Consider the following 72,089-nt stretch of genomic DNA (forward strand, 5'->3'; position numbering starts at 1 on the left):
TCCCCGTGCCTCCTGAACCACTCCGGGGGGAAAGTGTGCATGCACGTGTATCCCTCTAGTGGCTACTATTTGCACATGTCACGTCAGTGCTCTTTGTGCGCATGGGAAGTTCAGGGCCGAAGCGAGACGGAAAACAAACCAAACAAGTGGTTTTGGGCCTCCAGGGAACAGACTGAGAATGTTTGCAAGAAAAGTTGATGTGCATCAAATGTTTTTTACACACGAAAGGTTTACTATTTGCCAACATATGAAGCTCAGTTATTCCCTTCATCCTACTGTTGCTCAGTGCTTCAAACAATCCCAAAAGACCCTCATTATAGTCTTTATATGTCAATGATTGTGTGTGAGTGGGATGTGTGGTATCCTGAACCTGCACGTGAACTCAGTGTGAATAATACATGCAATTAAAGTGTGGAGTAATCATATGCAAAAAGAAAGAAGGAAAGAAGGAAAGAAAGAAAGAAAGAAAGAAAGAAAGAAAGAAAGAAAGAAAGAAAGAAAGAAAGAAAGAAAGAACTACTACTAATAATAATATTAATAATAATAATAGTCATACGTGGATAGAAATCGCACCTAAAAATATATATATTTTAAAATGTTAGGAAACAAAATAAAATGGGACAAAACATCCATTAAAAACTCTACATGAAAAAAAAAAATCTGGCATTTATTAAGTGAATTATGTCCCCCTGAGGAATTGGTCTGTACAGCAACTTTAAAACATCAATAACGTTTGCACAGATTTCAGGAAATCATGCTGCAACACTAAAACTCCCACCATATTGTACCTGGATTATAATAAATTCTAATAGATATCGTTCGAACCTCATGCCGTCTCGCACCTGCACACCACTTCCTATAACAATACAGAGCAATAAAAAAGGAATGTACTGATCCGTGCTGACGATAAACGCTCACTTCCGCACCCGGAGATGTTTCTGCTCTGCAGGGCCGGCCTCATGCCCTCCGTATGGAAGGAGATAACGTGAGGAATGTGACGACATCTTTTCTTTTGCACTTGTTTGCTGTAAACGAACAGCAGCGGATTGTCGCTTGTGGTAAAACCCTCCCTGTTAAATATTTGTCTGGGGGCCGCCTTTGTCACATCGCAGTGGCGAGTCCACATATTTTCTTTTGTACTTCATTCCTTGGGTTTTTGTGGATTTGGTCTCATGAGCCTGGGTGCAGCATGAGATCACTACTTTTCCAGGTTTGGTCTCTTTTTTTTTTTTTTAAGAACTTTTCTTCAACCTGAAAAAAAAAAGATTAAATACATTTCCAAAACTTCAATATAGGCTTACATTTCTTCTTACATTTCATCCAGGATAAAATGCTCACTTAGGATGAATGAACACCGAATTTTGAGTCTCTAAACTGAAACTACATTCACAAAAATCCCAGTCTTCTGGTATCTTCTGTTTGAAAAGCACCAAACAGACCTCTTTCTCCACATTTATATAAATACTGAGTAAATACATTTATCAAGCAATACCCTATGTGGACCAAAGTATTGGAACACCTGACTTTCCCAGGCATATGTGGTTCTTCTCCAAATTGGATGTCTTTGGATGTTATGATATTTTATCTTCACTTTACTCCTCACCTCACCTACAGGCCTTCAGAGCACCCTTGGTGTCCACAAACATTTGCCCATATAATATAGATATACTACTGGGTTCTCAAAGGCACAGCACAGGTTTCCAGCTGGAGAACATACATTTAGTTTAACAAAGAAAAGACAAGCGCATTATAGCAAGTTTAGCCTCGTAGCTCCAGTGTAAAACATGTTAACGCAAATGAAGTCAACATCTTGGCTCATCATGTGAAATGGAAACTTGATTTTGTGTGCAAATTAAAGTTTTCACCAAAACTATTGCTTCAAACCCAAAAGACCTGGACAGTAAGTATGCATTTGGTCAGATGCCAAACTGCGCTTGATAAATTCTGGTCTTTACGTCTCTAATGGTGTAATTACGCCAGCGCTGATGAAGCTGTTTCTTCATGCCAAATTACGCTCTGTGGTGGGCGTCAGTGTTAAATTTCCTGTGAGGGCCAGACAACAGTTCTGGCTACTTCAGCAGACTGGATTGTTATTAATGTGCAAGTTTTCCTTTTTTTTTTTATTATTTTATAAAAAATACACACTGAGGTCAAGCGTTAAAAAAGAAATATCTCAATGCAAATAATTCTGAATGAAATTGAGGTGCGTCAAAAACAAGAAGGAGTTTCATCTAGTTAAATACAGACAAATCCCAAGACCAGTTCCAACAGCGAATAGATGATAACTTCAACAATGATGGAACTGTAATGAATGGACATTTGGTGTCACCCAGATGAAGATGAGGTTCCCTTTTGAGTCTGGTTCATCTCAAGGTTTCCTCTTCATATCTACTATATATAAACTGGGAGTTTTTCCTTGTTATTGTAGCCAATGGCTCACTCATTAGGTAAAAACCTATAATGGATAAACTTATATGAACATGAAGATATGACTTGGCCTGGTTCTTGTTGTCTTGATTTTGTCTTGACAAATCGATTTGATTAAGTTCAGGTCAAGACCAAGTGAAGACAAACTAGAACCAAGTCAAAGACTTACAAATCCTGAGAAATGTCCCAAACAAAGAAAAATCTGGGGCTGGTCAGTTCTTAATTAACGGCCAAGAAATGAATCAAATCATTCATAAAGACTAATCCAGAGACATTCACTATGTTCGAAAAGTTCCCAGATCCACTAGACAAGCAAATCCAAAAACTCCTGAGACAACTACTAAGCAAAGACAGACAAATTCCAAGGAAAGAGACACACCCCAGGTTTAGACATATCAAATCCAGAGACAAATTCCTACCAAGACAAAACGCAACACAAGTCTTAAATAAAGACAGACAAGAGCCAAGACAAGTGTACAGGACACGAGAATGAGCGGTCATCACTATTATAGGCTTTAAACTTCCAAAAAGTTCTATAGAAAACATAATATTTATCACCATTTATTATGTAGGTTTTATGTTTAGAATTAAGGGATGCTCATGAATAACAGACTCGCACTGTATCTTCATCATCATCATCATTTTGACTGGTCAAAAGTTACTGTAGTACAGCTCCAACTCACCATCAGCAGAGCTTTAAATGTTAATGCAGTTCCTGGTAAATTTGCACGTTCATTCAAACTACAAATACTGATGGACCAAACTGTCCACTCCTGAACCAAGGGCGGGTTTGCAGTCTTGCTAACAATGTTTATTTTTGCCAGAATTTGTATAGCAGTTAGCTAATCTCTTGCTGGTAACTTGCTAGTTAGCCAGTCTTCAGTAGGCAAACATCCGACCAAATGTATAGTCTATTATTTAAGCAAAAATTAGTCGAGTTGTGTTATAAAAAAAATAGTAAGAAACAAATATAACTAAGGTGAATTATAAACAGCAGCAAAACTACAAAGAAACAGGAAACAGATGGAATTAAAAATAAACATTGATCTTTAAAAAAAATGGCGTACGAACACAACCGAAGAACATCAAAGAACTCGATCGAGTCTTCGGCTAATGCGCTACGCACTGAAACAGATAAATCTGTTGTAATATTCGGGATTCGGTTTGATAAAACGTTCCCCGCTTTTTCCTCTTGGTCGTAAAAGTATGCAGTAATGATGTGAAAAGATTTGTGTTTGTTTGTAAACGGTTGAGATTATATTCCCCGGAGTCCTAATGGTCGTTCCACGTGTTTGCTTTTTCAACATTTGCTCGTCGCCCGTTGGCCCGAACCGTGTTGAACATGCAAGGAATGCTGTGTGTGGTCACGCCGTCTGTCACTCATCTACAGGGAGCGTGGCTTAAGCGTATATGTTCAACAGCACCACTGTGTGTCAACATCTTCCCTGTTTACACATTTACCATGTGTTCTTGTTTTTCTTCCTTTCTTCTTTGTCCCCCTCCTTCTCATTCTTTCTGGGTCTTTTTTCCCACAGAGAGGCTTTCTTCGAAAAAAACATGACAGCTTTTACATCTCATCTGCTCCAGAGTGACAGATTAACTTGATGGATTAATGGATTATAAATGTCCTTGTTATGTGTTTTATGCTCTCCGACTCCAAGATCGTAGATCATCCTGTGAAGCGCCGCTAGAAGGATAATCCTTGTGACAAGTAAACTCTGATTGAGAGCTGTGTGATGGTCTGTAGCACCTGGATATTTCTCATTACTTGAACGTGCCCTTTATAGGAATGATTTGAAAAAAAGAAAAAAAGGACAGACAAGACTCCAGAGACAACTAGCAAGTAAAGAGATCTAAATAAAGAGACATCCAGATTCCAAATTTAAGATAAGGTAGGTCTTATAAAAAGTTCCAAATGAAGATGGACCAGAACCAAGACAAGTGTGCAGAAATCAAGTCCCATCCAAAGACAAGCGATTCCCAAAACAAGTACCAGGTGTATGTCTCTAGGCAAGTCCTAGGTAGAGATGGACAAGTGCCAACTAAAGACAAATTAGACCAATTAGTCGAATCAGAATTAAAGGCAAACAAGTGCATATGCATGCATCATGACAGATCCAAAGATCTGTAGAAGTAGATGGACATGCTGCAGAAATGTCCCAGCTGCAGACAAGATAAATCCATATTCATTTCAGACAATTTTTTTTAGTCTCTAGTTCCAAGATCTAAATTTTAACTCTGAGAGAATTCCACCACAAATTCCTCACCAGCTCCAGTTGTGTTCCACCCTACAAAGATTTCTGACCATCAAAGAAAAGATGCCGAGCACGAGAGGATCCCGAGCCATCTACAGATGTACCAGCTCCAGTTAGATCCAACTACATAAAGATTTCAGACTTTGATGATAAACTACTTTTTAATCAATACTCAAAATAACATGGCTTTGGCAGGGAGACATATCATGATCTCAAAGTAGCTCATTTATTGCTCAGGAGCTCCTGGTTCCGCAACTCCAACTGTCTGTATAAGACTGTAGAAGGGACGAAGATTATGGACCTTTAAAAATGCAGATGCCGAGCCGCAAACATCCGAAACCATCTAGAGACGTACCAGCGCCATTTGGATCCCACTTCATGTGGAGTTTGGACATTGGACCTCTTTAAATGCTTAAAGGCCCTGGCATGGAGAAGCTGGTGTTGGATCTGTAATGATCTCAAATGTAGAACTATTTTATGAGTTGCTCAGTAGCTCCTGGTTCCACAACATTAATTGACTGTAGAAGATTGTAGAAAGGACATTATTCACAATCTCACACTCCGGTGCTCATGGTGGTTCTCACTCTCCAGTGTTCTGTTCTGTAAGATTTATAATCACACTCTAGATGTCACCCAAATGAGGATGGGTTCCCTTTTTGAATCTGGTTCCTCTCAAGGTTTCTTCCTATAACATCTAAAGGAGTCCTAACATCACCCCAGGTTTCATCATCAGGGAGAAACACCATTCACTTTAATTCTTATATTCTGTAAAGCTGCTTTGGGACAATGTCCATTGTGAAAAGCGCCATAGAAATAAACTTGACACTCGGGTGCTCGTGATATTTCTCACTCTTTGGTGTTTGTAATGTTTTAATGATTTATAATCACACTCTTGGTGTCACCTATATGAGGATGCATTTCCCCTCCTCTGAGTATTTCTTCATGAGGTTTCTTCCTCATACCATCTAATGGTTTTTCCTTTCCACAGTCACCCCAGGCTGTTCATCTGGAAAAAAAAATACACATCATTCACATATTTAAATCCTGTAAAGCTCCTTTGAGACACTGTGAAAAGCGCAATAGAAATAAACTTGAACTGAACAAATAAATAACAATGGCTTGTTTTGACTGCAATTTTCACACAAACATGCTGTTAAATGTAACTTGAAAATTAAGCCCTAATTTTGACAGGCTTAGTACAATGTCTGATTTTTCTCTTGAATAATATGAACAATTAACTTTCTTTTTTTTAATGCAATATTGTATTAGTTCCCAATAGCTGGCAAAATATATATATTTTTTTTGTAGCAGACTCCGTGCCCGCTGTTCACCAGACGTTACTACAATATACACTTATAATGGTGTTATAATACAACATGGAACTAAGCAATAAAAACAGCAATTAGCACCACAATAGATGCAGTTTAACGCTGGATTGAACCGATTCTTGGCGCGTCCATATGGAGGTGATTAGTGGTCTCATTAGTCGACTCATGTTGAGTACTGTCACAATGACGCGCCTCCATAAAAACAAAGACTTGCTGACAAGTTAGCAAGGCTGAGGCACCCCAGATCCGTGACTGGAGCGTAGTAGACGTGCCGACATCCCGACGACCCGCTTCACTCCCGTCTGCTAGCGTTGTCCGTGTGAAACGGGAATTCACGAGCAACATATGTCGTGAACGTCTCAAACGATGCGCGTCCTTCATCCGGAGAGCGTGTGGACAAAACGTTCATTAGAGTTAAGGGCTGAATATGTGCCAGTGTGAGCGAGAGGCTATAAAAAGAGCCAGACATCACATGTTTTTAAAAAACAATAAAACTCTCAGTTAAGTGTAATTACAGCACATTCGGTCTGTGTCGTGACTCAATGCCATCAATGCTCACGTCAAGGTTAGAGGGTCATGACCGTCATCTAGAGATGTGGACACTTTTTTTTGGTAGAAAGTAAAAACAGGATTGCACTAGTGTTTGAGTTAAATCTTCTTTAAAATGGTCTAAAATGTGTATCAAGCAGCCACATTACTTTTGAGAGAAAGTTCTTTGAAAGAAAATGGAGGTTTCTGCTAAGGCATATCAAGTGTATGTTCACAGATGCAAAGGAAACAAGAAAATGATAGCTACTGTGAAGCATTAGATAAAAGATGTTTTATGGCTGCTTTGCTGCATCTGGCATGGGGAGTCTCGAATCTGTGAATGATAGCTCAAGACAACCGAGACATTCTGGAGCAAAACGTACTGCCAGGATAACAGAATAATAACCCATAAGTAGAGCAAATACCCCGACGTGTGACGGAGATGCCTAACGATTACCGGTTCCGTAACTTGAAATGATCGTCGAGACATGGCCAACCCAAGAATCTCATAGCATAGTGATCAGTATGAGGTAGTATACTTGAATTGAATAAAAATACAGTATATAATTTAGCAAAACAGAGCATTTACAGTATCATAATGTATAAAACAGTAAGTATGTATGTAGCAGCGGCGCAGAGACGAGAGATGGTGGAACCAGATGCTCTCTGTTCCTGAGTCTGGTGATGCCGATAAAAAGGAGAGATACAAGAACTAAAATTGGGCTTTGAAACACCGAAAACACAGGAAAAAATACGCACTCGAACACAGAGTAAGGCATCTCACAAGGCAGGAGATGTGCACATCTTGGCAGCGTCCCAACGTATAGTACCGCATAAACGCTGCTACTGTACGTTTTGCTACTTTTGTAATATTTGTACTATTTTGTTGTATCTTTATTGTAAGATAAAAAATGTTTAATTCGAAATCTCGTAAATCTGGGACTAAGTGTATATGCTAAAAACAAAACACTGGACTTTCCTGAAGTGGCCTCGTATAAGATCTAATTCTATCCAATATCAATAAAAAAGAGATCAATGGAAACATGCAATCTGGAGACTGAACCCTTCATACCTGAAACAGCTCAAGAGCAGGATGAACCACCTGTAGACAGGTGCAGAAGCGTCACTAAGATCTACAATTCTCTCAATTTGTGACAATCGCCTCTAAAGGTTGTGCGACAAAACACTATGTCAAAGCTCTCAAGACTTTTTTTGGTGGCATTTCATAAGCGACTGCATACCGTAGTTGTTCACCGTGGCAAAAACATCTCGTCTCGCATCTCCAACTCTGGTCATTCAGCAGAACCTCATTTCTCGTCTCGCTGTCAGCCCCTCGGATTGGATTTCCGCCTCAGCTGGAAGTCGCTTTCAATGAAAGCGGCACATTAATAAATGGAAATGTAATCATCAGACGCTCACTTTCGCACCCACTGCGCCATCAAACCTACGTTCAGAGAAATAGCATGGAAATCATTCATTTGCATCAGACTAATGAGGTCTAGAGCTGCAGAATAATTAGATGTTATGAACAGCGTTAGCTGATGAAAACACGGCATGCCTCTTTTTTTTTTTTTTCGTTCTTGTTAAAATCGTTCACGCTTAACGATCTGCATTTAATCATTTAGTAGACAATGTTTTTTTTGTTGTTTTTTTTCCCCCAAAGAAATGAATAAAATGACAGAATACACTGGCTGTCTGACAGCATTAGGATTTAAGCCCATGACCTTCTGCTGGCCTTCTGCACTATTTAATTTTTATGCAGCGATGGGGATTTGAGCAACAATTTCAGACATCTTTGTAAAGATCTTTTAAACAGAACGACAAAACATTAGAACACTGGTTTAAGTGTCTCTGTGTCGTATACTGTTTTTACGGTACTGTACTGTAAAATACTCTGTTTTGCTACATTATTTACTATAATGTGTTTAATTATTAACAAACTACAGCATACGACTCCATACTGATCACCTTTCTATAAGATTCCCGGGTAGGCAAGGCCGTGTCTCCACTTACGATATTTTCACGTTATAACAGCGTCATCGGAAAACATCTCCATAGTAAGTCAGGGACCACCTGTATTTTTTCCATATTTATTACAAAACAACACTTTTATTCGATTTTTTTTTTTTTTTATAACTACATGTGGATCTTCTGAAAAGTCCACCAAACTCGTAGCAGCGTCCATGAACAAACCCAGTAATGCATTAGACGTTAATGCGTTCATTTAAATTACAGCTGGAACTAATATCAGAGCAAAATTGTGGTAAAAATCGTTATATGCACAGGAAAAAGAAACGCTATACCTCGTGGCAGAAAGCCAGAAATGATCCCGAGGCCAAAAAAATGGAAAAAGGTTTTATGCGCACGCACACACGCACACACGCACACACACACACACACACACACACACACACACATTATATTACATTATATATATTATATATTATATTACATTATTAAAGATATATATATACACACACACACACACACACACACTTCCTCCTTTAAAAGAAGGAGGCATAAAGGCTGCAAAAATTAAACCACACTGTAAATCAAGAAACTTTAATTAACATCAGCTTTCATACTTCCTCTACAGAGCTTCATTAGTACGTCATAAATAGATTTTTACGACACATTCATTAGAAACGCAGACGCCCGGCTCCTGATTTACTGCCTCACTGATACGTCTTGTGAATGGATGCATAACAACAACGACAACAACAAAAAAACATAATTGATAAGTTATTTATGGACCATTTACCAGACCAACACCATCTCCACACCCTCATGGGCCAAAACCCCCGAGAACGTCACGCTGTGGATTCCATTCCTGCAGCATTGCCCAGGGCCGTAAACCGTTCGATCTTTGACAAAATCATTTCCTCTCCGACCTGCGATGGGGAAATAATTGAGATAACTTTTGCAGTGCTTCTGCTTCAGAACACGTGAGCTGCCTGAAGGTGCAGCGCCCTCACATTCTCTCTGCCTCACTCAGTCTCTTTCTGTCTCAGTGTGTTAAAGAGATCATGCTGAGAGAGGGTTTTGGCCGTCTCTCGCAGTCATGATGTCATTGCGCAGGGATCGCGGTTGAAAAGGAAACAAGACGGGAATGCAACTAAAATAAATCAGTTTAAATATATATATATACATTCATACTACAGGAATGTTGAATTCTCTATTTTCATTGGTCAGAAGGTTGTTGTTTTTTTTTCCCTCCAAAGTTTCAAGAGTTTATACTTTTTGTGGTTTTTCCTGTAACTTTGTAGCTGCTGTGGAATAAAACAATAACAGACGGGACCTTGTTTTAAGGACATGCTACAATATTGCATGGAACTATAAATGGATAAAAAAAACAGTTGAATACTTCCATCATTCTTTAATAAAATATGGACAAACTGCTGTGTGGTAAGAAATAGAAAACACTTTAGGGCATGTGGTCAGAGGAAAATAATCGACTTTACAACTGGACACAAACTTTGATATTGTATTTGATATAATATTGATTATTTTCCAATGTGGGTGATTTGCAACACGGTGAACGGAAATGCAATTAAAGCGAAGGCAAATAACGTGATGGGATTAAAACAAGGTAACATAGTATAGATTTTGCATAAACTGCTCTTCTGATGTGAGCTGATGTTAGGGTTCTCCCAGAAGATCAAGAAAAATTCGGTTGCAGGAAGTAAAATTTTAACGTCTGTCCTGTGCTGCCATCTGGTGTCCAACGAACGCAAGCTCATGCTGCAGTTCTCCGAATTACACAAATATCACGTGACGATTGTTTGATTTTTTTTTTTATTAATTTATTGTATTATTATTATTTTTACTTTTAGGAGTTTAGATAATTGTTTAAAAAACTTTTGATCACCAAACCAAAACCAAGGGGACTCTCCTAGCACGAGACCCTAAAATCTAGAATGAAGAACAGGCTTGAATAAAGACTTTCGATGGGCATTAGGACAGTGGTCTAAAGAGTTCATTACTGCTTTAAAACCAGATGGATAGATGTTCTAGGCTTCAAGATCAGTAACACCCTGAAACTAATTTACAGTACAGTAGTCTGGGTCATACAGAGGTTTTTCCAAACGGGTTTCACTTGGACCTCGCAAGGGTCCATCAATGAAGTCGAGTCCTCGAAGCTGCTTCAAAAAACTGATGTATGAGGAAGATTCATTAAAGGAAACAAGGACTCCAACATCTACTGTGACATTCTGAAACCGAAAATGATATTCTCTCTTTAAAAACTGGGCCGAAAGACCATTTTATTGCCTTCATTGGTGGCGCCAGACTGAAACAGAGCATACTGATTGGTGATTAGCTCAGTGATGTCATCATGGAGGAGTGGAAGAGGATCCCAGCAACAACCTGTGCAGCTCTGGTGAATTCACTGCACAGGAAGATTACGGCAGTGCTGGATAACAACGATACTCACACACAATATTAACACTTTGGACATGTTTACTGAGGGTGTACTCACTTTTGTTTACTAATTATTTTCACAACAATTGCAGTTATTTTTGGATATGTACAGTAATTGGTACAATCATATTTAAAGCAATGACTCACAGTGAGATCAGACAAGTGATCTATATATTGGATCGTCTGTTGGATCGGACCACACAGGCCAGCCTCGACCGCCCACAACCCTGTCGGCGGTTCACCATTGTCCTTTCCTTGGAGCACTTTTGATAGACATTGACCGCTAGACGCTCGTCTAGACGTCACAATTTGTCAAACTCGCTCAAATCCTTACGCTCACCCATTTTTCCTGCTTCTAAACACAGCAACTTTGAGGAGAAAATGCTCACTTTCTGCCTAATATATCTCACACCACTAGAGGGTGCCATAATGAAAAGATAATCGGTGTTAATTACTTCATTGGCTATAAGATTATAATTTTGTTATTCTTGATCCGTGTACAATAGATTCAAATAGAGTAGAGGCAAAATTATCACTTATAATAATCTAATCTAATAATCTACCCAAATTACCTCCCAGACCCCAGTTATCAAAACAGGGTAGGAAACCCACACCCAACCACAATATCCAGGATCAGGTCTCAAACCAAGAGACAGAAAAGGAAAACAACGAAGCTGCATTTTGCCGTTTCAGTACGTTTTATTTTCACACAGTACATAATAGATTCTGAGGATGCTGCACAGCGCTTGGTGTACTACTGAGAATCAGTAATGAGTTAAAGTTCTATTATTAACCATATATATAGATATAAAAATAGTGCTGCTAAAAAAGTATAAATTAGACCTACTGTTTAAACGTCATACACAATCATAAAAAAAAACCCTACTAAAACAAAACCAAATAAAAATAACTAAAAAGCAACCATCTGTTTTCTTTTGCACTTAGCAGAAAGGAAAGAAAAATTATAGTGGGTCTTTAAAATAAGAGGACATTTGTTTTTTATTTAAATATTGCAAATGTGAGGATGCTGATGAGAACAATCCGATACTTCCTTGGCAGTCAAAAACAAATACGCTTTTTCTTCACCCTGAATGCATAAAGAGAGAGAGAAAAAAAACAGTACCGTTTTCTGAATTCTGAGGAGCTCTAGTATGAAAGGTGTGTTGTATAAAAAGAGGTAAGGAGTTTGGCCACGCCTACCAACGAGCAGGAGCTAAACGGCGCCCTCTTGTGGCAACAAAGAACAACAGACAATAAACATCATCCATCTCAACTCGAGCTCAACGATGTTGGAAAAACCTTGCTCCATCAATGATGTCTGTAGGTATCTTCAGAAAAGCTCTACACGATGGAACAAGGAAGTAAAAGACAGAAATCATCAAACCCAGAAGTTATTATTTTTTTTTAAATAAGCTCTTTGATCCCGTTCTTGAATAGCTCACGAAGAAAAGATAAAAGTAATTATACTATTTTTCCATTTGGTTATTTTTTCCAGTGCATTAAAGACAAAAACATTTCACTTTCCTAAAAGAACTCGAACAAGATTTCTTTTCCTACTGTTTGACTTTTTCTTATTATTCCTTTTTTTTTTATTACTTTATACAGTCCTAAAGTCCTAAAACTTTATAAAATCTCAAAACATTTACTGTTGCATTTTTAATTCCATTACAATCAGGAAGTTTCCTCTTTATAATGAGATTCAGTTCGAAGCTGTAATTAGGAACGATATCAAGATGTTTAAACACTCTAGATATCCATATTGTGATTTAAAAGTGGCATAAAAAATGCCAGTGTTTAGGGGTGGGTGAAACCTACCATGACGTTTTAATCTTTTGTAAGGTTTTGTCTTCTGTCATACTTTGATACCTTTAAGAAAAATATTTAACCAAATAATGATAAAAAAAAAAAAACGCAGTGGAAATTGATTATTTTTTTTTATTTAGAACTACTTTCTAACCATGTGTTTGTATGTATATCAAACATGCTGGTAAAAACAGTCAGTCTGCCAAAAAACGTGTAAAACCTGGCTAGTTGAAATTGGATTTCGTCACACAGTGAATTTTTTCGAGGTGTTTGATGGACCAGTGCTGAAGAAATACGGGCGGAATTCTAAACAGATTAGACGGTAATCGGATCCCGGCTGTCCGTGATCCTCCTGCACTACAGTTAGAATAAAAACGTTGTTTTTTTTGTTGTTTGAGAAGTACTACATAAAACATCAGATCAGACGCGGTGTGTTCCAGACCAGAGGTTAACCAATTAATCGGACCGACGATTTTTGTTTGTCAATTATTAGTCGGGTGCATCCGACACACCAAACCCGTTAGTGGACGTTCTGCGCTTGCGTGAGAAAACAACTCCCCCACACCAGCAGGTGGCAGTAGTCAGTACTCGGCATGTGAATATATAATGCAAGAACTTTCCACAGATGCTGCCTGACCTTCGGCTTGGTGTGTCCCAGGCGTTACGTTCATATCCTTCATTCTTAATCTAGTCACATGTATTACATTGATTTGATATGAGGCTACTTTTGGAAAAAGAATGAAAAGATTTAGTGAGAATGCGAGTAGTTTTTTGGAACCGTATTGTGAGCAAACATTCAAGCAGCTGTAGTTTAGGCTACAGGTAGTTACAGGAACCAAAACCTGCAAACTACTGCGCTGATTGGAGAGGTTTGTGTTGTACAATAAATATTTAAGTATTTCTTAACTGTTCGATTTTATGCTGAAGGAGAAAAAAATAAAAGAAAAATTAGCCAAACATATCGGGCCAAAAAAAAACCCGACCGGCTGCCATTAATGCTAAATATCGGCATCGACCAAAGAAAAACCCACATCAGTCGACCTCTATTCCAGACCACCACACAAAGTCGGGAAAATTGTTACCAAAGTATAGTTTGTGTTTGTAGTATTTTTGTAGCTATAGCAGTATCCGAGTACAGCAGTTAAAGGGGGTTAAAAGTCTCCATTTTCCATGAGTTATACTATGAACTCTTCAACCAGGGTTGGATGGGATTCTCACAAAAGGGAAAAAAACCGCTTGAGAATGGTGGAATATGTTCTCGAACGACAGATACAGAGGTTCTATTTGGCCTCACATTATTCGGATTGGGCATGTGCAATGACATTATTGAATAATCGTCAGTGAGGTAAAAAAACGAAATACGGTACAAGATAACTCATTCTGGAATTGCGTATTCTGGAATGACTCATTTACGTACAGGAGACCGTCCGTGCAATTTTGCTGCAAAAATGATTACATGGTACATCTGCTTCTGAATATGAACTATTCTGTGTCCATCAGCAGCATGTCACAGCCAAGAGAATCACCACCGTGTAGTCTGCGGTGATTAATTCGATGTGTATGATCTTCAGAGCAGCTTGGGAGCTCTATAGGTTAGACCCTGCTGCGCTCGGAGGGGGGTTGACTACACCTACTGCGGCGAGAGCGGTGCTTTTCGAGTGAAAAATTTAAATATTTGATTCCTCATGCATATGTAGATTCAAACTGTGCAATACGCGGCGTCTTCTATCAGTACGGGCCGGTGAAAATACTGATTTATCAAGAAGCATATCTTTTAAAAACATGAAATTATTTTAGTCGAACGAGTGGAAGTGAGCACCCATTAAAGAATTCTCATTTAGAAACACTGACATAAGAAATACACATAGGTTACCTGAAATCATTTTCTAGACCTGATAACTAAGAGGTCATTTGTATAGCAAGAAAAGCAAAGCAGATTAATTATCTTTTTGGCAGCGCAAAATGGGGGAAAAAATTGAAAGTTCAGGCAGGAAACGTGAAGAATAACAAGAACAAACAGTCTAGCAGTGTAAAAAACTAAATCTGAAAATGAAAAATAAAAAAGGGGAAATAAAATAAGATGATGTATACAGTGTGTCCATGTTTTGGTTTTTAGATGATTCAAGCTTTAACAACAAAAGTTTTTTTTTTTTTTTATCCACGCTTTTCTTTTTTCGCTGCTAGGTTACCAAGGGCAGTAGAAAGTTGAGGTTTTGAGGTGTGTGTGTAGGTGATATCTGCTCGATAACATATTGCTCCACAGCAGTCGTCCACAAAGAGAACTTCTTGACTGTATGTCGTTCGTCGACGCTGATCCAGAAGTAGGTTTCGCTCTAGGATAAGAGTTTTAACCCATGATGTAAAGAAGCTACAGAGTAAACCTAGACCAGCGCCTAGATACTAGATACGTTAGTGTGTTTTTCAGAAACAGTCAGTAGTGCTGGCTGGTGGCCAGGCTCTACCTCAGGCGAAATTGCACTTGAGGAAGACCAGTTTGTTCATTTCCTCAGCTGTGACCTCCCGCTTCCTCTTCAGGGCAAAGGTCTGCTCGCAGATGCTGACGCATTCACTGCGGACTCCCATGGCCGGCACCGCCAGGAGCCACAGAGCCAACCGGGACAACTTGGGATATCTGTCCATGACGGAGCTCCAGTACTGGAAGAGATCCCCCGTGGCTTTGAAGAGGGGTTCACCGAGGTACTGGAACAGTTCCTTGCGAACCTGTGGATCCTCAGCAGCACAAGACGGCCTTTCTATCCCACAATCCATGCGCCCACGCTTGGGCCCGGCTGGCCCATCGCTGTCCCTCTCATCTCCTGAGATCCCAGATGGGCCTCCACTGGCTGGTTCCTTCATGCTCGCAGCCATGTCGCACACCCTCGAGATAATCTCTTCATGCTGGTATCCTGGGACTGGACGAAGCTTGAGCTGTGGGTCTAGAATCATAGCCACTTGGTGGACCCGTTCAACCTTGAAGTTTTCCTTTAGTGCTTCCAAGAAGTAGTGACAGAGCTTGCTGCCAGCACCTACCTCTCCTGCTTTGGAGGTAAATAGCTTTTCCAGGCGAAGGTAAGAGGGCAGGACCTGCTGAAGTGTGGGCCAACGATCACCCCCCAGTTCCTGTGCTGCCTGGCGCAATGGTGCGAGCAGGGAGGCTAGTGTGCCCAGAAGGTGTTTGTTCAGGCCTTGGAGAAGTGGTGCTGTGCTCTTGCAACGGCCATACACTTCACATATGGCCTCAAAGTTCTCATGTACCTTGAGCAATGCCTCAGCGGTCAAATCCCAGCAGGGTGGCGGCGGTGGGGACTCATCTGAGGCCTTGCTGTCTCGATTAAAGCTACTACTTCCAGCAATGTCGCGGCATGTTGCCAGAAGTTCCCCAAGTTCATGCAGGCCCCGGCTCTGAAGGCTACGTCGCCCAAGTACGGCCTGGATGGTGGCTGACAGAGAGCATCCAGCACAGCGCAAGCTAAGGCTAGACCGCCCGCAACTAGGTAACAGTGACAAGCGTGGTTCTGTGACGTAGACCGTGCGAATTTCTGACATCACGAATTCAGAAAGGACATTCTGGACCCAGTGATGAACATGTTCTGGACCCTCCCTTAGAGAAGCCTCTTTAATTCCTAACACGTAACGTCGAAGTCGGACCCCTTCGACCTGATACGCCGTTAGCACAAAGCAGGAATCAGGCCCAATAGTCTGCGAATGGCAGGTCACAGCAATGCCTAAGGAGCAGTTTGATCCGAGCGCACAGGTCACTTTAACTTTGACCTGGTTGTACATGCGGGGAAGCTGTTTCAGGGCTAAAGTGCTCATGTCTCCGAGGGCATCGCGGATGGAATAAGCACCGTGACGGGAGCCTGTATCTACTAGAGTCTGGGCTAGCTTGAGGAAGTCCTTGCTGCTGAGTACACCAAGTAAACCCAAGTCAGTACACATCATGCGCAACAAGCGCTCGGCCACCTGCTGGCGCTCTTTCTCCGGAAGCAACCTGTTCTCTGCAATAAAACACAGAAAAAGATGCACCGAGTTAAAAGGAGGTTTTGCTTGAATAGATCAATGCTTGCAACAAGCTGAATGTTTATTTTTCCAGGGAAGTGGAAAAAGCCAGGTTTTTGAAAGCCCTTGACGATATCGGATCCTTTCCATTTGGCTCACATTCCTAAACTAACACAGTTGTTACAGCAAAGAACTGGGTGTCGTCCTAACCTACATTTTCTGCCCTGGCACACAAGTTTCGATCCGTTTATAACCGCCTGGAATATCACGGTATTATTTCTAGCTTTGAAGAAAACTGATGCGGTAAGGCTAAAGTAATGTTTGTGGAGGCACTAATATCCTCACTGGATGCAAACAATTCGAATCCTATAATGATATTACTCTGTGAATATGAGTAGATACTTTCGCAGGCAAAACAAACCAAATGGGCAGAATAACTCATTTTTTGAGGCCTAGAATAATTGGTTTAGGCCACAGCACACCAACACAACACTGAACAGGAAAAACTAATCAAATTCCATTGGGTTGAGGGAAACTTTTGCAAAACAAATGAAAAAGGTTTTGAGCTGCCACTTTCAAGCCGTTGCAAATCCAAACAATGTCTTGCCAGCAAAAATTAGGGAAATCGGGACTGGTTGTATTTTCAGTTTTAAACAGAGTTTCAGTTTTTACGCATTTTGTTTTTTTTTTTCTTGCTTGGCTTATTTCCATTTTTCATCTCTTTGGTTTGCTTGTTTTTCTTTCATTTTTTCTTCTCCCACACTAACGATCTGCTACAACAAACATCACCGCTTGCTAACGACGCCAATTCAGAACGCTCAATCAGCAGAACCAACGCTAAATCATCCAGCACACGCTATAAAAACAAGTATGGGCCAAGTTTGACAGCTTGGTGTGTATGCTGATGCGCCAGAGCTTTTATATACATCATTGCTTTTTTTTTTTTTTTTTTTATTAGTTTAGATTTTTTTTTTTCTCCACAGAAAATTTAGGGTGAGCAAATATTAGATATGGTGTGTAGGTGGGGAATCTCAGTACATATTACAGTGTTGAAACAAAATAAAAATAAAAAAAAGAATTCCTGCCACCAGATGTAGGACTGACTCCATTGAAATAACACAGCTGGTTAGAAAATATCTCTGGACTCTCATAAAAGTTCAGCCTGAACCATTTTTGGCAGCATTGTTAGTTCAACATTGCTTAGCAGAAAGGATTTAGCTTCAAAATTAAATTCATTAATAAAATTTAATAAAAAATAAGAAAAACAGAAATAAAGAACAAACAAGAAAAATCAAAAAAACAAATTTTAAGTTTGCAATCAATTCAATTTGCTAACATAACAAACTGCCAGTTTTACCCAGACATGGCCGTGATGATGATGATAGAGAATTTGTACTTACGATATGAAGATGGGATGTGGTTCCTCTGGGCAGGCTGAGGTGATTTCCACGTCTGCTCCTGAGAAGGTGCGGGGGCTTGACCAGCTTTAGCCGAGTCCTCTTTAGTGTGATTCTCATTATCTGCTGTAACATCACAAATACCGCAAATTACACGTTTGCCTGACTTTATGGAGATGTCTGATCATGAACTTGCAGTTAGAATATACGCTATATGGAAAAGTATTGAGGCACCTGACATTTCAAGCTAAATGTGTTCCATACTCAAACTGTTACCACAAATTTCAAAAAGCACGCGATTGTATACGACGTCTTTGGATGCGGGAGCATGAAATTTTCCCTGCACTTCCCCAAACCTATTCCAGCATGGCAATGCCCCTGTGCACAAAGCCAGCGTCAAGGAGATTTGCTTTACACAGGCTGAAGTAGAATACCACTATTGAGAATGCATTTGGAACGCCAATGGCACCCCAGGCCCCCTCACATCACCTACATCAGTTCCCGACTTTACTAACACCCTTGTGGCTGAACGAGCAGAAATCAGAGCACACATTCCTTTTTTCCAAATAACGTTTAAAAAAAACCTGAAAATTCATCACACTGTGACTTTAACGCTTTAAATTCTCGTTAGACAGATTACCCACTTATTTTGGAATAAAGTATTGTTTCATTCGGGTTTTGGGCTGTCCTCAGCTTTTTTCCTGATTTAACCATAAATTCATCAGATTATTAAACACCATAGTTTAGGCCAGAATGAGTGTGTGCACGTATTTACTGTACATGCACATACCCATCAGGCATAACATTATAATCACCTGCCTAATATTGTGTTTGTCCATGATTTTGCTGACAAAACACTTCTGACCCATCGAACATTAACAGTATAAACTTTAGCAGTTTGAGCTACAGAAGCTCGTCTGTTGGATCGGACCACCAGCCTTCGCTTCTCACGTGCATCAATGAGCCTCGGCTGCCCACAACCCTGTTGACGGTTCACAACTCATGATTAATCGCAACTTAACTGAACATTGTGTTTTTCTTAAATGTACCTTAAGTTTTTAATACTCTAATCAACATGGGCATGGACAAATATTGCTGCTTTATGCAAATATATGTTTATTAGTGAAATTAAACTCAAAGATAATATTCTTGAAAAAGTTTGAAAGTAAGTACGGCGTTTTCAATTACGTAAATCACCAAACAGAACTTTTGCTATGTTTCCACACGGACGGTTTTAATTGCCGGATTGGAATGGAAGAGGATCCCAGCAACAAGCTGTGCAGCTCTGGTGAATTCCATGCCCAGGAGGATTAAGGCAGTGCTGGATAACAGTGATGCTGACACAAAATACTGAAAGTTTTGACACGTTCACTGAGGGTGTACTCACTTTTGTTGGAAGTCATTTAGACAATAACCGCTGTATGTTATTTTGTATAATTAAATGACTGCTGAAAATGTGAGGGGTGTACTCACTTTTGTAAGATACTGTACATATATAAAGGTATTTATAAAAAGCTACCGTATTTTCTGGACTATAAGCCACAAGCTTCAAGCCAAAAAACTGAGCCCCATAACATTAGACCAATGAAATTGCAGAACAGGTTCAGGTGAACCAATGAAACTCTTGATATTAAATCAGATGCGCTCCCACTGAATCGGGCCGCACCACATCATAAATATGAATGATGTTCGTCTGACGTTTGACCTGCCGCTCACTCGGACTGTCTACAGGAAATGCGAATCATTCGTCACGCTGAAAACAACCGGGCATGAAAACACACTTCACCTGTGTTCTGAGCTGCACGGCATCGGGAAAAAAGCTTCACCGATGGTGATTTTTAAACGCACGACGATGCCGAAAGATAAACTCCCGAGAGAAATAGTTGTGAAAGGAAGGAGGAAGACAGTGAACAATGACTTTCTTGGTAGGCTACTGTTTAGATACAAGCCGTGTAACAGACACGGTCTTTCCTTAAAGCCTGTGTAAAGTTCATTAGTTTCAGTGTAGGAACCTACGGCTTATAGACAGGTGCGGCTTATAGACAGGTGCGGCTTATTAAATAAGACCTGAATGTCAAATGTTTTAAAAAGCACTACTCAGGTGTCCACATCGTGAGTTTGTATTTTTTTTTTTTTTTTTTTTTTTTCCGCAACACTTCAAATGTTTTGCAAAAATATATCTATATGCCGCACGATACCCCTTCACATATCATGTAGGATAAAAATATTGTGTGAGATGGGATTTAGCCCGAGATACGACACATCGCTCATGTAATCCGTTCATTTCAGTTCCAGGTGGTACAGCTATACAATGTGGAAATGTTCAATGAGGTGGTGGTGGTGGTGTTGGGGGGAGGGGGGGTTTTTATGCAAGCCAGAGCTGAATCAGGTGCTGAGAAAAATGGGAAAATGTTCAGGGAGGTGCTACAACATGACCAGAATTGAGAAACACTGATAAAAAAAAAAAAAAAAAAAGGGTCATGCTGAGAATTTCTGATCATGTGGAAAGCACATGAGTTCCAAGGAGGACAAATAAAGCAAATAAGAATAAAAAAAAATAAACATAGATTATGACCACAGATGAGAAATGATGAGTCCACGTCAGCAGTGACAAGCCATGCAACAAGACACGCTGGCGAGAAATTCTTTGAGGCTACGTTATCCAGTTATGACATGCCCCATTAGTGTCACGTCGCTCGTTAGATCATCCACGTGCATGCGAATGCGCTCGATTAACATTTACAGCACACGATTAGAGTAAGGAAAGCTACGACGTGGATCGTGTGCGAGCATGCCGAGGCGCTCGAGGACGTCGGGGCAGGAGAGGGAGGAGTGAAGGGGCGGTGTGGGGGGCGAGGGGGGGGGGGGGCGGAGACTCACCGGCGTGAGACTGCATGTGCTCCATGAGGTTGCTGTAGAACTGGAACTGAATGCCGCAGGATCCACACGTGTAGGCCTCTAAAAACACAAGGTCCACCGCGTGGCTCTTAGAACATAACAATGCTAACGCTAACACAGATGTAGGTCACCATCAGGCTGGTACGTGACAGGGTAAAGATGGGTTTCAGCCATGCAATGATTCATCCATGGATAGGTGACGGGATTAATGATAGAATGAGGACGTCATTATCAACATGCTGAGGGGGGAGGAAAAAAAAAAAAAAAAGGAACAAAATTAGGAAGTTGTGTACTTACTCTGAGATGTAGGAAAGGCGCTGGCCACCATGGGGCTCGCAGCATCTGCAGGGAAAATCAAGACAAAATGCAATTATTTTACAATTTACAGAATATATACATGATATAACATTCTACCGAATAAAGAACAGAAAGGCTGCAGAGTGATCGTACTACTTTTATTCCAGAAAGAAATCGTGCAAAATATTTAAATCATTGTGTCCTAAATGATGGGAAACACTAACGAGTGTTCATACTGCGTTGACTGAATTAAAGACTGGTGACAGTGGGGTAAAAAAATGCTGGGAAAAAACTAAACAAAACAAAAAAAAACAATTTTACGTTATTCTTTAATGCAAGTTCAGCAATAAAAATTTCTTTTTTTTTCCTAAAAAGAAAAACTAATAACTTGTTCATTTCCTGAGGCCCGTCTTATTTTCTCTCTCTTCTTTAGTATTGCTGATGAATTAAGAAAAAGCACTTCTGATCATATTACTTGCTTAATCAATGGAATAATCGGGAGAATACTTGACCACTAAAAAGCGATAGCTGCAGCCCGAATTAATAAAATATCTAATCAATATATACTGTATATATCTCCATCCTCCTGGACTAAAAGGTAAGTGTGCACCATCACCGTGTGCTCGCATCCAGTTCGATTGCTACATATTCAGCCAGTAATGCAGGAAAGCATTGATGCACAAAATGAACTCTGCTCATGTCCTCGAGCGCTTCAGAGTTTCAACAACCAAAATTGCGGCGTGCCTGAAATTCCTGATATTCCCGGCATTTCTTAACTTGACGCAGGGTGACTTACCGCTCGAGCTCTGGGAGCTGTTGGCGTCTCCGCGGCTCGGCTGCACTGAGGTTTTACTCTCAATTTTCAGACTGAGAGAGCTTTCTGAAACACACACACACAAAACTTATCAGCACATTAAAGCATAAAGTGAAATAAAGCCACTGGACAAAAAACTAGTTTAAACACTTGACCTTGATGTGACCCTGACATTAAATCCGTTCCAAAACCTAATCTTTGGGCTAATTTGCCACTTGTTATTAAGACAGTGTGCGAACCTGTAAACTCGTGGATTGGAAGACGTTCGCAACTTATACGTAGTGCTGACAGGAAGTTACATGTTTTATTTTTGCTGTTTCAAGGAGCCATCAGGGCTTTTATAAATTCACATACATATATAAAATTTACTTAAACATATATTAGAGATGGTAAGAATCACATTGGTGCATCGGCGTGAAAGTTAACGATGTGATGCATTGAAAAAAAAAAAAAGGTATGTATTGCATTTGTATCGTGATGCATCGTTTTTAACATAATTGCTTATATAATTATTAGTAGATGCGCCATACGTTTATTATTTACAAAGGGACCAATATTTGATATGTAGACCGATGGCTCTTCGCTAAACCGTCTCTCGAGCGCAAACATGAGTTTTCACAACACTGCGGAGACCGAGGCGTGTCCTGAGTCATATAGAATACAGATTAACATGGCAGAGGTAGAGCTGTAACTTCCTGCAGACACAACAGGAAAAGAGAACGTATGGTTTTATTTCATCTTTATTTCACACTACAAAAGGTGTGTTTGTGAAAGTGCCGTACGTTTGAAGTCAGAAGGGACTTTAGTGTATTGATGATTTGCTGTTTGTACCGTATTGAAATGCGTAGCATCAGTTTTTCTTTTACATTGCAACATATTGCATTGAATAGAATCGCCTTGCCCTTGGAAAAAAAAAAATAAATAAATAAAAATTTATATATATAGTTTTTTTAAAATCGCATGAAGATGCAGATGAAGAGAAAACAAAAATCTATAAAGCCTGGATTATCCGAGATCTCAGTCGGAGCATCAATCCAATCGCGCTAACCCATTTTAATGAATATGCAGCACTTTAAATAGCTCTCCATTTCAAACTCCCTGAACAAATCCTCCACCAGTCGAGCTGGAAAGAGAGAATGAAGGAGAGAACCATAGTGAAAAGGGAAGACTAACCCTTCAAGTGAAGCTACAATCAGAGTAAGTAGAGTTAATATAAAGAACCGGGCGTGTGCGCACATGTCGCTTTAATCCATATTGAAGAGGTGGTGATGTTTTAGAAGTGCAAAGTGAAATTCCAGGTAAATCCCTGAAATTACTTGTAGTGAAATAAAGAAAATAAAGCTCACTCATTGGAGTGTGAAGGGCCACATGCTCCTGGTAAGGGTTGAAGTATTTATATTGTTTTCCACAAAATTCACATGTGTAGCTCCCGGTTTCTGTGGAAAAAAGCATTCAAAGACATCATTACATTCAATCAACAACAACAACAAAAAAATTATTAGAATAATATACCCCAAGTCAATCACCTACAGAACCTGTGAAAGGTTTGGAAACACTGGTCTGGTTTCTGAGAAACTTGTACATGTTCCTTTTGTTTCTATGCAACAAACTTTAATGTAACTGTATGAAAATGTAATTTTATCCAACAAATCTTTAAATGTACAGATAAACTTTATTTTAATTGAAAGATTCTCCCTCAGCATTGTTTCTCCAATCATTCAGCTGAAATACTTTGCTGTGCCTCTTGCTAAAGTCGGTCTTCACTAGTTGGAGATTTCTTTCTTGCGATCCAATTCATCCCAGAGCAGTTCAATAGGATTTGGGTGCAGTAACTCTGCAGGTGTTTCTATGATACTTCACACACCAGACGTCTGCTTGCTCTCCAAATAACGCTTACAGAACTCGGACGTACGATTCGGCTCATCGTCTAGTTGGAAGGCGAAGTCGGTTCTAATGAGTCGCAGTCCAGACGGAATTGCATGTTGAAATATGGAATGGGGGCCATGCTGGTTCAGGATTCCTTTGACTTTCCAGAATAAGTCTCCAACTTTCCCTGCTCCAAACCAACCCCAAACCATTAAACGTCCACCTCTTCATCTTACACCAATTATTTTAGAGCCAAAACGTTATATTTGGACTCCTCTTTCTTTTATTCTTTTTGAGTTGCGCCATGTCAACTTCTGTGGTCATGCTCACAGCGAAAGCTTGGCTTTGTTTTACAATTAGATAGAAAATGTTAAAGATTTTTAAGATTAAAAACTAATACCATGTTTGGGTTTACTTGCTTGAAAACCTTTTAAAAACAAGTTTCTCCAAAGGCTATAAGTATTACAGTCCATCAAAACATGCTTAATGGACATCGGGATTTGACAGGTTTGGCAATTTGGGGGATTTTCTCGTTAGTAGAAATTGTGTGTTAATTCTAAACGTCCCATCCAGCATCATGTGTAGATAACTTCATCCCAGCCATTGTTAAAATGAGAAATTGGTTTTTCCCCGACATCAGGATTAATTTTGTGTAGTTTGTTATTAAGGCACCAGTCCCATTCCAATTGCTATTTATTTTTGATGTATGTATTTACTAATGGGCTCAGATCTGTAAAAGGTAGGAGGCATTTCATTGGTTCTGAATATAAATCGTTTTTGGCAGCACTGTCTGCTTTCTCATTACCAGAGATTCCTGGGTGTCCAGGTACCCAGCAGAAGATTCCAAGGACGATACGTAGGTTAAAATCTTCACAAATGGTGGTCAATTTTTAGGGATTCCAGCGTTTCAAGGCATGATTTTGTGTCAGTTATTAAGAAATCTCCAAATTTTAATGGCAAAAGTATGGCGTTTGCTTCTGCAGTGAAAATGGAGCTTTGGTCATGGATGCGTTTACCCTGGCATAGGTGATTCGTTGCAAAAGCCGCTTCCAGTTTATTTCCAGATTTAGATCCATCTGTGCTCTTATGTCTAGAAATAGTTTTTGGTAATCATTTGGACGGGTTTTTGATTTGTAGTTTCTTGTTAGATCCAGATAAATGTTTGGCTTTTTAAGGTCCTATGGGTGAATTTTGTAGAATTGTGTCTGTTCCAGGATGTTTAAATTCACTTTCAGGTTCTCCAGATGGGTTCTGATACATAGACCAAATGGGCGAATGTGACTTGGTTTTCTTTCAAATATTATTGGTGCAGTCTTGGAATGAGAAACTGCTGAATAGGCTAGATTTCTTTATTAGTTTTAAGTTTAATTGCGTACTGTAAAGACAGCTTTATTTTTCTAATATCCAGGGAGGGCTGGTTGGCTTCCACATACAGGCTTTGGACTGGTGAAGTTCTGTAGGCTCCCAAAGCCAGTCATATGCCTTGGTGGTGTACAGTATCCAAAGGAGGTAAATATATTTTCCTGTTTTATCCATAAACACCACTTCCATAATCCAACTTTGGGTGAATCAATGTTGTGTACAGATTTAGAGTTGATCTTTCTGCTCCTTATTTGGTTTTGAATTTCATGGATGTTAGAGATTTCTTTTTAAATGATTTAATGTGGGGGATGAAAGTGTTGTCAAAGATGATTCCAAAAAAATCTGGTCTTTCTGCAGAAATTTCTCCCAGTCATTGATTGTCCAGTTCTTTAGCATTTTTGCCTTTTATCGAGCTTGTTGCATTGAAACAAACGGAAGGTTGTGTCTTGAAAACCTTCAAAGACCAGGTGTTTCCACACTTTTGAGAGGCACTGTGTATCTGTCTGTCCATATATCTATCAGTTCAGCTGTCTATATGACTAACATACTAGTGCTGTTGACTACTCCAGGATACAACCACCACAGTAGACAAAAAAAAAAAAAAAAAAGATCCATGTTTTAATTAAAAAAAAAAGCAGAATTTAGTAAACTTTTACTTGGTCCGATTTTCTGATAGGGCTCGATCTCTTCCTTCGGCTCCTCCAAGGGAATCACGTGATCATACGGATCTGAATATAAAATTAACAGTGGGAAAAGAGAGACCAATAACAACGAGAATAATTATAGAAGTGTTTTATATTGAACAAATTAAACTAAAACAATTTAACTTCGTAACATTCAGTGAAATTTCAGTTTACTGAAATATATACTTTTTTTTAAATGGTAATGTAAAATATATATATATATTTTTTTTAACTTTAATTCATTACAGATAAAAAAAAATAAACAACATACCATCGACTGCATGCAGCTCTCTGTGTTCCTGGAAGCAGCTGTAGTATTTATACTTCTTCCCACATATGTCGCATGTGTAACGGAAAGCATCTGAAATCATACAGATATCGGGTTAAAGGTGAATAGCAACAAAACAAACACGCACACAATCTCAGTACATGAGGGATCCTGTAACGCAAAAACGGAAATGTGGAAATTCCACTGTAGGACTCACTGGATGGGCCGTGAGGTGGCGTTTCTGGAGGCATGGGGCTCTCAGACTCTGCTTAGAGAACACACAGACAATAAAGCCTTTATTTCAAAGCATTAAACAGCATCTCTAATGTAAAATAAAGGGCAGTTCATATCCAAAAGTCTTGAGCGGTACATAAAAAAAAATTAAATCTATCCTTTTAATTCTGTATGTGCTGATTATTCAAAAAATGATTAACATCATGATGAACATCATGCCTCGTCGTTTCCTCAGGTGAGGTTCTGCAGGTTCATAAGTGACCACGAGAACATTGGATTTTGTGCAGGTGCAGGTAAATGGCGAAAGATTTTTATTTAACTCTCGAAAATATGCAAGGAAGAAAAAGAAGGGAAAAATGGCAACATTTAAAAAGTTATAAACAAAAAGAAAAAAAATTATATCTCAAGGCAACAACCTACATGTGCCAAAAAACAGCTATTTTTCCATTTAAATAAATAGAAAAATAAAGTAATTAATTAATCAAAAAAATTTTCAATTTTAAAAAGACATTGCAGCTATATTATAAAATACTGAATTTTTTTTTGTTGGGAAAAACAGAAAACGTATTTAAGAAATAAAATGTTTGATCTAGACTCTTACGCAAATTCTTTTTTAGATTTGGATCAATTAGGTCGCTATAGATTCGACCTAATTGATCCAAATCTAAAATAAATAAAAAAATAATTAATAAAAAAAAGCTTTTAAAATTGCTTTTAAAAATATATTCAAAATAAATTAAATGCAAAAAAATTTAATTTGTATAAGAAATATATAATAATAAACACCAACAAACTATAAAATTTAATTAAAACAAAAAAACAAAAAAAAAAATCTCTGCAGCTGATCCAATATCAACATAATGTCCCAAATGTAATGTAACAAAATGTCCACAAGAATTTATAATGGCGAAATGTAATGAGCCGAACATAACATTATTATAGCAGAGATTTTCAATATATTCCCAGCCATTGACTACCTAATTTTATTTTATTCTTTCCTAAGCATACTTTTTACTTTTTTTTTTCCTCGTGAACCTAGCCATTTAAAACGTTTGCCAATATTTACCTGTAAACGAGAACCGTTAAAAAATGCAACCGGAGAGTTTTGTGTTTTTGAGAAGCAGACCCTGAGGGCACGATGTGCAACATTACAAACACGTTTCCTGGAATAGAGCTTTATGATGTGGAAGTTTACTTTGTACCTCTGTGGGCACGGACGTGAGTCTGAAAGCAGTTGTAGTACTTGTACTTCTTCCCACACACTCGGCAGACGTAGGAGCCTGTATGAACGTACAACACTGTTAGAAATAATTGAAACTTTTAATCATATACAGAAGCAAAAAACACACAGCTTATCGCATGACCAGAAAAAAAATGCCGTCTAGCCTGAGGGGAAAAAAAGAAAAAAAAACGGTTGAGGCAAATGTCCGCTCATTGCGCTCCCTTCTTCTCAGTGTACGAGATAAATAGTAGATAATTCATTAATGTATAAATTACAGCAAATCTTAGCAAAATTTTTGCTAAAAACGGCCACAATGTACATTTCTGACGATAAAAAAAAAAATTGGCAGATTTCTTGCTACAGTTAAAAAATTTTTAAGTAAAAATAAACTTTTCTTTTTCTTTTTTTTTTACATTTAACTTGCTTAGAATTTAGTTTTTTTTGTCGTTTGAAATTAATTTAAATATTAATAAATGTTGGAACAGTCTTTAGATATAATTGCTGACCTGGAATCAAATGCAACATAAGGAAAATACATTTGTCCCCAAACTGTATGGTGGAATTAAATTATACATGGCAACGTATGCTAAAAAAACCCAGCATTTTTAGCTACATGTTTCAAATTAAAATATTACAAATGAACAGTGTATATTTCTGACATGTTCTCCAAAAAAATCTGACTTCCAGCTTCATTAATTTTTTAAGTTAAACATTACATAAGGGCGATACATTTATTATAAATTTTTTTCTTTAAAACTTAGATCCTCACCCTGAGTTTGGGAATTGCGAGGATTCCCGATTACCACGCAGATCTCTGCAGGAAGGCCGCTGTCGCTCTCTTTGCCATTGCTCGTTGAGGTGGTGGGCGTGTGCCGAGGCTCACTCTTGACATGATGTCTGGAGGTTTTGGGGGTGGCGGCGGGCACGGCCTGGGCGGAGAGCATCTCGGATGTGTCGCCCTTCTTCAGGCCGGCATTGGGGACCTCCTGAGTGCTCATGGCTCCGCTGAGGTTTAGCCACGGCTACACAGGCTGCAGGAGAAATGGAAACACATGAGCGATTAGGGGAAATGCAAGATTCTGACGTGTTGCGAAATCCAAAAATTCAACCGAAATGGGAGACAAAACAAGGTCATGCTCACACAGCAAGGGAGTGTTAAAAACTATTATATTTAGTTTACAATAACCATTTTAAGATTCATCATAAACAAGGAAGTGACTCCGGATTTGCGGCGACTCAGACCACATAAAAAAATAAATAAAAAAAAAAAAAACACGTGAAAAATAGGTTTATGGTGTTTTGATTGAAAAAATAACATTTAATAAACGTTTGTATAATTTACAATTACAAAATACATTTGTACAAGATAAAAAAAACAACGCTCTAAATCTAAACGAGTATTATGATAATAGCACACTATGTATTATAGGAAAAAAAGATTAAGATTCTGCGTAAAAAAAATTTTTTAAAAAAAATGATAAACAATATTCGAAAGAGTAAAAAAATTAAGTATAATACTGCTGCGTGCATTTTTTATTTTTTATTAAAAAAAAAATATTTCCTAAAACATTGTTATAACAATAAAGTGCTAATTGTGACTTCTTACTAACATTTGAATATAAACATATACACAAATGTACATTAATAATAATTATTATAACTATTAAAAACATTTTGGGATAATTCATTTTTGTACAAACATCAAAGCAAATATATATAAGAACTAACATGCACTATAGGGTCAAAAGAATTGGGACACCAGATTTTTTTACCCATATGTGGTTTATCCCAAAACTGCCTCCTCACCTCACCTACATCAGACTTCCCTGACACCCTTGTGGCTGAATGAGCACAAATCTCCACAAAATCCAGTGGAACATCTTCAGAAGAATGGAGGTTAATAGAACAGCAAATGGGTACTGAATGTGAAATGAGATGTTCAAAAAGCACATCTGAAACTTATATGCAGGTGTCCACAAACCTCTGTATAATATTTATATATATACACACACACACACACACACACACACACACACAATAAACATGTAAAAATACACACAAAAATCTTAGCAAGTTCATACCAAGCTAATCGATCGCATCTTTAATGAAAAAAGCCTAATTAGTGGAATGTTTTATGTGACTGATGTGTAATGAGTTTGGCCTTTTGCCAAGTCTGCTAAGTGTCACAGATCTCATGGGGGTTCCGAAAAAATCTCCCAAATGAATAAATCATGAGAAAATAAAAGATGGTTCGTTTCAGACTAAGCATGACGTGGGCTCTCGATTCGACAGACGGCAATGTCGAGCTATTTTTAAATCACACTTAAGAAATGGTAATGCGGGAGAACTGGAGTGGGGAGATGACCTGATGATGAACATGGCAATGGAGGAGACGAGAGCTTTTACTCGAGTTTTTACTTTAGTCAAGCTGGGGTTTTTTTTTTTCCTTCTAAAAACACACATGATTTCAGTCGGTCAGTATTGAAAATATTAGCGGTCGACTGATGGATTTTACTGATACCGATAACTAGTTTGGATCGTACTTGCAAAAAAATTTATAAATATCAACAGTTTTTAAAATAGTTACTGGATAAAATTGCTGGAAAAAAACCACTTAATGTATAATAGTCAGTGATTCACCCCTAGGGGCCGCTCTCGTAATGAGTGAACCGGAAAAACTATCGGGATGGATTTTTGCAGAAAGCAGATAGTTCCAGCAAACAACTATCGGTGCCGACCTCTAGAAAAAAAGATAAAGTTAAAAAGCGGACGTTTTTTTGGTGCATGAGCTCGTGAATAAACAAACAGAACAGCAAAAAAAAAAAAAAAAAAAAAAAAGGCAAAATGGAAAAAATGCTATTAGAAAAATAATCACTGTTGAAAAATTTTATAAATTAGTGTTGAATATTAGGGCAGGTGTAGTTCAGGCTTAGGTTAGGCTCCAGTATTGCCAAGCTGCCACTCTTGGGCCCTTAAATCTGCTGTGCTCCAGGGGTGCTGTATTATTTGTCCTCAGCTTCCCAACATTACTGGGATATGCAAAGAAATAATTTCACTGTGCTGTACATGTGACTTGAAAAAGCACCTTTACATTTTGAGCTCAAATAAAAAAAAATAAAAAAAAAGGAAATAATTTCTAAATGCAACATGCTACAATATTCAGCACTAAGACGACTCACTTCGGGGAGGTGTGATGCAGCTTCCACTTCGTCACTTTTGAATAGATGTTTACTGAGATCTCCAACCTCTGGGATGTTATTTCACACCCTGTTTCTAAGCGCTGAAATTCTATTAGCTTGTTTGTTTGTTTTTTTAACTTCCTTAGTCTTTATTTCACTGTTTAGTTTTTTTTGTGTGTGGTTCTTTTAGTACAATAATTAATGTGTTCTTTAGCAAAAAAAACACCTGTTACAGTTCTGTATCACTCAGGGTTTTTTATATAAATAAGAAATTTGAATTCTTATTGAATTCAATTGAAGCTCATGCTGTAGTTACATTATAATGGACCAAATTATTGGGACATTTGACGTTTCTAGCCATATGTAGTAGTATGAAATTTTCCCTTCCAGCGCACAAACCCAGCTCCATGAACGTCTGCTTTCCATGGGATGGAGTGGAAGATCTCCTGCTATAGACCTCCAACTCTACCGAACTCCTTTGGACCTCCTCACCTTCTTCACCGCCTTCATCACTTCTTGACTTTACTAACACCCTTGTTTCTGAATGAATCTCACACAGATCTCCACAAGCACACCCCAAAATCTAGTGGAACATCTTCCCAGAAGAGTGGAGTTTACTATAACGTGAAATAGGGATCAAATGTGGAATAGGATGTTCAAAAAGCATGTACGAATCTTAGAATCAGACCTCCACAGACATTTGTCCATATATAAATACATTATTTAAATCCAAATATTTAAACAAACACCCTCCAGGCCTGTTAGAACAGCATTCGAGCTGATGGATGGAATTCAGCATGCACTTCTTAACACCTTGGTGAGGGAATTATGCGCTGTGAATTGCCACCTCGCTGCTATTTCGCATCGGACTCGCTGCAGCCGCGTCGGTGGGGAAAAAAAAAAAAACTGCAGTGCTCTCATATTTAAAAAAAAAAACACAAAAAAACGGCTGAGATAGTAAATGAGCTGTCAGCCTAAATTTCAGAGCGAGGAGATATTTTCAGTGATTTGACCCATTTTGCGAAATAATTTGCAGCGCACGAGCTTAGCGGAAACACATTTCTCCTCCCTACACAACACATTTTTAGGATCACTCCAGAAACGCGTCGCACAAGCCGAACGTCAACCAAAACACGAGCTGGATTCTGAAAATTTTAACATGAAAGTGTGCGAGGGAGGAAATCTGGTTTTCAGTGTGAAGGGATGGAAATATTACGGTTGAGCTGCTCTATTTTTCCGGCACTAGAAATGTTTTTAGGGTTCTGCATTCAATTACAGCAGTCACGTCTCCGGCCTGCAATTCAAAAGGAAAAAAAAAAAAAAAAAAGAGGAAAAAAAAAAAAAAAAAAAAAAAGCAATAACGTATAAATATATTGGATGGAGGAAAATTTTCCCCCACCATTTTTTTCCATTAACTGAGATGGCTTTGGAAGTGAAAAAAAAAGAAGAAATAAATAAATAAAAATACGGAAAATGTCAGGTCTTAAAATTCCATCTGAACGAATGAGCAATGCAACGGAGCCTTCTTTCAATTTATATGCTAATGCTGCCCTGAATTAAAATTTAATAACTAGGCGCTATTGAAAAGCAGACTCGAATTAGATGAAAATAAATCCTGAAAGAGCGGTCTAAAATTAGAAATTCGGCCCGGCTTCGCGGCTGCCGCTAAGCTCCTGACATTTTTTTTCCTCCGATATGAATCAAAGTTGCAAAGTGAGTACGAAAACAGACGAGGAAAATTGAGGCGCTGTTGGTTTTGAAAATTGCTTTAAATGGGGAACTAAATAACACGGTGACTAGTTTTAATATCTTGAAATAAACCCGCACCTACACTACACGTTTTTACCAATAACGTGCGACTTACGAGGGATCTTGATGTAGCCGACAAATTAAAAGGGTGTGACAAAAAAAAAAAAATCCAAATTTGTTTTATTATAATAATAATAATAATAATAATAATAATAATAATAATAATAATAATTTCTTTTTATTTTCAACAATTCTCAATTACAAATTATTTTCTTTTGTATTTGGTCCTTGAACCATGCAATAATAATAATAATAATAAAAAATTCTATAATTGTTTATAAAAAAAAAAAATCCGGTTATACACAGCCACGGCAAATAGAAAGAAGAAGAAGAAAAAGAGAAAGAAAAAAAAGAAAAAAAAAAAAAAAGAAAAAAAAAAAAAACACTACCAGATCTAAATCTAGACAGCAAACACATTCAACACATAATAGGAAATCCAAATAAGGAGTAAAATTTCCGTTAGGTCTTAACGTGCAAAAGGTCAGTTATGTTTTGGTTACGAATGCAAAAATCCATTTCAGGAAGTGCTCACGGTTAAAAACATGCAGATCTGATCACATCACGCTCAAGGAAGCAAAAAAAAAAAAACCCACAATCATCAGACTGGTTATTACCTTTTTCCTCTTTTCTCAGACCTTTTAATAAGCACCATTTGTTCCTTTGCATTAGGAGCATTAGGAATAATTTTGCACTCAGCCACATCCTGAAGAAACCTTTAATCAAATGAAACATCTCATCTCCAAAGTTGCACGATTTAATCTTTAGTGCTGTTAAGTTGAACTGCTTTTTCAGGTCAATAATAAAAAAGTCTGACATGTGGAGCTCCTGAAGCAGCTTCTTGCCACTCTGGGTACGACCTCGAATTCCTGAGCCGAATATCTGTAACATCATGGTGTTTAAACCACAAACGAGTAAATTCTTCCTGCTTTCGTACTTTTGTACAATCAGCGAACCGTGAAACTCGGCACAAACAACAGATTCGGTCATTTCTCTGGGAATTGCAAGGTGCAAGTTAAAACACGTGAGCTGTAAATTACAATTGAGCTGCAGAAAAATGTACAAACAGAAAAGGTCTGAAGTAACGACGTGCCGAATGCTCATGTGATCAACTTTCCCCGTATTGTCTTCCGACCCAAACTATTTTAAATGGTTATTTGCATCTTTTACAGTATATGTGCTTTGAGGGGCGTGGCTATACTTATATATACACACACACACACACACACACACACACACACACACACACACACACACACACACACACACACACACACACACACACACACAGTATAACCTTGATACTCACGGGGGTTGCGTTCTAGTAACAAAAAAATCGTGAGGTTTTGACTCTCTTTTCGATGCTTCCTTTTTCAAGGGCAATTGTACATGTACTGAGAACTTAATTACTTATCAAATGTTTTATTTACTACTTTAAATGAATAATAGAATAATAAAAAAATTCAAACAGTTTTATGTAATTTATTAGTACAAACTCTGTATTGAAATGTTACTCCAAACTTTGAAATCGCTCGCGGCTCGTTGCTCAGTTAACTATCAGATTTTTCACGAGTCACTATGAAAAGTGGCAAACTATCGAGGTCGAGAGTGCCATGATTTTAATGCCATGTTAGCACCCTAATAAACAAGAAATTAACAACTTTGTCTGTTTTTATCCCTGATGTCTTTCACTTGCACAGCAAGATTATGCCTGCGTGTTTCTATACTATAGTATATTACAACAATCACGATTTAACACCAACATGTAATTCAGCCATTTATCCAAAACATTTACTCCAGCAGTATATGTACATTTAGTCCATTTAGCAGAGGCCCAAATCTAGAGCAAATTACAACTGAGCATATACGTGCCATTAAACACGTTGTTGACCGATTAACACGTCCCATTCACGTGAACACATGACTGCTCTGTCTAGTTACAAAATAAATTAAAAAGCGATATCGGCAAAAAAAAGAAAAGAAAGACGATTAATCCGCAAGTTAAAAAAATGTGTACTGTGTCAATATTATTTTTTTTTATACACACACACTTCAGTAAACTAATTATGTCATTAGTAATGTTCCGAACTGGTGTGAATTATTCCACAAGTACAGAAAAAAAAATAAAAGGGTGCGGTTTTTTTTTTTTTAAACACAGTGAAAAATTACAAAGTCCAGCTAGAGAAAACTTCACACAAACTGAAAACAACAGAATTTGTCTTTGAAAACAGAGGCCAGGAAAAAAATAGTAATGTTTCAATGAAAATTCCATTCTTAATTCAGCGACAGCAGGCAGGAAAAACTATCAGTTTAAAAAAAAGTCACTTGCATGATATTTGAGTTCACAGCGGGTTTTGTTAGTAAATACAGGAAAAAATTTAATTCTAGTAACGCCTGTTAACGCAAATTTACACCGGCTAGCAAAAAATTGCGTGGATAATATTCTCAGCATCTCTATGGCTGGGATAAAAATTTTATTGATTTTTAATTATTTGAATGCCCTGCCAGCACCACTGGCTATTTTCATAGCATCATGGGCTCGAGGTAAGTAAGATGAGACATTACAGCATTAGAGTCTTACAGTGTTTCAGCTGTGTCAGAAACAGGGGCTAAGTTCCTCCTGCTCATGCTACTAAGAGTCATTCTATATCAGTGAAAGATAAGGCGGCTGGGAAAGAAGAATGCAGTGAAAATGTTGCAGACATTCAGTCCTGTACCTTTTGTATCAGTGATGTTTTAGAGCTGCTTATATGATTCATATTATATTTCTGTGGTTTTCAAAGGGTTTATTTAAGGCTTTTTTTTTTCAAATTAAAGAACAAATTAATAAATTAATGCAAGGTGTTTCTGTAGTTAGCCAACTCATTGCATCATTCGCTGCACTAGCATGCTACTAAAGGCTGAAGCAATCTTTGTATTACCAATAAAACCACAACGTTTGACGATAATCGTTTGCATGTGTATGGTCAAAAGGTGGTCAAAGGGTCAGTGATGTGACTCGGCGATCATTGCGAGTATGAAAATACTCCTGCCTCGAGCTTAAACACAAGGAAAGCCTGCTAAATGCTATTTAATAAACACTTTGAATAACTCTAAATATATAATTAAACACTGATAAGCAGAGACTGTGAGCCATTCAGAGTTACAGAGAAAGAGAGGCAGCAAGAGAGAGAGAGAGAAATAGAGAGAGAGAGAAATAGAGAGAGAGAGAGAGATAGAGCGTGTGTGTGTGTGTGTGTGTGTGTGTACCGCTTGGAGTCCAGGGCTTTAAGCTCGCTTCACACTCTTCCCCCTTTTCTTTCCCTCCGGGTTTCTCTCGCTCTCTTTCCCCCCGATCGCTCCAACCAACAGTGAAGCCTGAAAACAAAAGGGTTAAAAAAAATTAGCAGTGCGCATTTTTTTAACGCAGTGGAAAATTACAAGGCCAGCTCGAGAAAACTTCACACACGGAAAATTACAGAATTTTGGCCGGAGGCGAGCCAGAGGGCGGAAGGAAAGTGTTTTAAATATTTCGATGAAAATTTTATTCTTACAGTAAGTCAGTGACAGCAGGCAGAAAAAACAGCACAGAAATTCTAAACATAAAAAAAAGGAAGTTCAGAAATGGTGGGAAAAATAAAAAATAAATGTTGCAGTCGGTAATTCGCCTCTAGAAACACTGCCAGTAAACTGACTATGAGAAATTAAATAAACAATATATATGGATTTACCTTTTTGTTTTCTCTCTCTAATGAAAGTCAACCCTACTGACCACCGTTGGGCTGAACTGGACCGCTGACTGAACCCCAGGCCTCCTCACCTTATCTCAATATCTGACTTTACTAACACCATTGTGGCTGAATGAGCACAAAATTCCAAAAACACACTCCAACATCTAGTGGAACATCTTCCCAGAAGACTAAAGGTTATTGTATGGGGACTTTTCAAATGGGGTTTAAACTTACACACGTAATCATTTCACCTCCAGGCCTTCAGCGGTGTCCCACCTAAATCGGTCCACCTCTTAAAACCTCCATGACGACGCCAGGGTTTTAAAAAACATCAATATTTTAGGGAAACGCATTATAACAGAGCGCTGCATGTTGTTACTAAAGCGAAAAAACACCACAGTGAACACGTCTCCTTTCACTGTAGCCACAACTGCACCTCCGGCATACCTCATCATCTCTAACAGAAGCACCGATATTAACCTCATAAAATGATCCGGGGTTTTCCCAGCATTTTGGTGCATTTCTTTCCGTGCATTACGGTTTTCCTCGCGATATGAAACAAAACAAACGTATAAATGATTCATGAAAAAGCTTAGTGTTTTTACTCACGATGACCAGCTTTTCTTAAAAACTCTGTCTTGTAGATGTCCTTGTAAGTAAGTGTGACCAAATCAGTCCTCGGTCAGTCGTTGTGGAATCAAAAACACAGCTATTAAATCAACATGAATATATGAGTGAGCATGTACAGTTTGCTACAGACGCGGTATGTGAGCTCTGACTAGCGCGTTCCCTGGCCATCCAATCCGAGGATGTGATTATTGTACGACCTGTTTGAAGGCCCTGGTGTCAGCAACACAAAAATCTGATTGGTTAATTCCACAGCTTCTCTATGTATTTCAAGCTACAGGCAGATTCACGTGAACCCCAGCAACGTGTGACGTGACGACATCTCATTTAATAGAATCTCTAATGTAAACTTTCAAGAAATTCTATGGAGTAAGAAAAACAAATACATCAATGCCCGAGCAACTGAACTAATAGGTGATGCAGTGACCCGAAAAATTTTCAGGTTCTTTATAGGATTTTACTTAAAATAAACATCGGTTTCTTAAAAGATCCTCTGTATATAAAAATAACTAAATACAGGTTGTAGTGTCATAAGAGCAGTGAAGCGGAGAGGTCACCTCGGCGCTGTACGATCATGTGGGCTCGATTTCGATCCGACACAAACGTGTAAATGCACAGCATTGCTCTTGGAAAAGCACGCCTGGATGAGCTGACTTGACAGTTTCCATAACAGATACTGCTACACAAAGAAGAAAAAAAAAATAAATAAAAAAAGAGCTGCAGTTTTGCTGAACACTGAAGCAGTGTGGGTTGACAAAGTACACAAGATTTTACAACTTTTATCAAGATTTTTCTATTTAAAAAAAATTTAATGTATGGTATGATAACCAGACAAACCAGAACAGTCTTTAATTGCATATTCACATGTATGGCATTTCAAGGACACCTTTTTTTTTTTAAACGTATTTATCCCCAACGCCAGTAATAAGAAACCGAGAAAGTGCTGAGATATGAGGAAGAAACCTTGAGAGGAACCAGAGTCAAAAAGGAACCCGTCCTCTGGCCCTCATGTTTCTCTGAGATATTAGTAGCACACATTTGTTGTGTAGTTTCCAAGTTTGTTTTTAATTTTTCAACTCCGTGTGTGAATATGGAACAAGGGTTTGACCTTCAGAACACAAATCTGGACCTTCCCCTCTTTCATATTCGTTTTGCCTTAAACATACAGTAATGATAACTTTGTCTTTCAGTCAAAAAGGTCGAAAGTATTTCTCCTGCAGTTATAGAGCATGAGGGCAAGATAAAAAAGGACAACAAAACAAAAAAGCTAACAGATGAATACAAAGTTGTGTCAACAATCTGGAATTGTGTGCAGGGTCGTAGCTGAAGGTCACCGGGATCAAAAAAGAAACAGCAGTGATCCACAACGAAGTGTAGATCCATCAACAAACATCAGTTACAGGAAATACCGGCAGCATTTCCAGGAAATTTTCATTTAACAATTAAAGAAGGAATCTCCAGTATCAGTCCATGGATTTACGCATCATGGTTTGTCACTATTTCTTTTTGCCGTTATTAACTAAATTTTAGTTCTCGGTTAAGGGTCTTGTGCAAGGGCCCGAGAGTGGCAGCTTGACGATATCAGGGATTGAATCCCCAACCTTCCGGTAAGCAACCCAGAGCTTTAACCACTAAACTACCACTTTTTTTTAATAACCATTACTATAATACGATTATAATTAGGGCTAAAATGATTTCTTGTGTAACTCGATTAATATTCGAATACAAATTCGTTTGGTCCATTTAACGACACACGGAGCACAGTGTTTCCCTGAGGACCATTATTGTTGATGCACCACGTGCTAAACTCGGGAGCGCTCTGGACAGGTAAACACAGAACATGCTGCAGAATGAAAAATGGAGGACTGAGGAGAAAACTATGGAAGATCGTTTCCAACACGTAAAAAAAAAGAAAAAGACTTACTATTCCAACTCTATTTCTGGCAATTCCGAGGTTTTTTCTTCTTGCTAAATGTGACTATTTCTCGCAATTACGACTTTTTTTTTTTTGCCAGTCGGGCAGCAGCAACCCCTCTGTACTGCTAAAGCTTAACACATTCAAAATAAAATGGGTTGCAATCAATACAATCACATGGTATCAAACTGCCTCCGATTCCTGGAGAAAACTCTGTCTAACAATCAGCTCTGGAGGAGACGGAGCGTGACAGATGAAGCAGAGGAGCCACGTTCATACACCGACAGCTCCAAACTTCAGGTACAAAACATGATTACCAGTGGATGCAACAGAAACGTTGGATGTTTGCAAGAAGTCAGAATTGCGAGAAATGAAGTCAGATTTTGTGAGAAATAAACTCGGAATTGTGAATAGGAATAAAGCATATAAAATAACTTTTTTTTTTTTATGTCACGGAAGTGTGCATCCAAAGGGTTCAGGCCAAAGTTTAGGTTTATTTCAAACTAAAACGATAGTGAGTTTCCTTTTTTTTTTTTTTTTGAGGAATCTGAAATTTTTTTTTTTATTTATTTTTATTTATATATTTGTCTTTGCATTTTGACTACCGTATTTTTCGGACTATAAGCCGCTACTTTTTTCCCACGTTTTAAACCCCACGGCTTAAACAACGAAGCGGCTTATTTATGAATTTTTCCTGGGTTTTTCCCGGTTTCACAAACTTCAAGCCAAAAAACTGAACCCCATAACATTAGACCAATGAAATTTCCGAACGGAAACGAAAATAAACTCTCGACAGAAATAGTTGTAAAAGGAAGGAGGAAGACAGTGAACAATGATTTTCTTGGTCGGCTACTGTTTAGATACAAGCTGTTGTAGCGCGTTGAGTCTGGGTGAAGGGAGAGCTCGCTAACTCCAGTTGCAACAAAAATCATATAAGCACAGACAGGTTTCCAAAACTCGTGCTTTTTTATTTTTCTTGGCAACAGCGTTACGGGTTAATCAAAGAAACTTAGAAATGAGCATTAGAAAATAATAAGGACATATTCCTCGGTCTTGCACACATGCAGTAATAGCGGAAAAAACCAGTGGCATGCTATTCCCAAAATACAGCTATGCTCCTAAAGAAAGCGCAACATATTTCACCCGTTACACCGTGTAACAGACACTGTCTTTCGTTAAAGCCTGTGTAAAGTTCATTAGTTTCAGTGTAGACACCTGCAGCTTATTTATGTTCAAAATAAAAATATTTGTCAAATTCAGTGGGTGCGGCTTATATATATATATATATATATATATATATATATATATATATATATATATATATATAGAGAGAGAGAGAGAGAGAGAGAGAGAGAGAGAGAGAGAGAGAGAGAGAGAGAGAGAGAGAGAGAGAGAGAGAGAGAGAGAGAGAGAGAGAGAGAGAGAGAGAGAGAGAGAGATATAGGTGCGCTGTATAGTCCGGAAATTGCGGTAAATAAATTTAGTTTTCAGATATTCTTGTATGCAATTTTAGCAATAAAATGGAAATTTTTCTAAAAAGGGAACAAATTACTTCTTCATATTGAGAGACACGTCTTATTTTATAAAAGATCTTAATATAGAAAAAGTCCTTTTGATACAAGAGAGCTTCGTTCTAAGATACAGAAGCCGATTGGTTGTTGGTCTCATTTGTAGTCGTAATACAGTGAATTATATTTGGATCAGCGAAAGAAAAAACTACAACACCAAGAAAACGAACAGGAAAAAATAAATAACTCACACCTTAACATCCAGCCAATCACAATGCACGATTCACTTGGATAATTCGGTATAACTGCATTACACACAGAATGGTTTGTTTCTATAGAAATATATACAGTACTGTAAAGAAGATACTCAACATGTAGTATTCAAATACAGCAACTGAAAAAATTCACTCTTGAAAATTTTTATTAAAAATAATAACACTATGAAACCTGTGCGTTCACATCCAGCTCAAGTTTAGATTAAATTCCGGAAACAAAACCAGAAGGGGAAGTGCAGATGTAAACCTGAACCATTATGAAATTACATACTTTGAGAAAAATGAGCCCAAACGTTTTGTTTTTTTTTTTACACTGTGAGAACACTGTACTAACGCCACTTCCTACAGCAGCCTGGTGTTGCATACATTCATTTTTGTGTTCGATGCACTTCCATTGTGGCAGTCATACATTTCGCAAACTTCCTGCCTTTTGTTCGTTCTTTTTTCTTACTTAATGCTGGTGACCAAAACAAGCAGATCCACTCTATAGATTCTGTGTTTTATCAGCTGGCTTCTTATCGTCTCAGCGAATCTCCAAGGTCAACAACATCTGTACCAACATCCAAAAATAAGCAGCAGGTTTTAATAGAACATAATGAGATTCTCGAGGATATAAAAATGCCATGTTTTTTTAGAATTAAACAGAAATGTGTTCTTTGCTGCTGCACTGCTGATGCGTGAACAACTTTGTTTTTCAAAAACACGCCATGAAACATGCATTAATGTTCATTAAAAATACTGGAACACTTTCATGAACATTCCACTTAGGGAAAGTTCTTACATCCATATCACACGTGAGAAACGTACATGTAAGCAAAAAAAGACTGGTAAAATGTTAAACTTCTGACTGGATGGTTGTGAGCTCAAATACAAGAACCACAATACTGGCACTCCTGGGCCCCTAAACAAGGCCCTTAATACCTGGTATACACTGGACAATTTTGAGCTGTCCCAGATAAAAGATGATGAACATAAAATAATGGTCATGGTTAACTGCCAAAATATGGACACTGCCAGAAATGTAGGGTGACCATCTCACAGAGTGTTTGCCGCTAAGACTTCCTGACTAGGAGGTCCTAGGAGGACCCAAAAAAAAAAAAAACATGAACGATTCAATAGCTGTCTCGATTGTACAGTCTCCATACGTCATACCCAAGCTTATTAGAGCCATGTCACACGGCGTGATTTGTAATGATCTTACGATCGCTGAATTCGCCCACAGAAGCAATAACCCTCAACTACAACTGCAAAAAACTAAAATTGTGAGACTCCAGTTTCAAAAGTTGGGTCGCTGTAAAACGCCAATAAAAACAAAATGAAACCATTTGCGAATCTCATAAACCCATATTTTATTCTTTCAGGAATAAAACACATCGAAAGCTTAAATTGAGGTAATGTGCCATTTTAAGGATAAATATAAAGTAATTTTCAATTTGATATTTGCAACAAACCAAAATGTGTGTGACATTAGCCTTATTTACCAATATGTTACATCTCTTCTTTTAGCAATTGTTTGTAGACATCTGACCTAGGAAGAATAGTTGTTTTAGTTCTGGAAGAGGAATGTCTCTCTTTTGTCAGGTTTCTAGGCGTTTAACAGTCCTTAGTCTTCTTTGTTGTATTTTTTTATTTCACAATGCTCCAAATGTTTTAGTTAAAGAAAAGAGGTAAGGAAAGAGGTACTGAAGCATTCGGGCTTCAAATCCAGACTATGCAACAGTTTTTTCCCCTAAAGCCATCAGGCTCTGAACTGTACATAACACACACACACACACACACACACACACACACACACACACACACACACACACACACACACACACACACACACACAGCTGTGTGTTACTGAACTGTTACAACCTGAACTCACACACTCATTACTCATTTCACTTCACTTCACACACATCCATGTCTTCAGCACCACCCATTTGATATTGTATTAATCATATTATACTCTTCACATGCTGCTTTGCACCTCCTGTTTGGAGGCCACTTCAGTACTTGGACTCCTCTAAAGAAAGAAGTCCTTATAAAGCCACGCTGTAGTAATAGATACAGTCTGCATTAACATTTTCTTGCCCTCACTGAAAACATTGCTCTAAAATCTATAATATATATATAGATATCTTTCAGCATTGATTGAGCTGCCCATTAAATAGCCACTAATGCACCCCATACCATGAAACTAAGCGCTAATGATGGTCCCTCTCCTCTTTAGTCTGGAGGATGCAGCATCCATGGTTTCCAAAGAGAAATTTATATTTCGATTTAAACTACCACAGAAATGTAACCCTAACCCATTTTAAACTGGTTTAGAGAATACAGGAAGTCGTGGACTTAAACCTATGCAACTTACGACCATTCGACGTTACGACCACAATCGCTAGCCGCGGCGTAGGTTATTTTTTACCAGCTTCCAGCATAATTTCACAGGACTGTACATATAGCCTACTCTACTTATCTAATTATCTAATTTGTCGGTCCCAATTGTGGTCGTAAGTCGACGACTACCTGTATGGTTCACAGTTGGCATGCTCTTTGCATGATAGAGCTTCAACCTACATACATGGTTGACACGGTCAACTGTGTTCACAGATTTCTAAAGGTGGTTCAGTGATTTCCATTACAAAATATTTAACACTGGACCCGAAAATCACAAGCATCCAGATAAAATATTTTTTTTTTGCCCTCGTCCCTTTTGCACTGCGATTTCTTCAGATTCTCAGAATAGATATTGAGGAATATGTTCTGAAATTTGTAGACGCAATATTTCACAAACTGGAAATTTTTACAAAATTTTTACTTCTGAGACTCTTGTCTTTCGAAAATTATTATTCTTTTTTTCCATAACCAATCATCTTGGTGCCCAGTTCGCAATTAATCTAATTAGTTGGAAACTATTTCTCCAGCTGTTTCTTTTTAGTAACTCTTAATTTTTCCAGTCTTGTGTTGCCGTCATCCCAACTTGAGACGTGCTGCAATAAAATGAGTTTATGAGATTTGCAAATCGTTGCATTATGTTTTTATTTACATTTAACACAGAATCCCAACTTTTGTGGAATTGGGGTTGCCAGCTGCTCTGGATAAGGGAATCTGCCAAATGCCATACGTGTGAGTAAGTATATAAAGTGTCAAATGTATGGGTGGGTGGTGTGCAAAAAATAAAGCACTATGCAAGATGAGGGGAAAAAAATGCATTACAGATGAAAAGTCCAGATGTGGAGGGAAAAAAAATAACGCGTAAATTGACAATGTTTTCTGTAAGGAGTATTTTTTTGCAAAATATTACTTGGAAACCAGCATCATGACACTTTTTAAAGACAAATATAAACTGGCCGAAGCAGGAAAGATACGCGTGCTCTCTTCAATATTTATTTGTCGGAAACAAAATCTTTTTCCATGATTTGAAATGCAAGTATCTTAGATCACCAATCATTCCACAATTCAGGCCGTGCAGGAGATCTGCACTAATCCAACATTAGCATCCCGAGCACGTCCCAACAATCACACCGTTAATTATTGCACAAAACCATGTAAAATAATGAATAAATTAAGAATAAAATGGCTGCCGCTTCAGCGCTAAGCTTCAGAGAAATATTCCTGTCAGGGTGAAATCATGAAGTTGTGTGGAAAAGCACTCGGCACGCCGGTGCACGAATTATCAAGCAACCCTGAAAATGATTTAAAGCAGAGAGACATAAAAATTGAAGGGAATATCTTTACTGCCTGGATAATTGCATGGTGCATGGCCCAATGTGGCATTAAAATCTAATAAAAAAAATGAAATATTTAGAACAAAAATCATTAATTATCCAGCAATCACATGCACAAGTGTTTTATCTATTAAATTTTTCTTCCTCCAAGTGTTTAATGGTAATTTTTTTTTTTTTTTTTTGTCTAATGAACTTAAACCATGCACAGTTAGTTTCTTATGCAAACAATAATAAAAAAAAAATACAAATGCATGCACTTCATGGTATGTGCATCACAAAAAAAAACTCAAGAACCATGCGCGCGAGCACGCACGTGCATAACATATCCGTTCTCAGCACGCTGATTGATTTTCTTTTTTTTCTAATTCTGTGCAGGAGAAAAAGGAAGCAGAAACAGTGTAGCACGAACCGTTAGTTTACGATCCAATATGATACAAAAACGTGTTTTGTATAAAAGGTCGAATTGGAAAAAAAATTATAATAAATGCACAACATGAGAAATGGAGCACGAGGAAATGCATAATAAATCCGTGAAAAAGAACACCCGAGGCGTCCACTAGCCCTTTCCACGAGACTGGAAATGAACTCTATACAGTGTTGTGCTAAAAAATGCGGGAAAAATTCAAAAAGTAAAAAAAAAAAAAAAAAGAACTCGAACTCCTCGTTCGAAATGCAATCAGAATTAATCGTAATTTCTTTAATTTCTCTCGAATCCGGCCGCACGGGGGCGCTAATTTTTGCACTGAAAATGGCATTCGGAGCTTTTTTTTTCTGAAGCAAAAATAAATAAATAATAATAATAAAAAATAAAAACAATCCGCGCATTAAAAAAAAAAAAACATCGGGTGTTTCACCTGCTAGAAAGCGTCCGACGCGCGCGCAAAAGAAAAAAAAAAAAGCAGGAGGCGCGCGAGGAGGGAAAAAATCGCCTTCATCGATTACTGATCCGACAGCACGCGCCCGGGTTTATTCGGCGAATAAGAGCAGGCAAAAAAAAAAAAAAAGAAGAAGAAGAAGCACAATTCACTGGGAAAAGAAAATTCACCAAATATGGCCGCTGCTGCTCTTCAGGGGGTTTTCGGTTCCCCCTCCTGCACCAGCACGGCTTTTTTCTTGTCCTCCCTCTTTATCCTTTCCATTTTTACCTGTTTGTTTGTTTGCATTTCCTAAAATTAAATTTCAACAACTTTTACAATAATAAAATCACCATCATCATATTATGTTACAATAATAACAATAACAACACAGTCGCTACATTGAATCAGAAAAGAAATTCCTCAGAAAGTAAAAAAAAAAAAAGAAAGAAAGAAAAGGAAGAAGCGCTCGATTAAGTGAAAAAATAAACACAAACACTGCAACACATTGGATTTGAGAAAAGAAGTTGATCTTACCCAAGAAAGCATCGGTTTCCTCCTGGAACAACAAAAAAAAATGAATTAAAAAATTTAGAGGTGAGGAAAGAGCGCGCGCACGCGGCCTGCGCAAAGGGGGTACAAAATTCTACAATGATTTCTAATTTGGAGAAGAAGCAAAAAAAAAAAGGAGAGGAAAAAGAAAAAAAAAGAAAGAGACCAAAGCGGCACGCGCCGCCTTCTTTACCTCCTCCCCCCTCCAGGAAAAAAAAACCGATGCGGGTCAAACAGGATAATTTTTTTTCCCTCTTTCCAGGGCAGTGCAGAGCAGAAGGATCCTCCCTCTCTTTTCCTTCTCTTTCCCTCTCTTTCTCTCTCTCTCTATCTTTCAGGATGACGGAAGCGCGATTTTTTTTTCCCAATGCGAGATTTAAAAAAAAATGAATCGACTGGGTTTTTTTCTCTCTCTTTTCTCCCTCCCCCCTTTTTGCGCTTTGGCTTTCTTTTTGCAGGAATGCGCCTGCGCAGAAAAAGAAAACACCGGGCTCGAGCGTCGGTTCTGGGTGGAGAAGGAGGAGCAGGAGGCGGAGTGCGCGAGGCTCGGAGTGTTCGGTGTCCGCCATCATGCAGGCGTTTTGGGGGGGAAGGAAAAAAAAAAGGAAAAAGAAAAAAGGGGGAAAAATTGCATTTGCATTTGATTTGTTTTTTGTTTTTTCAATCAAATCTGTTTAATCAAATCAAATTTGTTTTTCGCACCGCAGTAAGAAGTGAGAAAGGAGAAGTGCGCGCGCGCACACACACACACACACACACACACAAATATATATATTTATAAGCACTGTCCTCTGCATGGGCCATAAATACAACCTTCCACCATTTGACACACAACATTTAGCTGGAATTTATAATTATTAATTATACAGAGAGAGAGAGCGCGCGTGCTCGATGCAGCAGAGCGATTTTAATGTAATACATTATATATTTTTCTTTTTTTTAATTCGAAGGCTCGTTTTGAATTTTCATCAGAATGTTTCCCCCACCACCACCACACACACACACACACACACACACACACACACACACACACACACACACACACACACACACACACACACAATGTGCATGAGCGGTGCTTTGGCTCCCCCTACAGGTGCATTTTAAAATTAAAAATCTTTTGAAATGGAATAATTATGTAATGTATAATAAAATATATCATATTGCAAAATCTAAATATAAATTGTATGCAATTAGTTATAAAACCTACCCACGTGTAACTTTATATAGAGTACTGTGCAAAAATTTTAGGCATGTGTAAAAATGAAGTAATCAATTAAATTGGCACAAATTGAATTGATAAAATAAAATTAATGGAAAAATGTAATTAGTTTGCATTTGCTAGACTCTATTTGGGTAATACAGATGTGTGTAAGTGTGTGTGCATGTGTGTAAGTGTGTGTGCATGTGTGTAAGTGTGTGTGCACGTGTGTGTGTGTGTGTGTGTGTGTGTGTGTGTGTGTGTGTGTGTTTTAAATTGAATATTTCTCGTTATGGATATTTACGTTCTTATCTGCTCTACTTATTTCAGGAACACTTGAACAAATTTAATTTTTCCTATAAAAGTTTCCTTAAAAGTTTATGCACACACACACACACACACACACACACACACACACACACACACACACACACACACACACACACACACACACACACATATATATATGTGTGTGTGTGTGTGTGTGTGTGTGTGCATAAACTTTTAATTAACTTTGTTGAGATATAGAAAGTAAAAAAAATCACTGTGCTGTAATGTACACGTGACAAGAATAACGCCCTGTTGTGTAGCATTTATTTAATATCGTCTAATAACACAAATCATTTTGTCTCAAGTAGAAAAAAAAACATTAGTATATGGCCACTAGGTGGCAGTGTTTGTATTCGCAAGTAGCGATACAGTGCAGCATCTGTTCTGAACCAGAGCTGATATCAGTCAGGACCCAGAGAACACAAAGACAACAGCTTTTTTGATCCATTAAAACTCTAGAGACACTTTCAACACAACATTAAATATTCGGTGTGTGTTCATCAACAAACCAGGAAGAGAACACAGAGAAAACACAGAATGATTCGTTTATGTTCTTATATGTTTATGTGTACAGCTTCCTACAGAATGAGATTTTTTTTTTCACATTAGTGATCACATTAGAGTGAACAGATTTAAGCAAAAAGGTGCAGAAGAAATTAAATTTGGTGTAATGCTGTATGTAACCTTTTCCAACTGCTCTACCCATCCCAGCCAGCAGAGGTCACTTAAGTACCACACACACATACAGAACACTGATCAGTGTTTGCAGCAACATGATGTTTAACAGATCACTGTTATGGTAGTCTCCACTCTTCTGGGAAGATCTTCCACTAGATTGTGTCCTTGTGGAGATTCATTACGCCTGGGGTGAAGTCAGTGTTCACATTCATCCCAATAGGGTTGAGATCTATAGCAGGAGATCTTCCACTCAAAACCATGTAAAGCAGATGTTCATGGAGCTGGCTTTGTGCACATTGTCATGCAGGAACAGGATTGGGTCTTCGAGTTTAAGAGAAGGTAAAGAGGTCATTCTACCACATTCAAAGATGTCTTACACAATTGTGTGCCTTCAAGTTTGTGGTAACAGTTTGCAGAAGAACCATATATGGCTGGAAAAGTCAGGTGACCCAATACATTTGTCCATGTAGTGAAGATAGATCTCGTCTGAGAGTTAAATGAGAAACGATTCACTCTACACAATTAACCAGCAGCTCAGAGATTAAAAAGCTTTCCAATGTAGAAGCATTTATAATTTAATGACACTTCACGGGTGACACACACACACACACACACACACACACACACACACACACACCTGGGAAAATAATTAATTAATAAAAAAAATACATAAAAAGAAATTAAGTCACCAATGAGTCAACTCTCAACATTGATTCAAAAAGAGTCACTTCACGGAGTCGACTCATTCACAAATGACACATCGCCAATCCGCTAAAGAACCCAATAATAAAAAGGCAAGAATCAGGTTTCAACCCTATTTTGCCATTTCCTGTAAAGTGTTCAAATGTGATGTGGTGCTATCGGGGGAATAAAACACCTTAATCAGCGAACAGGGATGACATAATAATGGCTGAAGTTTTGCTGAAATTCCATCATGAAGGTGGCATGTGCTTCTAATTACCATTTATCCAAGAGAATCCCACTGAGTTCCGACTCGTCTGTGAATTCATGACAAACTCCAGGCAGGAACTCGTAGACTTTGGGAAGAACAACGAACAAACTTTAAATGTACACAAACGTCATGGGCAATTAGAATTCAATCAATATATTGAAACACAAACGGCAATTCGATCTGAAGGCTACTGCAGCTCGAGGAGGAAAACAAAACAGAGGAAAAACTTCCAAGTGTGTGTGTGTGTGTGTGTGTGTGTGTGTGTGTGTGTGTGTGTGTACATGCATCAGTGAGTGTAAGTGTATACTGTATGTTGTGTGTGTGTGTGTGTGTGTGTGTGTGTGTGTGTGTGTGTGTGTGTGTCTGTGTACCTGTAATTGTATATATACATATATATTAGGGCTTTAATAATGCGTTAACAGCCAATCAACCAATCAGATTTGAGAATTCAGCAAAGCCATAATCCAAAGACTTTTAAAAACTCTTACATCCATTTCATTAGCATAATGCTATCATGACACATTATTATGTGCATTTGCAGAAAGTGTGTCCGGAAATACGTTAAGCCGGAAAGCACAGCTGAATGTGAGCCATGTAGATCCACATGTTGACTGGCTTTGTGGAGTATCGTTTTCCCCGGAGTTACTGGAAAACATCTAGCAGAGGAGTCACTTCTGGCATCCCACAGATGTTTGTAATAATGAGAAGACGCTTTCCAGAAAGGGAATGTGTGTTTGTTTGTGTGTGTGTGTGTGTGTGTGTGTGTGTGTGTGTGTGTGTGTGTGTGTGTGTGTGTGTGTGTGTGTGTGTGTGTGTGTGTGCAGGCTTAAGTCTATTGACCGCAGTAAGGGAGTGTGTGATTAAGCATTGCCTCGGTCTGCTTTTGTCACTCATGAACTTATTTTAAACTCCCTCTGTGAGGAGGAGTCAGGTCATCACAGCTCTGTAGACCTCAACCCTATTTTAAATAACAAAGTGATGCAACACTGGAAAGATTTTCAGAATTTGTAGAGAAGACTGAGTCATTATTATTATTAATTTCATTATTGTTATTGTTGTTATTATCTTAAGACGTTTGAATGCAAGCAGGTCTATTTTACTTTTGAACTGTTTAACTGAAGGAGGCGTGGCTTCTGCGTGAACTGGTCTACTGAAGGAGGCGTGGCTTCTGTGCATGCTGTTCTACTGAAGGAGGCGTGGCTTCTGTGCATGCTGTTCTACTGAAGGAGGCGTGGCTTCTGCGTGAACTGTTCTACTGAAGGAGGCGTGGCTTCTGCGCATGCTGTTACACTGAAATGAGTGTGGCCTCTGCACTAACTGTTCTACTAAAGGAGGCGTGGCTTCTGTGCAAACTGTAGCACGAAGGAGGCGTGGCCTATGTGCAGACCGTTCCACTAAAAAAGGCATGGCTTCTGTGCAAACTGTAGCATTAAGAGGTGTGGCCTCTATGCATGCTATTCCACTGAAAGAGGCGTGGCTTCTGTGTAAACATGTTCTGCATGTTAGTCCCAGGAAAGGAGACATGGCCTTCTTTACATGATAGTCACATCAAGAGGGGTGTAGAAGGTCTCTGTTTACAGACCTCCTAACAGAGGTTTAGCCTTTAAAGCTTGTCAGTTTCTAAAATTATTTTTTCATCAGTTTTGATGAAAAACTTTAGACTCATTATCCTCATTATCATATATTTCTCAGTACATTTATCAGGAAAGTTGGAAGAAATGCCAAGATAAAGGAATGTTTTGTTCTTCGGCACGTCAGATCACACCAGAAAAACCCGCACTAGAGAACTGAATCACTGTTCAAACAGCCACAGGGATTAATCACTCAGTCGCACTTGATTTAACACCTGAGTTAGAAAATATTATGAAATTTGCCAAGACTTCCAGCTAATTATCCACTTTTAACTGCTGGCTAATGACGCACATTCCACACCAAAGATCAATCAGATGACAAATATTCACTTCTCACAAAACAAATAAACTGCTCTCAGACCGCAGACCGACTCGTGCCTAAAGCTGTTGATATTTTGGGTTTCACCTCAATTTTAGCGTTAAAGCTACGCAAAGTGCAATGTACCTGTACATTTGGCAGTGTGTAAAATTTACTTTCAAATGAGAACATTTTGAATGGTTCATGTTATCCTCCCCCCTCCTTGAATTTTCAGTGTTTGTTCTCTTGGGAGGACTTCCTGTGCTTTACAAATGACTGCAATTCGGCGCCATCATCAGACGTGTGCAACTGCAACAAGGATAAAGTCCTCGTGAATGAACAATAATCAGAACGGCTTTCGGTCAAGAATTATAATCCCTCACAAGCCATCACCGGACTGCAATAATCGCTAGATGATTGGATTTTTTTTTCGAAACCGAACATCACATTTATGTCATAACATAATTAAGGGGCTGGATAAATGGATGCTGTGTATAAACTGCGAATGTGAGGCGAAAATAGCGCTGGTGTCTGTACACCTTGTCTCGCTTTTTCTCTGAAATCACACGCAGCTCAATACTCAGAGAAGGTTTGTACATTCAGAGGGCTTTTCATGTACGGTCAATATTTACTTCTCGTTTTTGTGCCCGCTGCTCATTTTCATTTTGCACTTCTTCTCCTTTATACTATAATTCAACCTCTTAATAATCTTCAGTATTCGTTCTCTTAAAAACACTTTCTGTGCTTAACAGATAACAAGCTGAGAAACGTGAAAAGATGTGTTCTAAATAGGGCTGTCGAAGTGAATAACACGTTAACGCAAATTCATTTGAACGCCACTGGTTTTATTGATGCATCGTGCATTTTTGTTTGACCATTTTAATTTCCAATATAAATAAATATAAAAGAGCTGAAATGAAATCCTTCAATGCAACACATTTATTGAAGACATCTTTACTTTACTCAGATAAAAAAAAATAAATAAACCACCGAAATTTTTAATCACTAAACATTTGCTTTAATGATGCGCCAAGTCTGAAAAAGCACCAAAATATTCCAGGAAGCACACATCCGGCGATTAAAACCGTCCGTGCGGAAACATAGCAAAAGTTCCGTTTGGTGTCCTGATGATTTAAGTGATTCCAAACACCATAATTACTCTGTGTTGAGTTCGGTTTTACTAAAAATAAACACATTTACATAAAGCGTTCATATTCGTCAATGCCCATGTTAATTACAGTATTAAAAACTTGAAAAGTTTGAATTTAAGGTACATTTAGAACAGATAAAAATGCGATTGGTCACAATGAACGACGAGGAAAGAAATGTTCCTTATTTGCTCCCCACTATTCCCTGGATCAATATTTGCTTCTCCGCTTTAACACCTTATGTTTGTATCTTATTTACGTTTTCATTTACACCTTTTACCCCAACAAAAGGCAAAACACGGAAACTTGTCCAAACGTGTAAAACGCACAACTGCGGAATTTCTTTACACATCATCCATCTACTTTAGGCATAAACATCGCTGATGCCGAATTAACACGATTCATTAGCTAGCATGCTGGAAGGCTCTGAAATCAACAATGCCAGCGCTGACAGTTTCATAAAACTAAATTCATTCTAGTCTCATCCTTTTTGTCGTAAAAACAGATTGTACGGCTGACGAAGAAAAATCTTCCATCTTTTTTCCCTTTTTTTTTTTTTTATAGAAACATCAGCTTGTCAACACCTTCACTTGCCAAAGAGTTAAATCCTGTTTAAACTTCAGCTGTGAGTGAGAGCAGATTTTCACAGGTCGAGACTTCACACACACACACACACACACACACACACACACACACACACACACACACACACACACACACACACACACACACACACACACACACACTTTAGCACACTTAAATTTAAATTCAAGCACCATAATAGTTAAGAGATCTTTGCTCAATCTTGCTTTTTTATAGTACATTTCTATTCAACTCTGATACACAATAAAATCGATTCGATAGATTCGGCTCTATATTTTCTCCTGACGTTTTCCCTCAGATACGTAAGGATTAAAAGGAACCGGGCGATATGCAGATGATAGCAGACAATACAAACGGTCTGTGGTTTATGACCATTGCACACTCATCACTGTAAAGCTGATACAGGCTCTTTCTCTCTTTAGTCTCTTCTGATCCTGATCATTGTCAGCCATGACGTTTCAGTCCACTCACATCCTGCGCGTGTTGCGTCATTATCGGATACTTCCTCATTTATTTAATTATGTTTTGGAAACAAAGGCAAAAATATTTGTCTGTGGGCTTCAAACAACTTTCCTGCTTAGTTTATTATCAAGCGCAGAAAAAACAGGTTTAATAGCGAACATTTCTGATGATTAAACCTGTTTCTGGGCATTCGGCTCGTTCAGATCTCACCAGGAGTTCCTACAAATACCATAATCTGGGGGAATTTTGACTTCCAGGTTTAAACTGATCACACATTGCTCAGAGCTCTGTAGAAGGCCACTCACGATCTTCCACTCCAACACATATAAAGTATATGTTAAAGGATCTGGCTTTGTGCACAGGGTTTGTATTGTGATGCTGGAACAGGGTTGGGTGTAGTTTAAGTAAAGGGAAAATTTCATGCTACAGCATCCATGGACATCCATACATTAAAGATACACATGAAGCAGCTACTGATGCGAAACGATACGATTCACCGCTATTACGATGCAGTGAGATCCGATTTCGATTCGATACAACACAATGCGATTTAAAGCAATACGCTCCAATGGAAAAAATATGATGCTCCGCATTTCCACATGGTACAGACAGATCACTTCAAGAAATCATCAATTTACTAACGTGCATTCTGACTTCTAACGCGTGGTTTTTTTTCTGTTATTTTAAGTTACAGCTCTACCTCTGCCATGTTAATCTGTATTCTATGCGACTCTCAGGACACGCCTCGGCTTTCGAAGCGCTGTGATGATTCCGATGCAGCACATTGTTTCTTTTATTCAGATGCGAATAGATATAATAAATATATTATATTATATATATATAATGTTGCACACTTGAAAAACAAGACTGTAGACAAGCGCGATGGAATTAAAAGTTGTTTCTCTTTTAATAAACACAACATAAACGCAAAACACAATCCAGAGCAAAACACAAAGCGCATCTCTTCCTTCGTGCTCTCCAACGATTCACGGGACCTTGAAACTTTTTCTAGCTGGCCGACTTGTGCCTGTTACTGCTACGCATTTTTCACATTGTCCTCGAAATAAAGTCAATGAAAAGTTGCAAAAAGAAAATTAAATGAAATTAAATTGTAATATAAAAGAAATGCAAGAATACGATGAATTTCAAAACACATGCATTTAAATTGACTTAAACGTAAAAAAAAAAAAGATGAAATGACTATTGATTTATGGAATTGGCCCTCCTTGCGTGTATAATTGGGAAACTAGCTTAGCGATGTCTTCAATTAAAATCCCAAACAGAAGAATTGAACACAGCTGGTATGGAAACAGACTAATGAAAGACCTCTGGCTGCTTAAAAAAAAACAAAAAAAAAAAACAGGAAAAAAACCCTCTGGAACGAATTTCGAGAGGAAGAGACGAGTGTTCAGGAGACAGGTTGCGAGCTGAAAAGCCAGAGCAAGCGGTATTTATAGATCTCGTATGTGGCACACGAAATCTTCAGCATCCTAGATACAGCGAGTATATGTATAAATGAATGATTAAATGTCAGGTCAGTTAAACAGGAGCTTGGCATGGTCTTAATTCGTGACCAGGCAAGCAGATGAGCCTATTATCACGAAATGTCAGACCAATCTGGTGCAATCACTTGCGAGTCAGCTGAACCTGGTGCCCCCGGAACAGGGAAGATTCGTGTTTTTGCCTCTTTTTTAGCACGACGGAAAAAATAGACCGCCTTCAATTCACGTCTCTGAGACGGCAGTGAAGGTAATTTGGGCTCGTTTGCGGCGTGGGTTACGGAGAGACAGGATGAGATGAATGGCGGTTGAAGCTAAGCAAAGTCTGGGTTGATTTGCTAGTGGCTCGCTTTTTATAGCATTATAAAACACAAGGTTGTGGCCATCACTGACCATGGCGACAACCTATAATTTGCAGGTTCTACAGGAAACAAAATAGAAAGGCGGTCGGCAATTTCCATGCTGAAAACCATGAAGTGGTTTGAATGAAACAGTGGTTATGATATAAGACTGAGATTTGAGTGAGGAGTTAAAATCTTCCTGCATTTACAATTAATTTGCATCTGGCACCAAGTAAAGTTCAAGAAATGGAAAAAAAAAGTAAATTACTGATGTTTATATAGTATAAGAACAACAGACACTCACTACCCATGACCAACACGTCACCTGAAACTTTGCTGATTTGAAGTTCTGCCTGTTTCACAATCACATGTCACATACAAAAAATTCCCATTCAAATGAGCTGTTAAAGGAACCTTCACACTTCTAAAAAGATGTTCCACTAGAATTTGTGGAGATTTGTGCTCATTCAGCCACGAGCGTGTTAGGAAAGTCAGGTACTGATGTCGGTGAGGTGAGAAGGTCTGGGGTGCAGTCATGGAACATTCATACCAAAGGTCTTCAGTAGGATTGGAGCTCTATAGCGGGAGATCTTCCACTCTGACTCATGTTAAGCATACGGAGCGGAGTGAAGGGAAAATGTAATGCTACAGAATCCAAAGACATCCAATGCGATTGTGCACCTCCAACATTGTGGTAACACAATTTTTTTTTTCTTCATTGTAATAATTGTCAAGTTCTAGAATGCAAGTTACCAATACATCCTAATGCTGGAACCTGCCACTGAGACGGTTTGTACTCATTGAAACTGGAGCTTGGTCGCATGGACAGTGCAAGACTGGGAGAAGAATGAGGAATTAACATCTTGTTAAATCTGGAACCAAGCAAATTTGCCACAGTCTTGTTAAAACTGGCCACCTGGAGTGTTTATATAGTCATATGGTTGTGTGTGTGTGTGTGTGTGTGTGTGTGTGTGTGTGTGTGTGTGTGTGTGTGTGTGTGTGTGTGTGTGTTGTAGACAGGGCCTTGTATTCAACCCGAGCTGGCATTCACACAGTGCACACACAGACAGAGTGGGAGGAGATATCTTACACCGCTGCTACTTCCTTCACGAGGGGATGTGAAGAGGCCGGAGGGCTCGTGCACAGTTTCCGAGCTGACATCAGACCAATGGTCAAAGGTGAAAGGTGGTGTGACCGTGTAATTGGGTTGACATCCCCACAAGGATTGTCTTTGATAGTAATATCCGCTGTAGGATAGATATTTTACAGATCAGTTCAATACTGTACAAGATGACTGTAGATTGGATTTGGATTTGATTTGAACATCGTCATGTGACGCAGGACATTACTCAGTATTACACATCAAACAAATGTGTCTGAGATATATGTGTTTACTCTTTTAGCTTAAACATCTTTTAACATCTGGGTCATAACTCTTCCTGCATTACCCACAATGACGTGTTGCTTGTAGTACTGGTGGTTTAAACCAATCAGGCTTTATGACCACCTGCCTAATGCTGTGTTGGCCCCCTTTTGCTGCCAAAACAGTCCTGAAACACATCGAACATTAACAGCATAAACTTCTTCAGCAGTTTCAGCTACAGGAGCACGTCTGTTGGATCGGACCACAAAACCTGTCGCCAGTTCACCACTGTTCCTTCCTTGGAGCACTTTTGAGAGATATGGACCACTGCAGACAGGAAACACAGCCCACAAGAGCTGCAGTTTTGGAGACGCTCCGACCCAGTCGTCTAGACGTCACATTATAGTCTTTGTTATAATGCAATAATGTTATGCCTGGATGGCGTATACCTCTTTTCTATTTCTGTCTCAACAGTATGATGCGGCGGCGCTTTAGTTATTTATTCCGTACAGCTCTTTGGCCTTCTTTTCTATACCCTCAGTTTAGCTTCCAAATCTTTCATTGAAGTCTTTCATTTCATGGCGTGCCACGTAACCTAGCATTGTACTCTGCTCACGTTGCATTCTTGGTCCGAGATCGCTTCATCGCTTTCAGACTGACTTATTTATTCATGTGACATTAAACATCATAAAAAAAAAAAAAAACTGCCCCTCCCTGAGGTTAGACACGTAAGCGCTACTTTCTGTCAGAAATAATTAAAAAACCTCAGAATCAATAAAAACATCACACTGAAGTTTTTCTTCAAAGAAATAATCCTGCAACTGTATTTGCAAAGGTGTGACTCAGTTACGATAAAAACCATAAAGATTTCGGTATTGGATCAATATCGGAAGAGCTATCGTCGCATCGGTTTTTCAAAAGCAGGTGAATGGTTCTTTTCATGAATGGACCTTCTGGCGTGGTACTTCACTGTGTCCTTTGACATTTACACGTGAAAGAGGCGGTGAAAGAGAGAAGTGTCTCTCAGTCTGGCAGGCGGTTTACTGGCACGGCTAGTCACCAGCTCTCAGCGTGGGCAGGACTGGCACGCTCAGCCTTCAAGGACAGATGGACGTTAAATAACGGGTCTGATTTCAGTTTTCTGTGTATTTGCAGAAAGAGAGTGAGGGAGAGAGAGAGAGAGAGAGAGAGAGAGAGAGAGAGAGAGAGAGAGCGAGCGCCGAACAAGCGATAAATTGAATGCTAATCCGCATTCGTGACTCATATGATTAGCATATGGTAATTGTCCTGTCCTTCATCCGGTCTAGCCGAGGGCAACGTTTTCCCAGTCATGCTTAATGAAGAGTGTAAAATAAGATACGGTCTGTGAGCCAGGACCGGTCCAATAAAAAAGGAAGTCTGAACATCCAGCGTAGCAAAGAGATGTTCTGAATTAAAAACTTCGTCTAATGGATTGTAATTGAATTAAAAAGGAACAACTCGTCTTTTTGATTCCACCAGGGGGCAAATCAGAGCAATAAACTCACCGCCGTGAACTCGGCTCACCTCAAAAAATGGGCTAATGATTTGTTTCTCCGTTTGCATGCCAACATTTTGGTATAAAATACACAAAATGTCCATTTTTTGTTTCAGAATTTCAGAATTTTATAATGCATAATGTGGGAAAGTTCAAGGAGGGGTCAATATTTATGCAACATACTGTAAAATCATTGTGTTTTAGAACGATTTGCAATTAGATCATAAGTTTCTATTGGTTCGATCAATTTGTAAATGTAGCAAGATGTAGCTTTCCAATTAATTGAGAATAATAAACACATTAAAGGGGAGCGGTTCACATGTTTTTTGAGTCTTAACAGATTTGTTTTAGCCCCGCCCACTCTGTACTGTAAGTGGAATGTAGAACATTGGCGTAAAAAGTTTGCCCTCAAGAACCGTTTAATGAGCTCAGCAACATGCACTACTCAGATATGATCACTAGGTGGAACGATGTCACAAGTGATTGTGTTTCCGTCTGTTTTTTTTTTATTTCAAACGTGTGTTTGCCATTTTAAAAAAACAAGGACTGCATTTGCACCTGAGAGAACGTGCCTGCATGTCGAAGTCAGTAGAGCTGCAAACGTTCCTAATGCATCGCATAAATCTCCCAGTGGGTGAGAGTCCACTCCCCCGAGACGATCGCATTCCCAAAGCTGCAGATGGTGTTTGCTGAACACACAGCATACGTCGTTGCAAGATATTTCCAGCGCCGAGGGTCAGCCAAGGTTTTTTCGAGGGGAGGACCAGGATGGCAACAAACCACTACAATCGTAATCCCACTGAAACAAACCAAATGGGAACTGAAATGTAGGAAAAATGAAAAGAGAGAGATCCAATGGAAAACTGATCGAAACAAACAAAAAACTATTCTTTTATTTGAGGTTTATTCATGCCATTAATGCACTTTGGATATTGTGTCGTGTAGGGATAGATATGTATCTTTTGAGACCTTTGAAATCTTTGAAATCGTCAATAAGGAGGAGAACGATGAAAGGAACATAATAAAAAGTACTGTAAAAAAAAAATGGATCAGCATGATGCACTTTTTGTACATGTACACCCATTTAGTTTGTCAAATTCATACGATTCGTCAATCATCCAGTCGGGTGGAAGTAGGGTAATGCATAAAGCCAAGCAGATGCAGGTCAAAAGCTTCAATGACACAATGAAAATCTGGTCTCTGTCACTTTGGCCAAACGGACATTCAGGTTTCTGTGTAACCTTCACTCAGGAGTGCAAAAAACATCCATATGAGAACCAGAACATGTCCGAACACATGACGTATTAAGCACTAAGGCAGTGTTGATGGGTTGTTCATGAACGATTCGCAACTCTTTAATTTGACTCAGACGAACGAGTCATCTCAAAGAGTGATTCGTTAATTTTCTATTCGACACGCATGAGCGAATCATTGCAAAACCTCTAAATGAAGTAGTTTAGCTCTCTAATCTCTTAGTCCGATTCGTTCGTTCTTTTGCCACGTGCATCCCATAGACGCTATTAAATAATATTGAAATATGATTGATGTATATAAATATACTTGGTGTATGTTGACGTGTTGGGGAATCTGCTTAATATAAAAATGTAACATTTTATTTTATTTCTGATCAAAATTACTCACAAAAGATTCGTTCATTTCGAAGAGATTCAAAGAACCAAGTCGCTAAAATGATCCGATCTTCCCATCACTATAAGGCAGACATGCTACTACAGCAGAGGACCACTTGATGATCTGCTCCTGGCACCCGAGAACAGGAATCCAAGTGGGCACAATGTTCAGTGAAATGGTTTTCTGTTACCCATGGTTGTAAAGAGTAGCTATTTGAGTAAACCTTCTATTGCAGCTCAAACCAAACAAATGGTGTAGAATGTATGATTATGAGACATGAGAGAAAACTAGAGAACCTGGAGAAGACCCACACAGAATTGAGAAGAACATTGATAGTAATCCAAGCTCTGTATACTATCCCTGTGCCCTAAAGCTGTGAGGTTTGAATCCCAAGATGGCCAGGAATCCCTGGAAAGTTAGAGAACGTTTTTAGAGCGAATGTTTCTCAAACATCGCAGGAAAGTTATTGTAACGGCTCAACCTCCTTATAACCTGCTGAATCATTCTAATAACATTCTCAGAGAGCTTGGATATTAAACACTGTACTGTTCCAGTGAGATGATTACTGTTGTGCACATGATTGCTTCTTGACCCATTTCTCATACGTGATGTATGACTTCACAAAATTAATCGACCTATTCCAAAAAGAGTTTTTTTTTCTTTTCTAAGCAGTTAATTTAAACCCAGATTATTAATTTCCTGAAACTTACAGTACGTAACAGTTATTTTTTTTTTCCTGCTCTTGGGCTAAGTTTCTAGGTCAGAAAGAACGCTGTGACAGAAAAACTCAATCGCTCGGCTGATTGAAAAGAGGTAAGGTAAGACCAAATTAAAACAATCCATCAGGAATTCGCTCCTTCGAGGCCCGGCCAGGAAATGGAACCTGAGCGTTGACATTTTCCAAATGATGTGCCTATAATTGGAATCTTATTAGCCGAGCGTTCAAAGATTCTCTTCCCTCAAGAGCTCTGTGCTGCGGTTTAGTCCAGAGGAAGTGTGACCGTGATGTTACGCTCACACACGTGATGCTACTTACAAGCAATTTAGCCCAACAAACCCGCAAATAAAGCGTTTCCATTACACGCTGCACACGTGTTCGACAGACTTCAGAGCTCAAATCAGTGTTCTGCATGCATGTAGCTGTCACCAAGATTTCTGAAATCAAGCAACTTTTCATTATTACTTATTAGTTAACATCAAAAACACCACTTAGTTTTTTTTCTCTCTTTAAAAAATCTGGTTTTATCAATTTCTTCTTCCATTGGTGTCTTACTTTCTCATTTAACTTTATTTTGTTATATTCTTTGTTCAATCAAATGCTGATGAAACATGTGTTTACATGTACAGTATTTCTTTCTTTCTTTCTTTCTTTCTTTCTTTCTTTCTTTCTTTCTTTCTTTCTTTCTTTCTTTCTTTCTTTCCATCATTCCTTTCATCATTCCCTCCAATTCTTTCTTTCTTTCTTTCTTTCTTTCTTTCTTTCTTTCTTTCTTTCTTTCTTTCTTTCTTTCTTTCTTTCTTTCTTTCTTTCTTTCTTTCTTTCTTTCCATCATTCCTTTCATCATTCCCTCCAATTCTTTCTTTCTTTCTTTCTTTCTTTCTTTCTTTCTTTCTTTCTTTCTTTCTTTCTTTCTTTCTTTCTTTCTTTCTTTCTTTCTTTCTTTCTTTCTTTCTTTCCATCATTCCTTTCATAATTCCCTCCAATTCTTTCTTTCTTTCTTTCTTTCTTTCTTTCTTTCTTTCTTTCTTTCTTTCTTTCTTTCTTTCTTTCTTTCTTTCTTTCTTTCTTTCTTTCCATCATTCCATCATTCCATCATTCCTTTCATAATTCCCTCCAATTCTTTCTTTCTTTCTTTCTTTCTTTCTTTCTTTCTTTCTTTCTTTCTTTCTTTCTTTCTTTCTTTCTTTCTTTCTTTCTTTCTTTCTTTCTTTCTTTCTTTCCTTTCATCATTCCCGCCAATTCTTTCTTTCTTTCTATCATTTGTTATTTGATGTTACAATTTGTGTTATTTATGTGATTCTTATCTTAGACTAAAAGGAAAGTTTTATGCTACAGTACCATAACAAAATAAGTTCTATTGTGTGTCTACAACTTTATTGGGGAAAATATATATATATGGCTGGAAGAGTCAAGTGTCCCAATAATGTTTCCATATAATAGAGACAGACAGATATATATACATAAATACCCAGGGATGTTGTGCACTCATGGGAGTAAGGAATGTTCCTCTGAACCCGCCATCAAGTCTTTATTTCTGTAACGAACCAAGAGTCCAACTCAGCATTGTGCAAGTTCCACACAGTTTGCCACCTAGGCCTTCTTTACTCTTTGGACCCCGCTTATGAAATCGGTAGTGTTGTGTCTGTAGAAATCTGCCAACCTTCTGGAGAAACCCAAACGGACCACATGCTGCATGAAAAAGCGTGATGCAAATAGTGCAAAGAGCAACTGCAAATAGCTCATCTCCCTGGGGAAGCTCTGATCTGTTCATCTGGCAAGCAATGAAAGCATTTTACCCCATGCAAGCTTAAAAAATGTCCTCCAGAAATCAGAGGTACGTAGTATACAGTATGGATTTTAAAGATGTAAGAGCATAAACAGAGGTGGTGGGGGAGCTCTTACCAAAGCCTACGGTATAAAAAGAATGTAGGCCATGTTTGTAATTTTTCACTTAATTTCCACATACCATAACTTTTAAAGCCCATTCTGCTGATGATCTTTCAAAAGTCTGCTGTGAGCATGAACAATTCGTCACATGCATTTTCTTTTCACTATCAAATATCCTAAGCCTATGACTCACTATATGGCAAAGGTATTGGGACACCTGCCTTTTACAGCTATTTGTGCGTCTTCTCCAAACTTCAATTCAATTGTATAGGATGTCTCTAGATGCTGTAGCATGAAAATTTCCCTTTACTTAAATTAGGGGACCCGAACCTGTTTCAGCATGACAACGTTCCTGTACAGCTCCATGAAGATATGGTTTGGAGTGGAAGATCTCCTGCTATAGAGCTGACCTAAATGAGGATGGGTTCCCCTTTTGAGTCTGGTTCCTCTCAAGGTTTCTTCCTCATAACATCTAAGAGAGTTTTTCCTTGCCACAGTCGCCACGGCTGCTCATCAGGAATAAATACACACCATTCACCTTTACTGTTGATTTCTGTAAAGCTGCTTTGAGACAATGTCTGTTGTGAAAAGCGCTATAAAAATAAACTTGACTTGACTTGACTTGACTTGACTTGACTGCACCCCAATCCTCCTCTTTTCACCGACATCCGTTCCTGGCTTAATAACTTTGAAAAGTGAAAGGTTATTAAAGCAGGAAATAGGGACTAAATGTGGAATTGGGTTTTACAGAAAGCACATTTATGCTCAGGTTTATTTTTTTATCAGGCCTTGCTGAAAAATCTGTTTCCTGAAAAAATCATAAATGAAGTTGAGTATAGAGTTAAATATGCTCATATCTTTGATATGTAGAGAAGCTAGAAAGTAGCTAAAAAATCAGTAATACACCACGGATACTTAGGTGTATTTCAGTGTGTGCCCAGTAAACCAGTACAACATTCCAGGGTGTAACACTACAAAACAGTGAAAACGTCAGTGTGTGTTGAACAGTCACAATAGACGCTACAAGAAGAAACTTGCAGACTTGCTTATGTTCTCCTGGAAAATTAATTTAATTTGTAATTGAATTCCATCATCTGTCATGAGTAAACGGGAAGCCAACCAGACCTTCAGTGATTAGTTCTACATTTCCACTTTCAATCTAATCTACACAAAGTGCTGCAAGCCAATCAGAATTTACCTGCCAGACCTCTTATGTAAAGCAACATAAAAGTAAAGGTACACTAATGACGTTCTCCTGTCAGCTCATAACCTCTCGTGTGTACTCTACAAACACTTTCATAATGCTGTTTCTTCACACGTTTTTTTATAACCAAAGTAAATATTTACACATCCCTCCTGGAAGATCCGCCTTAACAAAAGTATCATGAATGGCTCATGAATATTCGTCCCCCCCGTGTAATCCACTACTACGATTGCATCATAGCAAGTCATGGAAACCAGCTACAAATAAAACGCCGACAAGACAAAGAGATGACTGAAGCTGGAAATCAGTTGCCTTCTCTGAGATAAGTAATGAGCAGATCCTCTGTCTTGGGGAGTGAAGAAGATTTTTATTTTATTTACTTTTAGAAGTCATTTATTCTATATTGTCCAACCTTTTAAACTAAAACCACATGCGGGAAATGAGCACCACAAATGATGCATTTAATCAAATGCTTAATTTGTGACAATTAAATGAGCAGCAGTGTCCTTCCAATTACAGCACAGGTGGAAGGTGGCAGCTCAGTGACACTCCCTTGATATAGAAGCCTTGAGCCAGTAATGAGCACTGCATAACTCTGTCATCTGAATCAATAAGAGCCAGAAATCTTGACCGTAGAAGAACGGAAAATAAATAAAATTAATATTAAATAAAAAAAAAAAAAAAAAAAAAAAACTTAAAAATGTTTATTTATTTGTTTGTCTATTTATTTATTTATTTATTTATTTGTAATACAACAGCATTTAGAGGTTGACAGTGCAAAATTGTAAATGTATTATAATTAACGACTTAATCGTTTGTTAGTTTTTTTGGTTTAACTTGTTTAACTGTCTGCTGTTTTTTTTTTAACGTAGCAAAACATGTTAACAAGAAAGCACAGGTGCTAATGATGCTAAAAGTTTACAGAATCACAACATGTTTATGTATTGCGATAAGAAAAGCATTTTCTGGTGCTTAAAGAAAAAAAAAGGATAAATAAAAATAGACACGTTTTCATGTATAACTTTTCACTGTACAATGGCGTGGCCTTGGACTGACACTAAAGCTTCCAAGTATTTTGCCTTCTTCTGAATTCATGTATCAAGAGAAACAGCACACGGAGTCCTAAATTTCCTCGAGGGTCTCGGCGGTGCTTTAACCCTGAACGCTCTACTGCGCAAGAATGCATTTAAAGGTGCGGTTACAGGAAACACAGCAGCATGATGTATTCATGGAGCCTGGTTGCTTTTCAGCGGACACATCAGTGACATGGATGGAGAAGGAATTGCGTGAACCGTAAAATCACATAAATGAAAGTGCCAGAAAGTGTTTTCTAGGCACAGCTGATTTACATTGAGTCACATCCACAAAACCCCTTGAAAGGCAAAGTTTCCAGAGAGCTGCATTTAAATTGTACACTACTGCAGCTCAGCCACTGCACCTAACACAGACAAGCATGAAAGCTTTTTCTCCTGTCGTAGGGTGCCATTACTTTTGTCCTAATGGTTGAAATACAATAGAGATTCTAGCAAACTTTCTGAGATCTTTGGAACCAAAGATCACAATATATTTGTGGAATATATTCATTGATCATGATTAAGTATAATAAATCGAATTATGCCCATTCATAAGAGAAAATGATTGTACAGACGGCCATCTGTTTGGCTGCTGCTACACATTTCATACAGTATATTTCAACAAGAATGGAAATGCATTGATTGTACAGCATCTATACTTATACATAACTTAAAATTTCCCTATGAGATCGATCGAGTATTCTGATTCCCATGTTTTCCCGTAAATACGACAATCATGTTTTGAATCTGGAAAATGAAACTGTGCTGTTCGAACATTTATGAATTGGTTTCTACAGCTCCAAACACCCGCATATACTTCTACATTGACAATGAGGATATTCTTGTCGATTCTTTTTTATTCTCTGTGCAATTGCAGACATTCTCATGTGTGAGCTCTGTGTGAGGCTCCTTTGTAAGCTGGGCTAAAAATTAACCTATTACTTGTTCATGAGTCATGAGGGCTACGAAGCATGCTGGGCTCAGAGAGGGGAAAAAGACAGTGTAAGGAAAAAAAGACGTCAAAATGGCTTGAGTGTGCAAAGTGACGGCATTGTTGACTTACCAAAAGATTCTTTGGCAAACACACAGTGTTTGCCACACAGTGAAATATGACACATTTTTTGCCATTACACCTCAAGCTGTATGTAGAGATGGTTCACTAACTGGGGCAAAGACTCGTACGTACTCGTACGGAACGTATTCGGACCTGACCATCATACAGCTAAACTACAAATATAAATGTCATTAAATTACGCCACTGTTTTCTTTATTCTGATTGGTCAAAAGGTTTTATTTATTAGTGGAAGAATGGAGGTTGTCATAACAGCGAATAGGGACTATATGTGGAAAGAGATGTTTCTGAAAGATAAGAATTTTAGGTTTCCTTAATTGTTTGTTCATATAGTTTATATTTAATTCCACCACTTCTTCTTCTTTCGGCTGCTCCCATTAGGGGTCTCCACAGCGGATCATCCGTCTCCATACCCCCCTGTCCTCTACATCTGCCTCTTTTGAAACAACTACCTGCATGGCTTCCCTCACCACATCCATAAACCTCCTCCTTGGCCTGTTTTCCTCCTTCCTGGTGGCTCCATCCTCAGCATTCTCCTACTGATATACCCCATGTCCCTCCTCTGCACATGTCCAAACCATCTCAAACACACCTCCCTCACCATGTCTCCAAAACATCCTAAATGCACTGTCCCTCTAATAAACTCATTTCCTGTCCATCCACGTCACTCCCAATGAAAACCTCAACATCTTCAGCTCTGCTAATACTAGTAGATGAAAATTGGGATTTTGTAAATTGAACAAGTAAAAAATAAACTTATGGGTCCATAAGATTGTTTTAGTAAAAAATATATGAATTACACAACAACTGCGAACCCCCAGGACAACACTGCAGGACAACACATCATCACAAGATTGTTTATCTTGTCTGATCTCTAAACTTTTACCATCAGTGCCATGGCCCAAATAAAAGAAAATCACAATAAAGCACTTTATATTTTATTTGAACAGCAGTACAGCAGTAGTATTGCATTTTAAGACCAAAGTGACCAAAGTGACCAAAGTCGAACCTCTTTACGTTTAAAATAAACAGCAGCTTCGTGGTAAACGGTTCCAAATAGCATTTATTATAAAATAATTGCGACTCAGTAAAGATAAATTCAATATGTTCTAGAAATTAAAGAGGGCCAGAGAACAGTGTTTTGGCTCAATGGCTATAAAGGGCGAGTGAAAAAGTGAACGATGAAAAAATGAGCTCTAACTCTATATTAGATTCTCCCTTTGCCCAGAGCTGATGAAAACAGCAACTTTAAATAAAATAAAAAGATTTCAATAAATAATTTATGACCCCGCACAGGAACGAAGTAAGAAACCCACAAAGTTACATAACATTATAAGGGGATTAGTACTTTGAGCAAAACAAAGCACTTTAACTATGTTTTTTATTTTATTTTTTTTATTTTTTTTGCCCTTCTGAAAGTTTACAAGTTTTATTGGGTTGTAGTAATTGCACTTTCTTTAATATTTTGTTGTTTCCATGGTAACAGCTCACTCAACAAATGGGTTTTCCTCACAGATACATCTTTTAAAAGTTGTCTATAAGGAAACATGTATGTAACTTTAACAGAAGGAGCACTTTTAGCCCTTTTGTAACCGCATTCTTCTATTATAAGGTCAGTGGAGAAAACAACAATGGCTGGTGAAAAGAAGAATCCAATTTAATTCATTTTTATTTGTATGTCGCTTTTAACAATGGTAATTGTCTCAAAGCAGCTTTACACAGGTAATGAGGTAGTAAAGAATGAATATGAATGTTCTTTATAATTATAAGTTTGTCCCTAAAACTCCCTGAGATGGCATAAGAAAAGAAAACTTGACAGGCTCAAGAGGGAACCTTATTCTCATCTGGGTGGCACAGAATGTCCAATTTCTGCAGTGATGGTAATCAAATGCATCTGCAGCCCTGAGTTAGTGTAGCAGACTGTTGACAGTAAGTACAGTCCAAATCCTTCCTCATAGCTCTTGTGTTGCTTCGTAAGTTCTTAAATACCCAGGACGTTAATGCAAAACCATCCCCAGCAGCACAGAGTGGCCTTTAAACAAACAGAACCACATCCAGAGGCAGGTGAAACAGACAAATCTGTGTGGAGGAGAACGCCAGGAACACTAGTAGATCAGGAGCATAACTGAGAGAGAATATCAAAGGTGTTAAATTGGGTTGAGGTCAAAACGATATTGCAGGACACTCAAGATCCTACACTACAGTGTATCTTCATGGAGCTGGTTTTGTGCACAGGGGCATTGCCACGCTGGAACAGGTTTGGGTCTCCTAGTCAGATTTACCATCTTTTAAGACTTTTGTCCATATAATGTATTTATAAAAATACATTTGATATGTTAATATTCTAAAAATGCTTTGCTAACCTGATTTTCTTAATCTAGGTCAGCGTTTGGCTAGAAAAATAAGTCACAGACATCAAATGGCCTTCTGTTGAGGTCGACCGAAAAATTCCACAGCTGCAGAGCTTCAAGGATTTCCTGCATTCACGAACAAATAGAACCAATGACAAATCAAATTCCTCTCCTAACTAATGTGTGTGTGTGTGTGTGTGTGTGTGTGTGTGTGTGTATGTGTGTGTGTTATATAAGCTTGCACTTGGTCTTAACTGGAGGTAATCTGCTTTCAAACATCACATAGAGAGCCCATTCCCAAAATATATAATATATAATATAATATTATTATGATAATAACTATCACAATAACAATAATAATAATATGAAGATTATGATTATTATGAATTACAGAAAAATTAAGATACAATATATGGACAAATCTTCCAGTCATATATAATAAGAAGATGTTCACCAATCGGCACAAAACCGCATTGTAGAACAAGTTTGGAATAATGCTCCTCAACATAAAATTGCAACGATTTTGAATATCTCGTCATTTACAGTATAGAATATCATCTATGGATTCTGGGAATCTGAAGAAATCTCAAAGGACAAAAAATCAATGTTGGATGCTCGTGATTTTTGGACTCCTGCTGCACTGCATTAACAACAGGTGTAATTCTGCAATGGAAATGAATGCATGGGTTCAGAAAATCCTCCAGAAATCATTGTCTGTGAGCACATATCCTTTTTAAACACAAATCCATAAATGCAGATTTAAAATGGAATGAGGCAAACAAAATGTTTAACTCTTTTTTGGACAACACAGACAATGTGTCCTTCAGACAGACTAAAGAGGAGAGGGACTGCCTCTCTAAAGGTATGGGGGTTTAGCTTGCACATCTGGAAAAGCACCATCAATGCCAAAAAGTATATTCAGGCTTTGGAGCAACACATGCTTTCATTCAGATGACGTATTTCAGCAAGACATCTATTACAACAGCATGGCTTTGTAGTACTGTAGAAAAGTCCACATGCTGAACTGGGCTGCTGGTAGTCCAGACCTTTCACCAACTGAAAATGTTTGCCACATCATGAAACAAACAATACAACAAAGAAGACCCAGGACTGTTAGGCAGTTGTATCAGACATGAATGGGACAACATTTCTCTGTTCAAACTCCAGAAACCGGTCTCCTCAGATCCAAGACATATACAGAAGAACTATAAAGGGAGAGTGCAAACTTGATCAAAGTGCAAAGTGATCATAAACCATGCCCATTTAAACATTAAAAACAGCAGGTATATGTACAAACTCCGAATAATCAGCTGACAGGCATGGCATTGAAACTAGACCAAAACCAAATTTTTTTCTAAGGGCTTTGAGTTCGAGGTAAGTGCCTGAGTGCTTACTGGGCATCTTGCAGAGTTAATATTTGTCTCCTGAGGTAAAAACAGCCACCTCTGATATCGCGTGACCAATGATCCAAACGGTAACTGTGTTATATCACTGTTTCTAGCTCCCAACGCCGTTACAGGCAAAACACCAGTTCTATAATAATCCTGCCTCAGTATGTATCGCTTTGGATGATCAAAGGTTATGAGATGCCGAAAGCAAATTTTTCCACAGTATAGCAGCAACAAACACAACACCACTGCAATACTTCATAACACTTTAAAAAGCTCAATGTCCAGGCATATAAATGTATAGATAAAGCCTGTGCCTTATTTAGCCAGCTGTGAGATGTCATATGATGTGCTCTCATAATCAAGGAAAAACAAGGAAACTGTATTTTTTTATAATTTATTCTTCTCCTCACAGGTCACAAAACATCCATGATCATCCTGTAATGCTCATAGATGATTAGTTACCAATTAAAATATTAAATAGTAATAAACGACACAACATGAACATGCTGATGTAATTTAATGTAATGTGACGTAATAATTTCACTTTTTGAGGTTTATACAAATACAAACAAAAGAAATGAAATGTAAAAATGTAACCAAAAAAAAACATCACCTGATCAGGACGTTGAAGTTTAATAAACACTGTGGAAAACATACAAGAACCATGAGAGTTGCGAAGCTTGAAGCTCTATATACAAGTAAGTGTTAACCAAGGAAACAAAGAACAGGTGGGAGTGATCAGTGATTTGTGACAAACAAGGAAGTGGAAGTGCAGTGGATTTTGGGTAATGTAAAGTTTCTGACAACATTATTGGACCATTTCTCACATACAAAATGTGCTATTAATATGAATACTATCGCTTTGGCTACATTATTATGGTTTAAAGTTGTGTAAACTTTTGCACTTCTATTTGCCACTTGTATGTAATATAAATGTGACCTACAGTATAACGTCCATTCCTATTTAATGTCTCTTGAGATCAAGGCCTTTTATTTCCATAACAAGTCCTTCTGCTGAGGTTCAGGTCCGAATCAGCCATGCTATTCACGAAACTTGATGAAAACACTCTTACTGTGTTTGGGTTATCTTTGACCTACTTTCCTCAGATCCGGCTGTAAATATTTCAGTCACGATAAAACAGTGCTTCATTTTTTCTGGCTGAAATATTTTCCTCTTTAGAAATCCTGTAGCATGTGCTCCAAATAAATCCGACTGAAAATAGAGATGACTGTGTGAAAGATGCAGGATGAATCAACCAGACCTTTGTGGGCATTTTAGCAAAACGACAATCTATGACTGATACACCAAGTTTTTTTTGTTTGTTTTTCTCGTCTGGTAGGTGGTTGTGTGTGAAATCGAGAAGAGGCAATCAGACGAAAAAGAAACTCTTTAAAGAGAAATTTTTTAAGAGAAACTCATTCACTAAACACACAAATGAGTCCTGCTGAGCTGAGGTAAGGATTCTGTAATTCTTTTGCAATTTAGGGTTAAAAATGAGAAGTCATCTACATCAAAAGTCAGAGAAGCTAAACAGAGGAGCTTTAATCAGCCATGTTACTTGGGGAACATCTGTATAATTATAACTCTGTCAATACCAGCTCACATGGCCCGAACATGTCACAGATCATCAGCAATGACTTAAACATTTAATGGATCATGAGGTGATCACATGACCAGAACATATAATAGACTATTAGTAGGTCACATGACCAGAACATTTTATAGGTAATTAGGTGGTCACATGACCAGACCAATTAATAGATAATTAGAATGTCACATGTCTAGAACATGTAATGGATCATTAGTAGGTCACATGACCAGAACATTTAATGGTTAATTAAGGAGGTCACATGACCAGAATTTTCAATAAATTATTAGCAGGTCACATGACCAGAATATTTAATGGATCAGTAGGCGCTCACATGACCAGAACATTTAATAAATCGTCAGAATGTCACATGACTAGAACATCTAATGAACCATTAGCAAATCAGAAATCAGAAGTAAATAAGATTATTAGTAAATCACAGGACCTGAACATGTTAAAGATTATTAGATCACATGACCAAAGCCTATAACTATATCATTTTAATTTCACATCTTTCCTTTAAGTAGAAATTCAAAGCTAAGTTTGCATTTATTATTTTTTGAGAATGCATTTTTCTCACTCTGGCCAGTGGAATGTTGCATTATCTCTGCTAGCTCGTTGTTGCTAATCAGTTGTTGATTCCATCAGTGTGAAAGTATATAAATGATAGGCCTGTTCGTGACTGGTGTTAGCAGGGTAATGAGAGGATAATGAGAGGCAACACAAAAGAACCCTGAAGATTACAGAGCCACTGATTAAACTGTTTACTAATCCAGTAACTAATGCGATGCATCTGAGAACACCATCACTGGTTGCCTCCTTCTGTGGGCTGAAGTTGTTTACTTGTTTGAAGTGACTGGTGCTTGATTTTGATCACTTCATCTCTTACTGCATGACTCTTAAACAAAGATACCATTCGCTCTGAAGTTTGTCTGGGAAATCAGTTGCTGAAAATAGAAAATCATGTGAACAAAAATAACACGCAATAATTATGAGCAAAAAAAAAAGTGTTTCAGTTTCCCGAAGCTTTCTCTCTTTTGCCCTGCAGAATAATAAGTGCTCCTTTCTGACGTCGTTCAGCGTCACCTATTCGCTCCGGTGCTTTTTTTTCCTTCTCCTTTCTCTCTGATGTGGCTAGCTGCTTTCACACCGCAAACCAAAAATAGAAGCACAGTGGGGGGGGAGGCAAAAGACCGAGACAATCCATTTAT

The 72,089-nt window shown here is 38.3% G+C and overlaps 1 protein-coding gene across 10 annotated transcripts; it reads right to left on the reverse strand.

Moving 5' to 3' along the window:
• Window positions 1-11,636: 11,636 nt before the first annotated feature.
• znf618 (zinc finger protein 618) lies at window positions 11,637-46,471 on the reverse strand. 10 transcript variants are annotated; one of them, XM_083531275.1, is made up of 14 exons: window positions 46,133-46,471; window positions 45,925-45,946; window positions 36,035-36,142; window positions 28,570-28,831; window positions 27,781-27,858; window positions 26,562-26,612; window positions 26,348-26,437; window positions 26,050-26,121; window positions 23,512-23,601; window positions 22,148-22,231; window positions 21,352-21,396; window positions 21,037-21,114; window positions 18,160-18,282; window positions 11,637-16,758 (listed from the first exon to the last, which is right to left on the reverse strand). In XM_083531275.1, the coding sequence occupies exons 4-14, from the start codon at window positions 28,796-28,798 to the stop codon at window positions 15,224-15,226; spliced, it is 2,475 nt and encodes an 824-aa protein (XP_083387401.1). In that variant the 5' UTR covers window positions 28,799-28,831; window positions 36,035-36,142; window positions 45,925-45,946; window positions 46,133-46,471; the 3' UTR covers window positions 11,637-15,223. The 10 variants fall into 10 exon arrangements, with proteins under 10 accessions (XP_083387401.1, XP_083387399.1, XP_083387405.1 ...); XM_083531273.1 differs by having other exon boundaries at window positions 45,925-46,471; XM_083531279.1 differs by having other exon boundaries at window positions 18,160-18,279; window positions 26,562-26,609; window positions 45,925-46,470.
• Window positions 46,472-72,089: the final 25,618 nt, after the last annotated feature.

Source organism: Silurus aristotelis (assembly GCF_946808225.1).
Source record: "Silurus aristotelis genome assembly, chromosome: 26".
Taxonomy (NCBI): Eukaryota; Metazoa; Chordata; class Actinopteri; order Siluriformes; family Siluridae; genus Silurus; species Silurus aristotelis.

Coding starts and splice junctions, on each gene's coding strand:
- znf618 (XM_083531275.1), bottom strand. CDS start 28,798: ATGAGCACTCAGGAGGTCCCCAATGCCGGCCTGAAGAAGGGCGACACA. Junction 26,438..26,561: donor GCCACCTCACGGCCCATCCA/GTGAGTCCTACA, acceptor GTATGATTTCAG/ATGCTTTCCGTTACACATGC. Junction 18,283..21,036: donor GCACATGCAGTCTCACGCCG/GTGAGTCTCCGC, acceptor GTGATGTTACAG/CAGATAATGAGAATCACACT.